Source organism: Oncorhynchus tshawytscha, linkage group LG06, assembly GCF_018296145.1.
Source record: "Oncorhynchus tshawytscha isolate Ot180627B linkage group LG06, Otsh_v2.0, whole genome shotgun sequence".
NCBI lineage: Eukaryota > Metazoa > Chordata > Actinopteri > Salmoniformes > Salmonidae > Oncorhynchus > Oncorhynchus tshawytscha.
Window position 1 is genome coordinate 64,356,575 of NC_056434.1, and position 72,089 is coordinate 64,428,663.

At 43.0% G+C, this 72,089-nt stretch overlaps 2 protein-coding genes, 2 long non-coding RNA genes and 1 other non-coding gene across 8 annotated transcripts; 3 read left to right on the forward strand and 2 right to left on the reverse strand.

Moving 5' to 3' along the window:
* The first annotated feature begins 20,553 nt into the window (after positions 1-20,553).
* On the forward strand, positions 20,554-26,211 carry LOC112252870. Its single transcript, XR_002953898.2, has 6 exons — positions 20,554-20,997; positions 21,467-21,535; positions 22,942-23,195; positions 23,282-23,371; positions 25,517-25,644; positions 25,750-26,211. It is a non-coding gene; the product is annotated as an uncharacterized LOC112252870 (long non-coding RNA).
* Positions 26,212-29,615: 3,404 nt separating this feature from the next.
* On the forward strand, positions 29,616-35,196 carry LOC112252872. Of its 3 annotated transcripts, XR_006083638.1 has the most exons (6): positions 30,041-31,656; positions 32,351-32,418; positions 32,867-32,937; positions 33,891-34,180; positions 34,330-34,436; positions 34,977-35,196. It is a non-coding gene; the product is annotated as an uncharacterized LOC112252872 (long non-coding RNA). The 3 variants fall into 3 exon arrangements; XR_002953899.2 differs by lacking the exon at positions 30,041-31,656 and adding an exon at positions 29,616-30,027 and having other exon boundaries at positions 34,330-35,196; XR_006083637.1 differs by having other exon boundaries at positions 34,330-35,196.
* On the reverse strand, positions 29,851-29,944 carry trnai-uau. Its single transcript has 2 exons — positions 29,907-29,944; positions 29,851-29,886 (listed from the first exon to the last, which is right to left on the reverse strand). It is a non-coding gene; the product is annotated as a tRNA-Ile (tRNA).
* A 1,714-nt stretch (positions 35,197-36,910) lies between the features above and the next one.
* LOC112252871 (transmembrane protein 229B-like) lies at positions 36,911-45,023 on the reverse strand. The gene is made up of 2 exons (XM_024424548.2): positions 44,829-45,023; positions 36,911-38,385 (listed from the first exon to the last, which is right to left on the reverse strand). The coding sequence occupies exons 1-2, from the start codon at positions 44,878-44,880 to the stop codon at positions 37,901-37,903; spliced, it is 537 nt and encodes a 178-aa protein (XP_024280316.1). The 5' UTR covers positions 44,881-45,023; the 3' UTR covers positions 36,911-37,900.
* A 4,084-nt stretch (positions 45,024-49,107) lies between these two features.
* Positions 49,108-53,088, forward strand: LOC112253411 (hydroxycarboxylic acid receptor 2). Of its 2 annotated transcripts, XM_024425388.2 has the most exons (3): positions 49,108-49,251; positions 51,238-51,331; positions 51,439-53,088. In XM_024425388.2, exon 3 carries the CDS (start codon positions 51,543-51,545, stop codon positions 52,548-52,550), a length of 1,008 nt encoding a protein of 335 aa, XP_024281156.1. In that variant the 5' UTR covers positions 49,108-49,251; positions 51,238-51,331; positions 51,439-51,542; the 3' UTR covers positions 52,551-53,088. The 2 variants fall into 2 exon arrangements, with proteins under 2 accessions (XP_024281156.1, XP_024281155.1); XM_024425387.1 differs by lacking the exon at positions 51,238-51,331 and having other exon boundaries at positions 49,110-49,251.
* The last annotated feature ends 19,001 nt before the right edge of the window (positions 53,089-72,089 follow it).

Here is a 72,089-nt window from a genome sequence, read left to right on the forward strand (position 1 = left end):
GGTCTTAGTATTCTGTGTTTTCTTTATTATTTTGGTCAGGCCAGGGTGTGACATGGGTTTATTTATGTGGTGTGTTTTGTCTTGGGGTTTTCGTAGGTATTGGGATTGTGGCTTAGTGGGGTGTTCTAGCATAGTCTATGGCTGTCTGGAGTGGTTCTCAATCAGAGGCAGGTGTTTATCGTTGTCTCTGATTGGGAACCATATTTAGGCAGCCATATTCTTTGAGTGTTTCGTGGGTGATTGTTCCTGTCTCTGTGTTAGTTTTCACCAGATAGGCTCAGTCACTTTGGTTTTTCTTTTTTCATTGTTTTGGAAGAGAAGAGAACGTGAGCCGGGTGCGCCATTCTCCTTGCGGAGATGGTGCTAAATCCATCAACACGGTCGGTCCCTGGGATTGGGCTGGCCAACACGATTCGGTTTGCTTGGAAGGAAAAGGAGTTGGAGCCTTTAGGATGGGAAACTTTTGGAAGGATAATATTGATGGGGATTCTAAAGCTGACGGTGAAGGACGTGTTTTGTTTCCAAGGCAACTCGTTGGAGGGAGCATACGACGTGGCACTATATACAGAGGAGAAACACGATGATATCCTGAGAAGGGCAAGAGCAATGGGAGGTGAGAGGCCGGTGAGCCACTATGAAATAACAAGCCTGGCGAAGAACAACTTTAGGGTTGTAACTGTCAACATTTACAACCCATACGTTAAGGATGAAGAGGTGAGGGCATTTCTGGGGAGATACATGAATAACGTCTCCTCAGCAAGGCACCTCAAAGACTCCCTTGGGTTTTGGAATGGGAGGAGAGGCTTCCAGGCCCTCCTCAGGGAGGATCCAAAAGGACATGGTGGCTACCTCCATCCTCCTGCTATGTTCTCCCTAGGGGCTGACAGGGGGACATTGTTTTATGCACGTCAGCCCCCATTTTGCAGGCGCTGTATGGCCTACGGCCACATATTCACCTCGTGCAGCACAAGAAAATGCAGATTTTGTGGATCTGAGGAACACGAGGCGAGGGATTGTGACAAGCCTAAGGCGTGCCACGGGTGTGGCTCGTTAGCACACCTGTGGCGGGGGTGCCCGGCTCGTCAGAGGTCATATGCGTCTGCGGCTGGGGGGGGAGCAGGAGCGGGGGATGGGGGAAGAAGAGGAGGGGAAGGAAGCACGCCTCATGACCAGAGTACAGGTCCAGAGGGGAAGGCCGCAAGGAAGGAGGAGGAGCAAGAAGCGGCGGATGGAAGAGAGAAGGAAACAGAAGGCACGGGAGTAGGAGAACCAGGAAAAGCGGCGGAAGAAGGCAACCGAGTGGAGGAGCATGAGAGAGAAGAAAGCGAGGGAGGAGTGGTGGAGAAGGAGACGGTGGAAGAGCAAGTGGAGTGGGGGAAAGTGCCCTGGTGGAAGAGATGAGGGGATATGGTGGAGGAGCTGGCGGGGGGGGAGGGTGGTATCTCTCCACTGCCGCCATCACCAAAGAAGAGAATGAAGAGGAGGGTGCGATTGGCTGACAGTGAGAGGGAGGGGATGGTCAAGAGAGTGATGGGGTGGGAGAAACCTCTGGGTTGCTGCTGGTTTCCCCAGGCCCTCAACTTCTGTTGGGTGGGGACACACCTAACAAGACTCAGGACTGGGTACAGGAGGAGGTGGGGAGTTTTTTGTTTGGGGACTCAGCCTCCCCGATTTTTTTCCAAACCAGCTGCAGCACTGGGGAGGGGGAGGAGTGTGGGGGTAGACCCAGGGTGCAGGGCACCCCGGAGCCAAACACTATTCCTGCATCCTGGGTTGGTGAGATGGAGGAAGAGGGGGATGTCGGGAGTACGGATGGTGTTCTCACCGGTAGATATGGAGCAGGGGAGCATCGGGTGAGTCTCCTGTTTTTTTTTTTTTTTCTGTCTGGGTTTAGAATTTGAGTGTATTACATGTTTTTATTTTATTCTTTCATGGGGTCTAATTTTACTTTTGTTAGTTTAAATGTAAGGGGTTTAAGGGATTCTGTTAAGAGGAGGGTGGTTTTTAGTTATTTGGAGGGTGTGGGGTTTGATTTTGTTTTTTACAGGAGGTTCACCTGAGGGATGGAGGGGATGTTAGTAGGTTTAAGAGGGAGTGGGACAAGGGGAGTCGGTTTGGGGTATTGGGGGGTGCACTCATCGGGGTAGAGATTTTGTGTGGGCACAGGGAGGTAAAAGTGGAGGATTCTTTTGTGGTAATGCAGGGGAGGGTTATAGGGGTGGATGTCACGATAAGGGATTGTAAATTTAGATTAGTGGTGGTGTATGGGCCACAGGTGGTGGCAGACAGGAGGGAGATGGTGGACTGTCTGACGCCCCTGTGTGTCACAAATAGGAAATTAGTGATAGGGGGGGATTTTAATACAGATTTAGGAATAGGGGGGGATAGCAGTGCAGGCGCCATTACTTGGCTAATGGCTTTCCATGGTCTGGTTGATGGTGGTCTGCACACTACTCCGAAAATGGCCGGTCCTACATGACGCAACTCCAGGGGGGTTGAGCGGAGGCTCGACTATATTTTTGTACCCAGGTCTTTGAGTAAGTTGTCTGGGTGGCTGTTGCCTGTTTTCTTTTCGGATCACGACGGGGTGCTCCTGCAGGTGGGGTCGCCAGTCTGCCTCTTTGGTAGGGGGTACTGGAAGTTAGATCGGGATGTGCTGGAGGAGCAGGCTTTTGTTGACGGTTTTATGGTTTCTTTTGGAGGCTTGAAGGCCTCCGGTCCATGTGCGAGGGGGTGTTAGAGTGGTGGGAATTAGTTAAGGTGAGGATTAGGGCTTTTATTATAGGGTATTGCAAGAGGGAAAAAAGGGAGGAGAGGAGGGAGGTGGATCGTATCCAAAGGTTAATTGAACTCGAGTACGAGGCAGGCAACCTCTGCGGGTCTTTTGACTGGGAGAGATCCGCAACCCTAAAGGCGCAGCTCAGAGAGTTGCAGGAGCGGAAGGCTCAAGCTTTCCTGGAGCGTGCACATAGTGGCTTTCTAGAACACAATGAGACTTGTTCTGCTATGTTCTTTAAGTCGGTTAGGGCCAGACAGAGTAGGAAGGTAATGCATGGCGTTAGGGAAGAAAATGGTAGTATAGTTAGAGAACCAGAGGATATGGTCAGGGTGACAACTGATCATTTCCAAGGTTTATTTAAGGAAAGGGAAATAGATGTAGAGCAGGGAAATGTGTTTTTAGAACACTTGTCCAGGCGGTTGCCGGAGGACATTAGAGAAGTGATGGAGGCCCAGATTTCACTAGAAGAGGTTGAGAGCGCTCTTAGGAGGATGGGAAAAGGGAAGGTGCCTGGGATGGATGGGCTGCCGGCTGAGTTTTATCTCAAGTTTTGGGGTATACTTGGACCAGTGGTCCTCGAAGTCTTGAAGGCCATCCTTGAGACAGATGGCTGTTGGTGTGCTGTCACTTTTATATAAGAAGGGGGAAGTAACAGACCTTGGCAACTGGCGGCCGTTGACCATGCTGTGTGTAATTACAAGCTACTTGCAAAGGTTTTAGCAGACCGGTTGCGCACAGCCCTTCCCTACGTCGTCCATGAGGATCAGACGTGCGGGGTAGAGGGCCGCTCTATTAGATGGAACCTACAGTTAATCAGGGACTCCATCGCTTGGGTTGAAGATAGAGGACTGCCTTTAATGGTAGCAGCGCTAGATCAGGCGAAAGCATTTGATCGCGTGAATAGATCCTTTTTATTCAGTGTTAGGTCGATTAGGATTTGGGGAGAAGTTCATAGGATGGATTCGTACATTATATGTCGGAGCGGGGTGCCGAGTTAGTGTAAATAGTCACTTGGGTGACATTTTTGACCTCTCGTCTGGGGTCAGGCAGGGGTGCCCACTCTCGGCTCTCCTCTTCGTTCTGTACATGGAGCCTCTGGGGGCTGCCATTAGGGCAGACACAGGGGTGGAAGGCTTGTTGATCCCTGGAAGTGGGAAGTGGTGGGCTGCGTGTTAAGATGACGCAGTACGCCGACGACACTTCCTTGCTGCTGTGCAAGGACTCATGCCTGACAAGGTCCCTTGCCATCTTTGGGGATTTCACCCGAGCGTCGGGAGCAGTTCTGAACCATACAAAGTCTTCCGTCAAGTTTTTCGGAAGATGGCGCGGTAGAACGGATGTGCCCGGGGGGTTATCTCTCTGTGAGGGGGCCCTGAGGATTCTCGGGGTCCATTTTGAGACCTCCGGCTCAGCGACGCTAAACTGGAACATGCGTATCGCAGTGGTAAAGAGGAAGCTAGCAATGTGGAAGGCTAGGTATTTGTCTTTTATGGGCAAAGTCCTGGTCCTAAAGGTGGATGTGTTGCCGTCTCTTTTGTATTTGGCGTACATTTACCCATTGCCGGCTTGTCTGAGGAGGCCTCTAGTGAGGCTTGTGTTTCAGTTCATGTGGAGTGGCAGGTGCGAGTGGGTCGCCAGGGCACGCATGATCTGTCCCATCGGGGAGGGAGGTAGGGGGGTACCACATTTCCCCCTCAAGCTGGGACGCAATTTTGTTTCTTTCTTGTTAACGGAGCTTGCTCATCCAGTGATTACACCCGTCCGGTTACCTCCTGCGGGTGTTCTTCTCGTATCAGGCGAGAAGCGTAATGGTGTGGTCTAACACGGGTCCTCGGGCGGAACAGCTGCTGTGGCACTTTGGTCATGCGGCCAAGTGGCTGCGTGCGCACCCTGAGGTTGAAGTTGCCCAAGTAGGTTTAGATCACAGGCACCTGTACGAGGAGGTCAGAAAGGCAGGGAGTCCGGCGCCTGTAGTGGGCATCTCGGAAGTGGTCTGGGAGGGAGTGCAGGCGCGGGGTTTGGACAACAGGCTCAAGGACCTGAATTGGTTGAGCCTCCATAAGTGCTTGCCGGAACGTTCCATCATGTACCGGTATAGTTTGGTGCAATCCCCCACCTGTCCAAGATCCTCTTGTGGCAGGGAGGAGACTGTGCGCCATGTCTTTTGGGACTGTGCCTTTGCCGGAGTAGTATGGGCTAGGGCACGGGTGTTGTTAGGTTTGGTAAGGGGGGATTTTGTATTGACGTGGGCCAGGTTAGAGAGTGGTGTAGGGAGAGCGAGAGGGACGGATAGGGACAGGTTTCTGCTCTGGCTTCTCATGAGTCTCTTTAAACGGGGGCTGTGGGAAGCCAGGCAGAACATGGTGAAGACAGGGAGAGATTGGGTGGTGGAAGGGATAGTGAGGAGGGTGGAAGGAGATTTGAGGGGGAGGATGAAGAGGGAGGAGAGGAAGTGGGGGCAGCATGCTGCTCGGGAGAGGTGGAAGGGGGGTTTAGGGCTGGGTGTCATTTAGATTTGTAAGGGGATAGATTAGGGACGGGGAGATAGGGAAAGGTAGTTTGTAGGGTGACAGGGAGGGAAGATGTTCCCCTGAGGTTTTGTTTGGGGTTTTTGTTTAGTTAAATTAGTTAAATTAAAATACCATTACTTGAGTATGTATGAAAATTATGAGTTGTAAAGAATGAATGGTATTGAAGATAATACTTTTTTTTTAAAGATAGGCTGTATAGGTTTTCACATTCCGTTTGTTGTTTTTGTATTGTTCGCTTTTCATCATTATTAAAACATGTATGAAAATTACCACGCTGCATTTTGGTCAGACTCTCCTTCACCCGACCACAACAGGACCAAGCGGCGTGGTGACAGGCAGCGGCAGCAGGAGCAACAAAGTTTAGAGTATACGACTTGGGAGGAAATAGAAAGGTGGGCGGTCGACCCAGAGAGAGTGCCGGAGCCCGCCTGGGATTCGCTGGAGCAGTGCGAAGAGGGTTATAGAATGGAGTTGAAGAGACAAGCACGGCGGCGCGGAAGGAAGCCCGAGAGTCAGCCCCAAAAATGTATTGGGGAGGGGCTCAGGGAGAGTGTGGCAGAGTCAGGGTTCAGACCTGAGCCAACTCCCCCTGTTTATCGTGAGGAGCAGCGATCACAGGACTTCTGGACTTGGGAGGAGATATTGGACGGAAAAGGACCCTGGGCACAGCCTGGAGAATATCGCCGCCCCAAAGAAGAACTGGAGGCGGCGAAAGCGGAGAGGCGCTGGTATGAGGAGGCAGCACGGCGACGCGGATGGAAGCCCGAGAGTCAGCCCGCAAAATTTCTTGGGGGGCTCACAGGGAGTATGGCTACGCCAGGTAGGAGACCTGCGCAAACTTCCTGTGTTTACCGGGGAGCTAAAGAGACCGGGCAGGCACCGTGTTGTGCTGTGGAGCGCACGGTGTCTCCAGTGCAGTTGCATAGCCCGGTGCGGTACATACCAGCTCCTCGTATTGGCCGGGCTAGAGTGGGCATCGAGCCAGGTAAGGTTGGGCAGGCTCGGTGCTCAAGAGCTCCAGTGCGCCTGCACGGTCCGGTCTATCCAGTGCCACCTCCACACACCAGTCCTCCGGTGGCAGCTCCCCGCACCAGGATTCCTGTGCGTGTCCTCGGCCCAGTACCACCAGTGCCAGCACCACGCATCAGGCCTACAGTGCGCCTCGCCTGTCTAGCGCTGTCAGAGCCTTCCTCCTCTTCGCGCTGCTGGAGTCTCCCGCTTGTTTAGCGCTGTCAGAGCCTTCCTCCTCTCCAGCGCTGCCGGAGTCTCCCGCCTGTCTAGCGCTATCAGAGCCTTCCTCCTCTCCAGCGCTGCCGGAGTCTCCCGCCTATTTAGCGCTGCCAGAGCCTTCCTCCTCTCCAGCGCTTCCGGAGTCTCCTGCCTGTTCAGCGCAGCCAGAGCTTCCAGTCTGCATGGAGCAGCCAGAGCTGCCAGTCTGCATGGAGCAGCCAGAGCTGCCAGTCTGCATGGAGCAGCCAGAGCTGCCAGTCTGCATGGAGCAGCCAGAGCTGCCAGTCTGCATGGAGCAGCCAGAGCTGCCAGTCTGCATGGAGCAGCCAGAGCTGCCAGTCTGCATGGAGCAGCCAGAGCCGCCAGTCTGCATGGAGCAGCCAGAGCTGCCAGTCTGCATGGAGCAGCCAGAGCCGCCAGTCTGCATGGAGCAGCCAGAGCCGCCAGTCAGCCAGGATCCGCCAGTCAGCCATGATCTTCCAGATGCGCCAGTCAGCCAGGATCCGCCAGTCAGCCAGGATCCGCCAGTCAGCCATGATCTTCCAGATCCGCCAGTCAGCCAGGATCCGCCAGTCAGCCAGGATCTTCCAGATCCGCCAGTCAGTCAGGATCCGCCAGTCAGCCAGGATCTTCCAGATCCGCCAGTCAGCCAGGATCCGCCAGTCAGCCAGGATCCGCCAGTCAGCCAGGATCTTCCAGATCCGCCAGTCAGCCAGGATCTTCCAGATCCGCCAGTCAGCCTGGATCCGCCAGTCAGCCAGGAACTGCCGGAACCGCCAGTCAGCCAGGATCTGCCAGAACCACCAGCTAGCCAGGATCTGCCAGAGCCAACTACCTGCCTGAGCTTCCTCTCAGTACTGGGCTTCCTCTCGGTACTAGGCTTCCTCTTGGTACTGGGCTTCCTCTCAGTGCTGAGCTTCCCCTCAGTGCTGAGCTTCCCCTCAGTGCTGAGCTTCCCCTTAGTCCCGAGCTACCCCTCAGTCCCGAGCTTCCCCTCAGTCCCGAGCTACCTCAGTCCCGAGCTGCCCCTCAGTCCGGTGGGGTCCTTGGTGAGGGTTATTAGGCCAAGGTCGGCGGCGAGGGTCGCCAATCTAAGGACGCGATGCAAGGGGACTAAGACTTTGTTGGAGTGGGGTCCACGTCCCGCGCCGGAGCCGCCACTGTAGACAGACGCCCACCCGGACCCTCCCCTATGGGTTTAGGTGTGCGGCCAGGAGTCCGCACCTTGGGGGGGGTTCTGTCACGCCCTGGTCTTAGTATTCTGTGTTTTCTTTATTATTTTGGTCAGGCCAGGGTGTGACATGGGTTTATTTATGTGGTGTGTTTTGTCTTGGGGTTTTCGTAGGTATTGGGATTGTGGCTTAGTGGGGTGTTCTAGCATAGTCTATGGCTGTCTGGAGTGGTTCTCAATCAGAGGCAGGTGTTTATCGTTGTCTCTGATTGGGAACCATATTTAGGCAGCCATATTCTTTGAGTGTTTCGTGGGTGATTGTTCCTGTCTCTGTGTTTGTTGTCACCAGATAGGATGTATAGGTTTTCACATTACGTTTGTTGTTTTTGTATTGTTCGCTTTTCATCATTATTTAAACATGTATGAAAATTACCACACTGCATTTTGGTCCGACTCTCCTTCACCCGAAGAAAACCGTAACAACGTGACATTTCTTCCACCAGCAGCAGTCACTTTGCTAGCAATCTGAAGTTACCTAGTCACATAAATGTACATTCAGTCTGTTAATTATTTCAGACCGATTGGACTTATCTTACTATATCATCATGGCTTAACATAGTTTCTTTTGTTTTTGACCTCAACATTTTTTATGGATAGTTTGATAGCTATCATGCTAACTTTAGTGCTGTTAGCTTCCTAAGCCAAGGCGCTAGCTAGCTAACCTCCTATGTGGATGCCTCCATCTAGTAGTTCCCAAGAACAGCAGATCGATAAGTCAACTCTGCTTTCAAATTTTGTAATAATTTTAAAAGTTGTTTTACATGCACTCATACTAGCTAGATGTTTAGTTAAAAAGCCTGTTTATGTCATTGGTTGTTTCTTTGTAGCTAGCTAGCTAAGCGATCACTAGCTATCTAGGTGGTTAATTTAATTTATTTTATTTCACATTTATTTAACCAAGTAGGCTAGTTGAGAACTGCAACTGCAACCTGGCCAAGATAAAGCAACAGTTCGACACATACAACAACACAGAGTTACACATGGAAAAACAAACATACAATCAATAATACAGTAGAAAAATCTATATACAGCATGTGCAAATGAGGTAGGATAAGAGAAGTAAGGCAATAAATAGGCCGTGGTGGCAAAGTAATTACAATATAGCAATTAAACACTGGAATGGTAGGATGTGCAGAAGATGCATGTGCAAGTTGAGATACTGGGGTGCAAATACAGTAAGGGGATGAGGTAGATTGGATGGGCTATTTACAGATGAGCTATGTACAGGTGCAGTGATCTGTGAGCTGCTCTGACAGCTGGTGCTTGAAGCTAGTGAGGGAGGTAAGAGTCTCCAGCTTTAGAGATTTTTGCAGTTCGTTCCAGTGGTGTACAGTAGGCTACAGTGCCATTGCAGCATTAGTGAATGACAACAATACAGCCTTGTCACTACTAGTTGGCATGTTGGTTGGTACAGTACAACATTACTAAATGTAGAGTAGGCTACAATACAGCAATAGTCATACTGTTCTGTTATTCGTTGGGTCTGGAAATTGTTGAATTAGCCAACATTATAGAGAGACAACACATTCATGCAGCTGTGGTAGTGTCTCATTGTCTTTATCCATACCATAGCTGATGTTATGGATTTGCCTTTTACTTGAGTGATCTGCCCTGTTTGGCAGGTCTCCCTTGATTTATTTATTTTTTATTGTGTGGTTTCATGGCAGATTTTCAAAAGAAAATAAACATTTACAGTACCAGTCAAACGTTTGGACATACCATCTCATTCAAGCGTTTTTTTCTTTATTTAAAAAAAACTATTTTCTACATTGTAGAATAATAGTGAAAACATCAAAACTATGAAAAAACACATATGGAATCATATAGTAACCAAAAAAATGGCTTTTTGAGATTCTTCAAAGTAGCCACCCTTTGCCTTGATGACAGCTGTGCACACTCTTTGCATTCTCACAACCAGCTTCATGAGGAATGCTTTTCCAACAGTCTTGAAGGAGTTCCCACATACGCTGAGCACTTGTTGGCTGCTTTTCCTTCACTCTGCGGTTCAACTCATCCCTAACGTGCCACGCTCTGACCTTTATTTCCTTTGTTTTGTCTTTATTTAGTATGGTCAGGGCGTGAGTTGGGGTGGGCAGTCTGTTTGTTTTTCTATGTTTGGTTTCTGTTTCGGCCTCGTATGGTTCTCAATCAGAGGCAGGTGTCATTAGTTGTCTCTGATTGAGAATCATACTTAGGTAGCCTGGGTTTCACTGTTGGTTTGCGGGTGTTTGTTCCCGTGTCAGTGTTTGTTCGCCACACGGTACTATTTCGGTTTCGTTTCTTCACGTTTCTTTTGTATTTTTTTGTATTCAGTGTTCAGTGCTTTCTTTGATTAAAGTTATGGACACTTACCACACTGCATCTTGGTCCGATCCTTACTACTCTTCAGACGAAGAGGAGATCTGCCGTTACATAACCATCTCAATTGGGTTGAAGTTGGGTGATTGTGGAGGCCAGGTCAACTGATGCTACACTCCATCACTCTCCTTCTTGGTTATATAGCCCTTACACAGCCTGGAGGTGTGTTGGGTCATTGTCCTGTTGAAAAACAAATTATAGTCCCTCTGATCGCAAACCAGGTGGGATGGCGTATCGCTGCAGAATGCTGTGGTAGCCATGCTGGTTAAGTGTGCCTTGAATTCTATGCAAAGCACCCCCACACCATCACACCTCCTCCTTCATGCTTCAGGTGGGAACCACACATGTGGAGATCATCCATTTACCCACTCTGCGTCTCACAATGACATGGCGGTTGGAACCAAAAATCTCAAATTTGGACTCATCAGACCACAGGACAGATTTCCACCAGTCAAATGTCCATTGCTCATGTTTCTAGGCCCAAGCAAGTCTCTTCTTATTATTGGTGTCCTTTAGTAGTGGTTTCTTTGCAGCAATTCAACCATGAAGACCTGATTCACGCAGTCTCCTCTGAACAGTTGATGTTGAGATGTGTCTGTTGCTTGAACTCTGTGAAGCATTTATTTGGGCTTTAATCTGAGGTGCAGTTAACTCTAATGAACTTATCCTCTGTAGCAGAGGTAACTCTGGGTCTTTCCTGTGGCGGTCCTCATGAGAGCCAGTTTCATCAAAGCGCTTGATGGTTTTTGCTAGTGCGCTTGAAGAAACTTTTAAAGTTCTTGAAATGTTCCGTATTGACTGACCTTCATGTCTTGAAGTAATGTGGACTGTCATTTCTCTTTGCTTATTTGAGCTGTTCTTGACATAATATGGACTTGGTCTTTTACCAAATAGGGCTATCTTCTGTATACCACCCATACCTTGTCACAACACAACTGATTGGTTCAATTGTATTAAGAAGGAAAGAAATTCCACAATTGAACTTTCAACAAGGCACACCTGTTAATAGAAATGCATTCCAGGTGACTACCTCATGAAGCTGGTTGAGAGAATGCCAAGAGTGTGCAAAGCTGTCATCAAGTCAAAGGGTGGCTAGAATCTCAAATATAAAACATATTTTGATTTGAGTAACACTTTTTTGGTTGCAACTTGATTCCAAATGTATTATTTCTGTCAGGAATCAAGGTAAGATCCAGATGCAGACACGTCAAATTGACAATGGTTTAATATTCCAACAGGGGCAGGCAATAGGTAGGTAGGGGTCAGTAAACCAGAGGTGGGGCAAAGGTACCGGACGGCAGGCAGGCTCAGGCTCAGGGTAGGCAGAGGTCAACAATCCAGAGGTGGGGCAAAAGTACAGGTTGGCAGGCAGGCTCGGGGGCAGGCAGAGTGGTCAGGAAGGCGGGCTCAGAGTCAAGACAGGCAAGGGTCAAAACCATGAGGGCGAGAAAAGTGAGACTGGGAAAAGCAGGCGCTGAGAACAAAAACACTGGTAGGCTTGGAGAAACAAAATGAACTGGCAACAGACAAGAGAACACAGGTATAAATACACAGGGGATAATGATGAAGATGGGCAACACCTGGAAGGAGGTGGAGACAATCACAAAGACAGGTGAAACAAGGGTGTGAGAACTTCCCCTTGGTGCTCTGACAGAAGCCTCATCGCCAACCTGACAGGGCTCTGTGGGAAAGAAATCACAATAATTATACCTTGACACATAATGAGTACAGCCCCACGGGCCGCTATACATAACAGCAGGGCTATATGAGCTGTCACTGCTCCCAGACGGCTAGCACTCAGTGCTAACCAAAGACACGTGAATTATAGATCATGACACATAGTTCTGTCATTAATCACGAAGGGACAGAGATCTAACGATTTTTGGCGTATAGTTGCAGGAGGCCTTCTAAAAACTTTGAAACACCTGGATTATGTCCCACGGAGTTGCGGAACATCTTCTCTCGACAATTAGGGGAACTGACAGATTGTATGGTGAAGGGTTTTGTTTCATTTGACTGTAAAAGATGTGATAATGGTTCTGTTTTCTAGAGTGGATGCATTTCCCACATCCATTTTATACAGCTAGTTCACTGCTCTTAGAAAAAAATACAATGCATGGTGAAAATAGCTGTTTTGAATCCAGTGTGGGCTCAGATCAAATCGGGAAATTAATATTTTAATAATCTGTTCTATGAATATAGGAGTGATCGTGACAACTAAACAGCCACAACTTAAGGTTTTCCAGCAACTTTATCTACAACTAAATCCTTATAGGATTTCCTCTTTGTGCAAAGCTTCACTACATTGCAACTCACATTGACCGTGTCATACAGCATACAGACTTCCCCATGACCAGGGCTCTAAGTTAAAATGTTCCTACAAAAAAGTTAGGAGCACCACATAAATGTTAGGAGCACCACATAAAAGTTAGGAGCACCACATAAATGTTAGGAGCACCACATAAAAGTTAGGAGCACCACATAAAAGTTAGGAGCACCACATAAATGTTAGGAGCACCAGGAAATATGTTTCACTTGATTAAGATGCAGCCTTTATTGGGTCTACTTGTTGTGCCCTAGAAACTAATATTTAACCCTGTAAAGACATTTGTTTACCATAAAAGCTCAAATGTTGATACAAACATCTGTCATTGAAATTACAAAGTCATTTGTGGAATATTAGGTTTCCAATAGACAGGTTGGTTGTTTAGCAACAAAATGTTGCTATGGGGCAAAACAGACAGGGTGGACTTAGATTGTTGACAAAATGTCAATTATAGTTTGTTTCCGGTGTTTATTGAAAACGTAAATACATTTGCACAATGAGCATATTTTGTCTCTCAAATAGAATTGTTATAGTTGTTGGTAAGCTAGCTAGCAACATTTTGCCATATTAGCATAGACGTGACATTAGTCAAAACACCTCAAAACAAGACATGGCAGCAAAAACAGGATAAAACTATACTGAACAAAAACATAAACGCAACATGCAAGGTGTTGGTCCCATGTTTCATGAGCTGAAATAAAATATTGAAACGTTGTCAATAAAGCAGTGAATTGGGAGCTTTAAACAGTGTGCGGGCCTTCTTTTCTAGACTAGTATTCTTTATTAGCCCAGCACCTATGTTTTTAAGGATGTGCGTATGACCACAAACTTTTCCATACGCACAAATGCTTATTTCTCTCAAATGTTGTGCAGAAATTTGTTTACATCCCTTTTAGTGAGCATTTCTCCTTTGCCAAGATAATCCACCACCTGACAGGTGTGGCACATCAAGAAGCTGATTAAACAGCATGAACATTACACAGGTGCACCTTGTGCTGGGGACAATGAACCGCAGACCACGTGTAACCATGCCAGCCCAGCACCTCCACATCCGGCTTCTTCACCTGTGGGATTGTCGGAAACCAGCCACCCGGACAGCTGATGAAATTGAGGAGTGTTTCTGTCTGTAATAAAGCCCTTTGTGGGGAAAAACTAATTCTGATTGGCTCCCCAGTGGGTGGGCCTATGTCCTCCCAGGCCCACCCATGGCTGCGCCCCTGCCCAGTCATGTGAAATCCATAGATTAGAATTTATTTCAATTCACTGATTTCCTTATATGAACTGTAACTCTGTAAAATTGTTGAAATTTTTGCATGCTGAGTTTCTATTTTTGTTCAGTATGGTTGAAATGATCCATCTACAATTCCAACATGGCAGCTTCTTGACATTGTTGCTAGCTATCTGCCCATCTAGAATCACAACAACACATGGACTTCTGCCCCATTGAAGAGTGCGCATAGTTTTCGTGACGTTGTCAGCTAACCCGTCCATTGAGATGCATTACATTGAACATTGTACACTGTCTCTTTAAGAACGATGATGTGCAAATCTGTCATTCATTCATTGCTATGATCCTTGATCTCCTGAAGCTATCCCTTTTCCATTATTTCTGTGCCTCAAAATGTTACTAACATTTATTAGGATACTAATTTTATTTAAAAAAAAATATTTTACCTTTATTTAACTAGGCAAGTCAGTTAAGAACAAATTCTTATTTTCATTAGTTAACCCTAGTGGGTTAACTGCCTGTTCAGGGGCAGAACGACAGATTTGTTACTAGTCCAACACTCTAACCACTAGGCTACCCTGCTGCCCCAAAGTTACCAGGTTGGTAGAGACATGCTACAGAACTTTGGCGACTAGTAACTATTTTTGGGCTGGATGTGTCAATGTGTAGTTGATAGATGTATAATCTATGAGCAGAATTACTGTTTTACCTCAATTCGCCCCGAAATCCCTAGTTTGACAGTGACTGTTTCTCTGGAAGTTGTGCTGTGCCATTTTACCTACATTTTCCCCCACATGGCCAGCCCCCCTAGCAATTTGAGTTTGAGCCAATGAGCTTCAGCCCCTCGCCATTTGAGTGACAGCTAGCAAGATTCACACCAGCAGAGCGAGAGAGAGAGAAAGCAATGATGTGGGGCACATATCTGCACATATGTGACGTAGTGTGCAATTTTCAGGGACCACTTTTGGCTCATGAGCCCTCCTTTCAGAACTACTGTCTAAAAAGTATATAAAAGTACTGGAGAAGCTCTTTAACTAGTTAATGAGGTAACATGACTGATCCTATAGATGTACAGCACGTCAGAAATCTGTTTGCTAGCTCAGTGGTTCTCAACCTTTTTGACCTGTGACCCCCAAAAAGCAGTTGTTCAAAGCTTGTATTTAGGCGTGCACAGGGCGAACACCCGTGCACAATTGCTACACAAATGTGGCCTTTTTCTCACTCATCTACACACAATACACTATAATGACAAAGTGAAAATATGTTTTTACAGATTTTTTCAGATGTATTGAAAATTAAATGCATAAATATCTAATTTACATAAGTATTAACACCCCTTTGTTATGACACTCCAAATTGAGCTCAGGTGCATCCAATTTCCTTTTGATCACCCTTGAGATGTCACTACAACTTGATTGGAGTCCACCTGTGACCAATTCAATTGTTTGGACATGATTTAAAAAGAAACATGCCTGTCTATTTATGGTCCCACAGTTGACAGAACGTGTCAGAGCAGAAACTATACCATGAAGTACAAGGAACTGTCCATAGATCTCCAAGATAGAATTGGGATGAGGCATATATCTGGGGAAGGGTATAAAACAGTTTCTAGAGTATTGATAGTTTCCAAGAGCGCAGTGGTCTCAAAATATGGAACTACCCAGACCAGAGCTGGCTGTCTGACCAAACTGAGCAACTGGGCAAGAAGGACCTTGGTCAGGGAGGTAACCAAGAGCCCAATGACCACTCTGACAGAATTACACAGTTCCTTGGCTGAGATGTGAGAACCTGCCAGAAGGACAACAGTCTCTACAACATTTCACCAATCTGGGCTTTATAGGAGAGTGGCAAGACAGAAGCCATTTCTGAGAAGAAGAAAAAAGCACATGACAGCATGCCTGGAGTTTGCAAAAAGGCATGTGGAAGACTCTGATATCATAAGGCAAAAGATTCTATGGTCTGATGAGACAAATATTTTACTATTTGGCCTGAATGCAAAGCGTTATGGCTGGAGAAAATCAGGCACAGCTCACCATCCGTCTAACACCATCCCTACTGTGAAGAATTGTGGTGGCAGCATCATGCTATGGGGAGTGACTGGGAGACTGGTAAGAATAGAGGGAACAATGAATGGAGACATGGAGCCAAATACAGGAAAATCCTTGATGAGAACCTGCTTCAGAGTGCAAAGGACCTTAGACTGAGGCAAAGACTTACGTTCCAACAGGACAATGAACCCAAGCATACATCCAAAGCAGTGCTTTAATGACTTTAGAACAAGAATGTGAAAGTCCTTGAGTGGCCCAGCCAAAGCCCAAACTTGAGTCCCATTGAACATCTGTGGAAAAACTTGAAGATTGTTGTTCACCGCCACTACACTAAGTATTGAATACTCATGTAAATTTGATATTTCGGTTTTTCATTTTCAATAGGTTTGCAAGAATTTCTAGAAACGCTGTCATTATGGGGTATTGTGTGTAGATGAGTGAGAGAAAAACATCTATTTCATCCATTCTGAATTTAAGCTATAACACAAAATGTGGAGTAAGTCAAGGGGTATGAATAGTTTCTGAAGGTACTGTATGTAGATAACTTTGTTAGAAAGAATACTGTATTTCTGAATGTAAACAAATGTCTCAATTTACCCCACTCTCCCCTACAGCGAAGCCTAATTATTCTGGCAGATTATTTTACTAGGCGCACTGGTGCTCCCAAATTCCAAGTCGCACAGCAAAATAATTATTAGCATATGTGATAAAAATGGTCGCACTTTAGAGCCCTGCCCATGAATATGTTACTTCACGATAGTATTCTAGGTGTTGTTGGGGTGAAAGATGAGTCAGAGCGGAGAAAGTTATTTATTTTCCAATGAATGACAGTTCGGTCACCCCAGGGCAGATGAAGGAGGAGATAAAGGAACAGGCCCCACTACCACGCTCAAAAACCCTTCACCTGCTGTTCATTCCCAAGTCTCACCACTATCTCACCCTTTCACAGGTCTTTTTTCACCAAAAAAGATAGAGCTTCTGTTTGACCCCCTAGATGTACCACACCTCTCCAAAGCATCATGCCTGATCAAGTGGTAAATGTCTGTTTTCCAACTGTGCTTTCTGTTTGTTGTAAATGTGTCTTTGTATAAAACGTTATATGCTGCTATTTTAGCCAGGTCGCTCTTAAAACATAGATTTTTAATCTCAATGAGATTAACTTCGTAAAATAAAATTCTATACCGATATGATGACGAACCAAACCCGTACGTACATATGCTGCTAGGCCTACACCTTGCCTCATTTAGTCCTCAGACTGAGGAAGGAGATTTTGAGAAGAATTTAGCTTTGATATATGGAGACCTTGTGAAATCAATGTGACAGAACACCATCCAACAAGTACTGTTCCAAACTGGAGAGGGAAAACTATGCGTGCCATTTCACTGGAACACATACCTGTGTCACAAAAGATGTGCACACAAGCAACTACATGAACAACACAAACACACATTCAGTGTTTCACTACAGTCCTGTTCATCATTTAGCCAACACCAATCCACACAAAATATGTCAGAGAAGAAACTCAGGATTCATTTACCCAAGGGCACATTTGAGTTGAACGTGGATTGATGAGAGAAAAAGATAAAACACTCCTGGAAATGTCTGGATAGACAAACAAGTGTGTTGTGGTTATGATGGTGTGTTTGGCATGTCTCCATCAAAACCTGTCTATGCTGAACCGACAAGCTTTCATACAATACACTGTCTCCACAAATGGAGATATGGTGATGTGTGTGTGCCTTAGGAGAAGGCCTATATGGGCAGAGAGCAGAAGAGAGAGCCTACGACTCCCAGAGTAGAGTACAAGAACATGTGTCTTAATGGGGTTACCCTGCATTCATAATCAAGTGGGAAGGTAGTATTTACTACATATGACTGGGAAAAATCCACTTCAACACCCTCCAACTGGTAATTAGCCTACTAGTAGGAAATCATCCCTGAGCTCCAACTTCTCCCACATGCTGACCTCTAACGTCACCTACTAAGGAAATTACCTCGATAACCAGGTATTAAATTGGGCTGGGTCCCGCTGGGTCCGGGACCTGGCACCTATGACCCAAATGAGAGCCAGACGGAGCTGAGACCCATTTCCTTTGGTAATACAAAATTTGAATTTTCTCATGAAAATTTGTTGTTCATTTTCCTCACCCAACAACACAAGTAGGCAACAGCAAAATGAGTCAACCCCATAGTAGAATCGTTTAACTATTCAATTGGTCAGCTTTTCGCATTCTACTGTATGCAAGAAAATGACATTCATTTCGAGTGCCGCACGGGAAGAGAAACATGCAAGCATTGTAGCCTACAACATTCTTAATGCAGTCGCGGGAAAACACATTTGAAAGCAGTTTTGACGGCCACTGTTAATAAAAGAGGAGGATCACAGAGCGTTCTAGTGTACACTTATTTCTCAAATCCCTCAAATTTGGGAACCGTTTTAGAACCAGAGTTTTTAGCAGTGGCATGGTTACTAAATGTAACATGGGTCAGGTGTAACATGGAGGCCTACAGTATATTCGCAGTACATGATCCTTGGCTGAGTGCCAGTGGAACTTTTTTTGGGGGGGGGACATTCAAGCCTTCAATATGTTGCTAACTAGCAACAAGATAATGCTTAGAGTTTGATCTAGCTAAATGCAGATGGGCAACCCTCAGCCTATTTATTTATAGCCAATATTCCTCATCGGTTGGGTTACAGCAGGTGATAATGTTTATTGTTGAATAGCACACCTCCCTGATAACACGGATCAAAATGTTATTGGGCTCAATTCTGGAGGGGGAAATTATATTTTAGACCATCTCACAGTCATATGTCCCACAAAAAATTTGTAGATCCATCTGTATGCTGTGATATGTGCTTTTGTCAGCATATGTTGTTTAGGCTAACATTTTAAACTCCTTGAGCCCCACCGTATCGCCGGCGCGTTTTGAACTTCTAACCCCTTTTAAACATTTGCGCTACAGACTTTGGGGTTGTACCATTGAATGTGTCTATTTATTTTGCATCCATAGATACCAGCCATTAGTCTGTGTGATAAACGGGGGCTGAGCTAGAGTGGTTGTGGTGAAACAAGGGCAGTCAATTATATAGTTCTTAGTCATTCAATTTGGGATGAGTGTGTGTCTTCTCACAAAAACGTCTGTAGAGTCCCAAATGGTTTGTGCTATATTATGACCGAGCTATGAAAAGCTGAGACTCTCACAAACACGTACATGTGATCTGTCTTGCTCTATGATGCTCAGAGTAGTTAGAAGGTAAGAGATTCTTCTACATAGAAGGTAATTGGAAATCCCAGGACATAGTGCCTATAATACTGTAATAAACGCACATAGTTGCTGTCACAAACTCCAAACTCCACACAGTTGTCACTGACTAGTTGGATATTCATTTCCTACCTAGCAAACCATTTCTATTCTCCTAAATTAATTATTATCAGGTTTTTGCTTGGTGGACCTTATTTTTGTTGTTGTTGACATTTGTCAATAAAACTCATGAATGCAAGAGTTTATGTCAAATTGTTTTGTGTTGTACTTGTTGGCCTGGTTTTCCTGAAAGTAAAATACTTCAATGGGATGCTAAATATAAGCAGTGAAAAAAATGCAGATTTTTGCTGGGGTCCTCGGGCCTGATGTTAAATTGAAAAACTCCTCCATACAGCTACAGAGCTTGTGAGAGTCTTGAGGGTAGTGGTGGGGAGAAGACTTTTCATTTTTGCAGTACAAGAGGGACAAGTTCATCACCTGCTGTGACCTTGTTTCCACTGATCTCATGCTAATTGCATTTAGCGTTCAAGTGTTCCTGGGAGGGCACTAAATGGACAAAAGGTTAAATCCCTCAACACCGAATGTTTTTTAAATCAGCTGTGTTCTTTCTGTGTAAGAGTCAATTATATGAAACTTGGAGTCATTTAATTTGAGATGATGTCAAATCCTGAGTGTGTGTATTGGGGTCGGGAAGAGGAGGAGGGGGAGAGGGGAGGGGAGTTGAGCGGAGTGGAGGGGGAGGCCAGCTGCCAAAGCTCTCTCTGCTCAGTTTTCTCTACTGTAAAATCTCTCTCCTCTATCATGTTACTTTTCTTCATAATGGATCCATCCACTCACACACGGTTGTCTAAATTAATTAGGTGCTACCTAAATAACAGCTTATAGCCTATTCCTAAAGAGTTTTCTTATCAGCTTTTCACATTCCTCTAACATCCATTTGTTTTACACGTTCTTCCCCGCAACATTTACATTTGACCATGTTTTCTAGAGTGTAATGTATACAGTAGGATGTATTCAACATTGAATCAGTATAGGAAAACATTCTGATCAAGTTAAGGGAGCATTCTCAAACATGCGCACACAGACAAATCAGTATAAATCAACATTCTGACATTTAAAATAAACTGTATTCATGTCAACAGAAAGGTTGCGATTGATGCATCAACCAAATGTGTCTAAATCATTCAACGAAAGAGAGGCGTGACCAGTCACGACCAGCCACCAAGCCTCATTGATGTATTTAACTAGCGATGTTTACACCCAACTCATAGCATGGACAACAGCGCCCCCGAGTGGAACTTGATACACTACATTGCAGGCTGGCCAGAGAAGTATACTAAATACACCATTCTAATGTAATACTGGTAAATTACCTCAACTACAGTCACTCACACCTTGTTCAAGTTCAAATACAGTTAATTATAAAATACCATCCCCTTTAGTGAAGTTAAACAGCAAGTCTTATTACAGCCCAATAGATTTGTGTAGAAATTCCTTCATGCTGCCTCCTATAATATAGATAATGAGAGGGAACAACTTCAGCTCAGTTGATGAAATACTGTGCGGGTCAGAAACACACTTCTTACATTTACAACTAAAAACGAATAATATATTTGCACTTTATATTAGGCCTTAGCAAAGTCCTCCCACCAAATAGTGTCACAAAAACAGAATAACTAGAAAATTTCTAGGCCTACACATTGAGGTGTGCTACAAGATAACTGGTAACTCTGTAAACAGGAGTAGGTGCATCACCGGTCACTGAGCTGGCAAGCTAAAGTTAGCTAGTTAGTCACATAAATGTACGTTCAGCCTGATAATTATTTATTTTACGAAGTCAGCATGGCTTAACATAGTTTATTTCGTTTTTGACCTCGACATTGTTGCTGGATAGATACTTTCATACCTAACATGCTGGCGCTGCTAGCTAGCTAATGCTAACGGCGCTAGCTAACCTCATATCTGGATGCCTCACTCTAGTTCCCGAGAGAGCAGCATACTGGTAAGTCAACTTTGCTTTCAAGCTTTGTAATCATCTGAAAAGTTGTTTTACATGCAATCATACAAGCCAGATAGATATTTTTGTTAAAAAGCCTGATGTCATTCATTGGTTGTTTCCTTGGAGCTAGCTAAGCTATCACTAGCTAGCTAGGTGGATAATAATGTAATGTAGTTGGCTACAGCAACGTTACAGTATAATATAGCCTTGTTACAACTAGTTGGTTGATATGGGGTGTAGTGTGCTAGCGTCGTTGTTAGCCTATTTTACCAGGTCAAAAATAAAAACATAATAGTTGTGTGCACTCTCGCTGGATAGAATTTGTGTGGTTTGGTGGCAGATTTTCTAAAGAAAATAGACATATACAGTATATGATCAGCAATTCTCAATCAGTTCAGATACACATTGAACCCATGTTGAAGTTCATTCATACATGCGGACACTAATTATTGTTAATATTTCAATTCTCTAGGCCCTCCATTCCCATACCTGAAGCCCCCTGTGCCCAGCAAGAAAGACCAGGAAAAAGTGCCAGCTTAAGGTACAACTTCCATTTTGAGGAAATATAAGACAACTCAATGTCACATTTAGATGTAGAGTTACTGACATGAATAGAAGCATATACAAGCAATCTATCAAATGTATTTTATTAAACCCCATTTTACATCAGCAGTAGTCACAACGTGCTTATACAGATACCCAGCCTAAACCCCAAAGACCAAGCAATGCAGACGTAGAAGCACAGTGGCTAGGAAAAACTCCCCAGAAAGGCAGGAACCTAGGAAGAAACCAGGCTCTGAAGGGTTGCCAGTCCTCTTCTGGCTGTGCTGGTGGAGATTACAAAAGAGTCCAGCTATTTAGCCAGATTATTCTTCAAGACGTTTAAACGTTCATAGATGACCAGCAGTGTCAAATAATAGAGGGTTATAGAGGGTGCAATAGTTCAGCGCCTCAGGAGTAAATGCCAGTTGGCTCTTCATAGCTGAGCATTTAGATGTTGAGACAGTAGGCCCGGTAGAGAGAGACAGGATCAAACAGCAGGTCTGGGACAAGGTAGTACCTCCGGTGAGCCTTGAGCAGGTCAGGGTTCCATAGCTGCAGACAGAAACAGCAGAGACAGGATGAGCAGCACGACTAGGTGGACTGGAGACAGGGACAGCCAGGAGTTGTCCGGCCAGGTAGTCCTGAGGCCATGGTCCTAGAGCTCATGTCTTGCATCCTTTATTTAAATTGAGTGTAGACTAAGCCCTAGAGGTTTGTAACTTCACATGATTTAGCCTACTTGTCAATCCAGATCCTTTTTATTGTACACGGTTGATAGTAATTTTTCCCAAGCTAATCACTGATTGGCCTACTACAAGGATGTAGTCAGGTTGATACTTCTAAGTCATAATAACACAGAACACATACACACACATCAGATTGCATGGGCAAGTACAATGAGCAGTAGGGAAAATGAAGTCTGCTGCGTGGGTTGCCAGACACACACACACAAACTTAATTTGTTGTATTGTATTTATTATGGATCCCCATTAGCTGCTGCCAAGACAGCAGTTACTCTTCTTCGGGTCCAACAAAATTAAGGCAGTTATACAATTTGAAAAACATTACAATACATTCACAACACATTAAGTGTGTGCCCTCAGGCCACTACTCTACTACCAGATATCTACAACACAAAATCCTTGCGTACGTGTGTGTACAGTGCATATGTTATCGTGTGTATGCATGGGTCTCTTCACAGTCCCCGCTGTTCCATAAGGTGTTTTTTTGTTCCACCAATTTTTTAAATCTAATTTTGCTGCTTGCATGAGTTACTTGATGTGGAATAGAGTTCCATGTAGTTATGGCTCTGTGTACTACTGTGCACCTCCCATAGTCTGTTCTGTTTAGGTTAGTGTGTAGTCAAGGCTTTGTCATTAAAATTATATTGTGCCCATTTTTCAGACCTGCTCGGTGGGTGACAGGTAACCGTCTTTCCACCAAGTTGGGCCAGGCCTGGAGTGGGTGACAGGTAACCGTCTTTCCACCAAGCTGGGCCAGGCCTGGAGTGGGTGACAGGTAACCGTTTTTCCACCAAGCTGGGCCAGGCCTGGAGTGGGTGACAGGTAACCGTCTTTCCACCAAGATGGGCCAGGCCTGGAGTGGCACGCTGGAACTTCCAGAGGCTTGTAGACCTGAAGCAGTGTGATGTGATCCAGGTAATTATCAAATACACGTATATACATTCACTCACTCTGTTTTGTTGTATAATTTTAACTTAAAAAATGGTTCCTCTCTCTTTGAGATCTGACACCCCTATTAGCTCAACCACAGTCTTCACAGCTGCAGTCGTCTGCCCCTGCATCTGCTACACCGGCCACGACAGGTGAAACAGGTAATTATCACATGCATGTATACACACATGCACACTGTCCCTCACTTGGGGCTCTATTCAATCAGATCCGCTTTAGCCGACATCCACATAGCGGTTGTGTAAGAGCTGGCAATTCACAAGCGGCTCCTGGCATTATACCTAAAGCGGACATTGCCATTGGCTTCACTGAGTCGCATTAACAGAAATCTCATGCAGCCCTGTTTACAGGTTAGAACATTGCAATTTGAGATGTAATCTACATCTCGACTAGGCTGACAGAAATCCTCATTATTTAGTTTAATGATTTAGAATTTGAGCATCGTTATTTCTTTATAACCTACACTTTCTGGTTCTGTACTTGTAAAGAGAGTAGGACGGGTGTAGTTTTGTGACAATGATCAAGAGCTGCTGCTTACTGATTTGATAGATCCAACGCAGTTACACCTCAGACACCGCCAAAACATCAGCTATGTGGGTGTCGGCTATCGCCGGTTAACACTTGATCTGATGTGCTTCTACACCTGCATTGCTTGCTGTTTGATGTTTTAGGCTGGGTTTCTGTACAGCACTTTGAGATATCAGATGATGTATGAAGGGCTATATAAATACATTTGATTTTGATTTGATCTGATTGAATCTAGGCCTTACAACTAAATAGATTGAATGAGTGCATTATTACAGTGGCTTGCGAACGTATTCATCCCCCTTGGTATTTTTCCTCTTTTGTTGCCTTACAAACGGGAGTTAAAATAGATTTGGGGGGGGGTTGGTCATTTGATTTACACAACATGCAAAATATTTTTTATTGTGTAACAAACAATACAGAAAACTTGAGCGTGCATAACTATTCACCCCCGCAAAGTGAACACTTTGTAGAGCCACCTTTTGTAGCAATGACAACTGCAATTCTCTTGAGGTATGTCTCTATAAGCTTGCCACATCTAACCACTAGGATTGTTGCCTATTCTTCAAGGCAAAACTGCTCCATCAAGTTGGATGGGTTCCGCTGGTGTACATCAATCTTTAAGTCATACCACAGATTCTCAATTGGATTGAGGTCTGGGCTTTGAATAGGACATTCCAAGACATTTAAATGTTTCCCCTTAAACCACTTGAGTGTTGCTTTAGCAGTATGCTTAGGGTCATAGTCCTGCTGGAAGGTGAACCTCCGTCCCAGTCTCAAATCTCTGGAAGACTGAAACGGGTTTCCCCAAGAATTTCCCTGTATTTAGCGCCATCCATCATTCTTTCAATTCTGACCAGTTTCTCGGTCCCTGCCGATTAAAAAAAAAATATATATATATTTTTTTTAAACATCCCCACAGCAACACCAGGATGGTGTTCTCGGGGTAATGAGAGGTGTTGACATAGCATTTTCCTTGATGGCCAAAAATCTCAATTTTAGTCTCATCTGACCAGAGTATCTTCTTCCATATGTTTGGGGAGTCTCCCATATGCCTTTTGGTGAACACCAAACGTGTTTGCATATTTCTTTTCTTTAAGCAATGGCATTTTTCTGGCCACTCTTCCATAAAACCCAGCTCTGTGAAGTGTACGGCTTAAAGTGGTCCTATGGACAGATACTCCAACCTCCATTCTTGAGCTTTGCAGCTTACTTATTTTCCAACATAATTTGCAAATTAATTAATTAAAAATCCTACAATGTGATTTCCTGGATTTGTTTTCCTCATTTTGTCTGTCATAGTTGAAGTGTACCTATGATGAAAATTACAGGCCTCTCATCTTTTTAAGTGGGAGAACATGCACAATTGGTGGCTGACTAAATAATTTTTTGCCCCACTGTATATACTGAGATCATGTGACACTTAGATTGCACACAGATGGACTTTATTTAACTAATTATATGACTTCTGAAGGTAATTGGTTGCACCAGATCTTATTTAGGGGCTTCATAGCAAAGGGGGTGAATACATATGCATGTGCCACTTTACCATTTAAAAAAATATATATTTTTAAACAAGTTATTTTTTTCATTTCACGTTACCAATTTGGACTATTTTGTGTATGTCCATTACATGAAATCCAAATAAAGTCCATTAAAATTACAGGTTGTAATGCAACAAAATAGAAAAAACGCCAAGGGGGATGAATACTTTTGCAAGGCACTGTATTTTCAGTGAAGAAAATTGTGCCTGTCTCTTTTAGATCTGCCACCCCCAGCAGTTCAGCTGCAGTCACAGCAGTCCTCTGCTTAATTTACCGGCTGCACCAGGTCCTACTACACTGGCCGTTAAAGGAAGAAACTATTTTTTACGATACCCAGATGAATACAGGTTATTCAGAATTATATTGCATATGCTCACCCACACCAACAGGTGTACACACAGACATGTTGTTGAGCTGTATACTTACTGTCACTTTGTGCATCTCTCTTTCAGATCTGCCATGTACTCCACCACTGCCTGACAGCCTCACCCAGAAGTGCATACACACTGGGCCTTTCAAGACTGACAAAGCAGAGATGGGTGGCTGACAAGGAAAAATAAAACAACATGCACTACATTATACACAATGTAAATAAGATGTAATTACTTGTTCATTTAATGTTTGGTCCATTTTATTTTAGGATTGGAGAGATCTACTCCTTCATATCCATTGTCAATATCTACATAATTACTCTAAATATCTATCAAATCAATATGTGATTGATAATTTTGTAAAAGGCTATGGCTTAATGTTTACAGTTTGGGGAAATTCTGTGCTTTTTTCTGAGTTGAAAAACATGTCTCACACACACATTAGACCCAATGTAAATACATTGTAATAACTTGTTTATTTTATGTATGCTACATTTTATTTGAGGAAAATATCTGCAATAAACTACATTCAGTTAAATTAAATCAAATGTATTTATATAGCCCTTTGTACATCAGCTGATATCTCAAAGTGCTGTACAGAAACCCAGCCTAAAACCCCAAACGGCAAGCAATGCGGGTGTAGAAGTGGCTAGGAAAAACTCCCTAGAAAGGCCAAAACCTAGGAAGAAACCTAGAGAGGACCAGGCTATGAGGGGTGGCCAGTCCTCTTCTGGCTGTGCCGGGTAGAGATTATAACAGAACGTGGCCAAGATGTTAAAATGTTCATAAATGACCAGCATGGTCAAATAATAATAATCATAGTTGTCGAGGGTGCAGCAAGTCAGTACCTCAGGAGTAAATGTCAGTTGGCTTTTCATAGCCGATCATTAAGAGTCTCTCTACCACTCCTGCTGTCTCTAGAGAGTTGAAAACAGCAGGTCTGGGACAGGTAGCACGTCCGGTGAACAGGTCAGGATTCCATAGCCGCAGGCAGAACAGTTGAAACTGGAGCAGCAGCACGGCCAGGTGGACTGGGGACAGCAAGGAGTCATAATGCCAGGTAGTCCTGAGACATTGGTCCTAGGGCTCAGGTCCTCCGAATGAGAGAAAGAAAGAGAGAATTAGAGAGAGCATACTTAAATTCACACAGGAAACCGGATAAGATAGGAGAAGTACTCCAGATATAACAAACTGACCCTAGCCCCCCGACTACTGCAGCATAAATACTGGAGGCTTAGACAGGAGGGGTCAGGAGACACTGTGGCCCCATCCGATGATACCCCCGGACAGGGCCAAACAGGAAGGATATAACCCCACCCACTTTGCCAAAGCACAGCCCCCACACCACTAGAGGGATATCTTCAACCACCAACTTACCATCCTGAGACAAGGCCGAGTACAGCCCACAAAGATCTCCACCACTGCACAACCCAAGGGGTGGCGCCAACCCAGACAGGAAGATCACGTCAGTGACTCAACCCACTCAAGTGACACACCCCTCCTAGGGACGGCATGAAAGAGCACCAGTAAGCCAGTGACTCAGCCCCTGTAATAGGGTTAGAGGCAGAGAATCCCAGGGGAAAGAGGGGAACCGGCCAGGCAGACAGCAAGGGCGGTTCGTTGCTCCAAAGCCTTTCCATTCACATTCACCTTCACACTCCTGGGCCAGACTATACTCAATCATATGACCCACTGAAGAGATGAGTCTTCAGTAAAGACTTAAAGGTTGAGACCCGAGTCTGCGTCTCTCACATGGGTAGGCAGACCTTTCCATAAAAATGGAGCTCTATTGGAGAAAGCCCTGCCTCCAGCTTTTTGCTTAGAAATTCTAGAGACAATTAGGAGGCATGCGTCTTGTGACCGTAGCGTACGTGTAGGTATGTATGGCAGGACCAAATCAGAAAGCAAGCCCATGTAATGCTTTGTAGGTTAGCAGTAAAACCTTGAAATCAACCCTTGCCTTAACAGAAAGCCAGTATATGATCAATTTTTTTGGTTCTAGTCAGGATTCTAGCAGCCGTATTTAGCACTAACTGAAGTTTATTTAGTGCTTTATCCGGGTAGCCGGAAAGTAGAATATTGCAGTATTCTAACTTAGAAGTAACAAAAGAATGGAATAATTTTTCTGCATAATTTTTGGACAGAAAGTTTCTGATTTTTGCAATGTTACGTAGATGGAAAAAAGCTGTCCTTGAAATAGTCTTGATATGTTAGTCAAAAGAGAGATCAGGGTCCAGAGTAACGCCTAGGTCCTTCACAGTTTTATTTGAGACGACTGTACAACCATCAAGATTAATTGTCAGATTCAACAGAAGATCTCTTTGTTTCTTGGGACCTAGAACAAGCATCTCTGTTTTCTCCGAGTTTAAAAGTAGAAGGTTTGCAGCCATCCACTGCAATTTTGGGGCTTCACCTTGTTTCATTGAAATGTACAGCTGTGTGTCATTAACATAGCAGTGAAAGTTGACATTATGTTTTCGAATGACATCCCCAAGAGGTAAAATATATAGTGAAAACAATAGTGGTCCTAAAACGGAAGACAAACCATTCACAGAGACAAACTGAAATCTTTCCGACAAATAAGATCTAAACCAGGCCAGAACTTGTCCGTGTAGACCAATTTGGGTTTCCAATCTCTCCAAAAGAATGTGGTGATCGATGGTATCAAAAGCAGCACTAACGTCTAGGAGCACGAGGACATATGCAGAGCCTCGGTCTGACGCCATTAAAAGGTCATTTACCACCTTCACAAGTGCAGTCTCAGTGCTATGATGGGGTCTAAAACCAGACTGAAGCATTTTGAATACATTGTTTGTCTTCAGGAAGGCAGTGAGTTGCTGCGCAACAGCTTTTATAACATTTTTGAGAGGAATGGAATATTCGATATAGGCCGATAGTTTTTAAAATATTTTCTGGGTCAAGGTTTGGCTTTTTCAAGAGAGGCTTTATTACTGCCACTTTTAGTGAGTTTGGTACACATCCGGTGGATAGAGAGAAGTTTATTATGTTCAACATAGGAGGGCCAAGCACAGGAAGCAGCTCTTTCAGTAGTTTAGTTGGAATAGGGTCCAGTATGCAGCTTGAAGGTTTAGAGGCCATGATTATTTTCATCATTGTGTCAAGAGATATAGTACTAAAACACTTGAGTGTCTCTCTTGATCCTAGGTCCTGGCAGAGTTGTGCAGACTCAGGACAACTGAGCTTTGAAGGAATATGCAGATTTAAAGAGGAGACCGTAATTTGCTTTCTAATAATCATGATCTTTTCCTCAAAGAAGTTCATGAATTTATTACTGCTGAAGTGAAAGTCATCCTCTCTTGGGGAATGCTGCTTTTTAGTTAGCTTTGAGACAGTATCAAAAATAAATTTAGAATTGTTCTTAAAGCAATTTGGTTTATTGGATACTTCTCTGAATACAATGTGTGACCAGAAGGAAGTTGGCAGACCTGCAACCCTTGGACAGTGTAGGTTTGTCATCTGGAGCTGAACAATAGAGAGCCAGGGAGGAGAGGAAGAGTGCAGTTTAAAGGTTTATCATAAATACTGACAATTCTATAATGAATACATATTAGAATAATAATAGAGAGATCAATAGTATGATTTTTTTGTGTTTTATATACTCAATCAAGTAGTGTCCCAAGGTGGGATCGAACCGTGTCTCAAAAGCAGCAGAAAAAGTCAAATAAGGTCACCAAAATGTCCGTTATAGCTATACACGACTGGCCCCCGCGATGGGAGTGTGGATGATAGCTATTTTGTTGTGTCTTCATAAAACAGCAGGAATATATGTTAATGATAACATGTAGCTAAGAAATAGCATGTAGCTAAGACATGACAAATCGTGATTAAATCGAATCAAATCAAATTGTATGGGTCACATACACATGGTTTGCAGATGTTACTGCGAGTGTAGCGAAATGCATGTGCTTCTAGTTCCCACAGTGCAGCAATATCTAACAAGTAATATCTAGGCTACTCTACCTACATTTTTATATTTGTACTAGGTTTAGGCAAAACAATATGTTAGAGAAGAAAGTCCCTACCTCATATCGTCTTTGTCTACACTGCTTAATTGTCAGTCACTGACAGTTTAGGTAGGTACTGAGCGGCTGGTTCACGTATTCAATGTTATCTCAAGTTCAACGGCTAATACCTATCACTCTTCTGCAGCAGTAAAAATACTGCTCCAGGTGAGGCTCGAACTCACAACCTCGGCATAGCTCTACAATGTACTGTCATATAAGTACCGCGCGCTAACCGATTGCGCCACTGGAGCTCCACTTCTACGGCTCAGCAATAGAGATTATGAACAGTCTAAACCGGATGCTATCTTCTCTTTTTTTAATGGTTTATTTATCGGTAATTATATTGTCTGTTATGTGTTACAACACAACCAGAACCATACAGCAACACCTATAGAAACCGATCAAGACCCGACTAAGCTTTAATAAATTACTGATTTGCCGAATCAGTCGTTTGCGTTGTTTGAACATCGCTAACTAGCTTGCTAACGTTAGTTCGCCTGAACTGCTCATTGGATGGATAGAGAGCTATTCGTTGTCGAGTCTATTGTGACTAACTTGTATTTTCCTATATTGGCCGTGTGTATTTGACAGCTAATCTGGAAAGTGATATAATATTGTGTGGTTGTAGTACGAATATTCATTTCATAACAAGTTGCTAATTTCTGTGAAATCGTGGCTGCTACAGGGTCCTGACTAGTTACCACAGCCACAAAGTTATGGCTAAACCCCACATAGTTCTACAGTTTATGTTCCTAACCGTAACCCTAATTTAACAACACTGCTAACCTTAATTATAGCCCTAATCTTAAATTAAGGAACAATGTCAGCATTGCTGGTTTGGCAAAAAAGGTAGGTGTATAAAACAGTATCTTGCAGGATTCAACCGTTGGAATTGTAAGAGTTGTTGCCCTGTCCCTGTGGACTTTCGATCACCATAAAGACAATGCACAATACAGTAATTGATTGACTACATTGACACATCAACTGTTTTGTGATGTGATGATGTGGATCAGTTGGTAGTAGAGAATTATGCTTTTAACTCTAGGCTTGTGGGTTCAATTCCCACGGGGGACCAGTATGAAATGCATGCCCTCACTACTGTAAATTGCTTTGGATAAGGGTGTCTACTAAATTGTAAAACGACTGATAGAAATAAGTTGCATTTGCAAAGTATTTCAAGAAACTGGAAAATAAATATCAAGCAAGTATTTATATATTCCACAAGTATTAACTGTTTTGCACAGATAATTAACAGACTGAAGTTACACATGCTGGTAAACACTCAAATACATTTAGTTAACCTTTTTTCACAAAAGTAGTGCATTAGTCCCGTGTTCGTCCTGCAGCACCCCCACCCCCAAACTACTTCCCGAAGCTATGTTGACTAAACGTGTTCTTTCTCTTCAGGCTACCCTCTATAACATGATGCAGTTTTGCTTGTGTATAATAATCTATTTTCGAAAAAGAGTCCATTGTTTTATTGTAGTATGGTTATGTTAACATTGTAAACTGAATGAAAAACACTGCTAGTCTAGACATGTATTGTAGGGATAGTTTATTGGAGGATCACAATTCAACATGTCAACAACCATACTTGACAACATGAATTCAGATCATTATCATCTATCCACTAATTTAAGCAATCATCTGTCTTGTATCTGGATGGATGGATAGATGGAGGGAGAGAGGGATGGAAATGTAGCATATGTAGCAGCCTTCTTTAACATATGCTTGGGAGATAAATCTGTCACATGACCTTCATCTCCAAGGAAGCAGATTAGCAAGAACTAATCTGATTTCACAAATGCATGTCTAGACTGAGCTCCCAGCAGACTGTGGCTCCTGCCAAGCTCCAGGATATCGAAGGAGAGGGGATGTAGTGTGGAGAGATGGAGCTCATTAACTTCTTCAGGATTGGTGGGACGGTTGAGCTAACATAGGCTAATGCGATTAGCATGAGGTTGTAAGTAACAAGAACATTTCCCAGAACATAGACGCATCTGATATTGTCAGAAAGATTACATTCTTGTTATTCTAACTGCACTGTCCAATTTACAGTAGCTATTACAGTGAAAGAATACCATGCTATTGTTTGAGGAGAGTGCACAGTTTTGAACATGAAAAGTTATTAATAAACATATTAGGCACATTTGGGCAGTCTTGATACATCATTGTGAATAGAAATGCAATGGTTCATTGGATCAGTCTAAAACTTTGCACATACAGTGCTGCCATCTAGTGGCCAATGTCTAAATTGCATCCGGGCTGGAATAATACATTATGGCCTTTCTCTTGCGTTTGAAAGATGATGGTACAAAAAAATACAAAAACAGGTTGTTTTTTTCTTTGTATTATCTTTTACCAGATCTAATGTGTCATATTCTCCTACATTCCTTTCACATTTCCACAAATTTCAAAGTGTTTCCGTTCAAATGGTACCAAGAAAATGCATATCCTTACTTCAGGGCCTGAGCTACAGGCTGTTAGATTCGGGTATGTCATTTTAGGCCAAAATTGGAAAAAAGGGGCCGATCCTTAACAAATTGATGGGAAAGGAAAATGTGAGAAACTGCTCTTTAGTCCACCTGGGGCTTGATTAGAGAGTGTGAAGATGATGATGATGATGATGTCATATTGCCCTGCTCTTCCCATGACAGACCCTTCTCTATTGGCCACGAGAGACTGAGGGGATGAGAAGAGAAACTGATTCGTGGATATGCAACTGGTATGTGTCTTCCCCACGCATGAATGACCCGATCTGCATTGTGTCCCACCCAACACCCGCCAACCCCTCTTTTACGCTACTGCTACTCTCTGTTCATTATATATGCATAGTCACTTTAACCATATCTACATGTACGTACTACTTCAATCAGACTGACTAACCAGTGTCTATGTAGCCTCGCTACTTTTATAGCCTCGCTACTGTATATAGCCTGTCTCTTTACTGTTATTTTATTTCTTTACCTACATATTGTTCACCTTACCTTTTTACCACTATTGGTTAGAGCCTGTAAGTAAGCATTTCACTGTAAGGTGATCTGTTGTATTCAGCGCACGTGACAAATCAACTTTGATGTGATCACCATTTTTCAGCTACTTAGATGTTAATGCTACTTTGCTCACATTTTTCTCTCTCTCTCTCTACCTCTCACCCTTTCCTCCTCCCTCAGGAGAGGTCTTCTATGACTCTAGCCAAGATTCCCCCTGTCTACAGGAGTCTGATCATTTGTGGACACAGCCAGTGAGTCAGTTTTCTTTAGAATACAGGAATTAGCTAGTGTATGAGAAAGTAAAAGAGAAGTAATCAGGTATATTGTTTATTTCTTAGTTAACAGTGGGGGTGGGCTGAGGGGGTTGCCCTATTCATCTTACAGAGCCCTGACCTCTGATGTCATCACCCTGGTTGTGTGTCATCAATCTGGACCCAGACAGTAAGAGCTGATAGCAGACTTATTTGCGCTATGTAAAGACTTTATACAATGAGTGTACAAAACATTAGGAACATCTTCCTACTATCGACTTAGAATAGCCTCAATTCGTCGGGGTATGGACTACAAGGTGTCAAAAGTGTTCCACGGGGATGCTGGCTGTTGACCCCAATGCTTCCCATAGTTGTGTCAAGTTGGCTGGATGTCCTCTGGGTGATGAACCATTCTTGATATACACGGGAAACGGTTGAGTGTGAAAAACCCAGCAGCATTGCAGTTCTTGACACACTCAAACCGGTGCGCCTGGCACCTACTACCATAACCCGTTCAAAGGCACTTCAATCTATTGTCTTGCCCATTCACCCTTTGAATGGCACACACACAATCCATGTCTCAACTGTTTCAATGCTTAAAAATCCTTCTTTAACCCGTCTCCTCCCCTTCATCTACACTGATTGAAGTGGATTTAACAGGTGACATCAATAAGGGATCATAGCTTTCACCTGGTCAGTCTATGTCATGGAAAGAGCAGGTGTTTCTAATGCTTTGTGTACTCAGTGTATTTACAAAGCAGAGAGGATTGCACTTGCATTTTCAAGAACACAATCTAGCCACTGGAGGTCAGTAGAAGCACATTCATAGCTTAGTGAGCACTTGAATGTGATGGGAAGCCTAAGATATCCTCCGAATGATGTATCTGTGTTTTTTCTAGTCTGAAGGTATTACTTTTTACTGTCATGTCCTCTTCCTGTCTTGTTTTGTGCAGCTCTACTCGGTGGAAGGGGACATATGTCTGAAGGTGGTAGAGAATGGAAAACATAAATTTAACTTGGCAAGTCAGTTAAGAACAAATTCTTATTTACAATGACGGCCTACTCCGGCCAAATCCAGACAGCGCTGGGCCAATTGTGCACCACCCTATGGGACTCCCAATCACAACTGGATGTGATACAGCCGGGATTCAAACCAGGGACTGTAGTGACACCCCTTGCACTGCGATGCAGTGCCTTAGACCCCTGCACCACTCAGGAGCTTGTGCGTATCCACAAGGCACCGGTGAGAGAAACAACAGTTATTCCAAGCTTCTCTCGCCAAGTCCACTGTTTAACATATGTGATAGTGTCATAAAAACTATGCAGATTTTTTAGGTTTGTGTTTGTGTCACACACACCCCATGTCCTCCTGTGTCCATTTCTGGTCCTCAGACATTTCTGCTCCCAGCTCGGATCCCCCACTCCCCCCAGAGACTGGATAACACTGTGGGGCTGGTGTTGGAGAGAAGGAGGCTTCATTCAAAGACTTAAGGTTTAAGGTACCACCATCCACCATGCCTTCTTCTTACACACATCTCACACCTCACATCCCCTTGACCCCCCTACGAGAGAGAGAGAGAGAGAAAGAAAGAGAGAGAGAGAAAGAAAGAAATCATGCCTCTGTGGTTTCAGGTAATGTGTGGATGACACTACAGACATTTTGAGAGGGTTTTACTGTGAAAACCTGAGGACCCAGTTGGTGCCAGTGATTCAAAAGTGAGACGCATGTCATTGAGTTTAGTCCGGCATTAAACAGAACACTTTTTTTGTGAACATTAGTGCTCGGCAGGGAATACTCAGCGGATGCTGTGGTCCTCAGTTTTTTTTGCGTCGGAGCAGCACAGAACAGGCAAGTTAAACCCAGGTGACTCCCCCTCTCACAAAGAGACAATGGGAAAGGTGGGCTTCAGTAGGTGTTGCACACTACTTTTATGTTTTGTGTGGTTTTACATCGGGTTTGTGGATATTTTGCTGTGCAAGTGTGTCCCACGACACGAGAACCCTGTTGGCCAATGTGCTATCATTTTCTGTCTGTCTAGACTTCAGACAGCCTCAGAACACCTTGCATGTGATGACCCCCTTCCACTTCAGAGACTGAGTGGAAAAACAGCGTCCCTCCCTGGCCAGCTGACACCCCATCTGCATGTTCAGGGCCCAGTTTGAGACAGAGGTGACCCTGGAATATCTGGAATGATGACTTTTTCAGTTTTTTATTTGTTAAAAGAGTTTGAAATATCCAATAAATGTCGTTCCACTTCATGATTGTGTCCCACTTGTTGTTGATTCTTCACAAAAAAATACAGTTTTATATCTTTATGTTTGAAGCCTGAAATGTGGCAAAAGGTCGCAAAGTTCAAGGGGGCCGAATACTTTCGCAAGGCACTGTATTTGTTGACCTTTTACGTTCATTGAAACCTTTCAAAGCGACCAACAACCAGTCCAGACTGAGCTCCCCACTGTTTCAAACTCATGACTTGTTAATATTGAAAATTACAGTTAGTTGCTCACTGGTGTAGTAGGAGGAAAGTGAGCTATAGGTCTGGTTTATCAGTCTAGTGAGTGTCAAGGATTTCCTCCTCTTCTTCCGAAGAGGAGAGGCGAAAAGGATCAGAGGACCAATTTGCGGCGTGGTAAGTGTCCATGGTTCTTTAAATACATAAATGTGCACATGAACAACTGACTACAAAAAAACAAGAAACGTGTGAAAACCTAAACAGTCCTATCTGGTGCAAACACAGAGACAGGAACAATCACCCACAAACACACAGTGACACCCAGGCTACCTAAGTATGATTCTCAATCAGAGACAACTAATGACACCTGCCTCTGATTGAGAAGCATACTAGGCCGAAACATAGAAATACCCAAATCATAGAAAAACAAACATAGACTGCCCACCCAACTCACGCCCTGACCATACTAAATAATGACAAAACAAAGGAAATAAAGGTCAGAACGTGACAGTGAGTGTAAAGAGGATGATGGTGGTGCTAATGTTACTTCCACTACTCTGTGACAGACCATGCTGTGTGGCCCCGGGCAGACAGAGGTTTGTAAACAAGAAACTGATGTCTGGTTATGGCAGTAGGTACAGTATCACTAATCTATTCGAGAATTTGCATTTCTGTCACGTCATCAATGCCTTCACTATTTATTTAAACGTGTGGTATCTCTCTCTTTTCATTTCACTCGCTCTGCTTCCTTCTGTCTATTTGCACTTTCGTCCTCACCTTCTCATCCTCTCCCAGGAGGGATCCCTCCCCATGTGACTCTGGATGGCCAAGAGTTCCCTCAGTCCACAGGAGACAGCCTACTCATTCCGGGACACAGCCAGTGAGTGGGATGATGAGTGTGGTAAGAAAAGGAAACGGAAGATAGAGTGGATATGTGCATGTTTGTGAATTGCCCCAATAAATAATGGCTCTAGAGAAAGAATGTTGTATTCAAGTAACCCAAGAAGAAAGAGGTCACCATTCATACAGTAGATGCTATTATTTTGTGGTTTGCTAGAGGAATCTGTTTGAATTTCTGTTTTTGTATGATTCCGGTGCTTCCGGTACCAGTGGAGGGGAGAATTTGCCTGTTTGTCACTCAAAACCCAGGAAGGAGACGTGCATGACCTCTGACGAGCACGCTCTCTGCTGCGACGCACAAGGGAAAAGGAGGGTCAGCGAAAGAGATTGTATGTTCTTTTGCTGCAGACCGTGATTGTAACCCTGAGTCATAAATGACGTTAAAGATTAACACTCTGTAATGAGCTCAAAGATAAGATTTGGGGAGGTATTGACTAAAACAGGAAGTCAAAACAAAACTGTAATAGAACATCTTGACAAATAAACATAGCAACAACAATATATTTTCATGCTTTCGGAATGAAACCATTGCATGAACACCTGAATCAGTGTTGAAATGTATTCAAACTGAATTGTACATTTGTACAATTTGTACAAGTGTTCATAAATAAATACAAATATGGTATATGTGATCTTTTATTTGTTAACACACACAATGGTTTCGTTAGCACTTCACAGCAGTCAGGATGGTTGAATGAGGAAGTTCACACGTACTTCCTGTTAAACTTCCCTTCATGTAAACCACACACTGAAGCATAACTTTTTATCTTCCATTGATGCAATGCTGCATTAGATTCATTTTAACAACATCCATTTAACCAAGTTAAACCCAAAGTTCAGAAAAACTCATTTTATTTCTCTGTAGTCCAAACCTGATGAATGTAAGAGAGCAGAACAAAATAGAAATCAGCAATTCACTGAACGTTAGTCGAGATATTTGACGGGCCTACTAATTAAAACCTTTTTTTAATATGAAGCCTTTGATCCTTTAGGATGTTTGAACAGTACTTAGGTTGTTCAACTGAATGTGGTGTGTGGGTTTGTGACAGTGACCCTACAGTAGATTCTCTTCCCAGCACAGTGTACTGCCCACAGAGCAGATGACTGATACATTCTGTCATGTTCCAGCTTGCCTCATTTGATGCTTGATAGTGCACTTGTTATTCGCTGCCATGGCAACCGACTAGTGCTCTCTCGGTAAAAATGCTTTCCGGTATTACCATGTTGACAGTTTATTACCATGCTCACTGAAAACGATGGACTTAAGGGTTTGTGAGGACACTGTCAATTACATGGTGTGTTTCCATTTATAAATTGGGTGGTTCAGGTCCTGAATGCTGATTGGCTGACAGCTGTGGTATTTCAGACTGTGTACCACGGCTATGACAAAACATTTATTTTGAATGCTCTAATTACATTGTTAACCAGCAATAATAGCAATAAGTCACCTCGGGGGTTTATGATAAGGACTGTTTCCAGGCACTCCACGTTGCGGCATGCCTAAGAACGGCCATATACCACACCCCTCGGGACTTATTGCTTAAGTATGCTGTGTATATAATAGGATGTAGGTGAGACTGTATGACTTGGTAATCCTCTACAGAGAGTCATCAGTTAGCCAGTCGTACTCTCAGAGTTTTTCTGATGACATGCTGCTCTGCTATTAGTGAGGCCAGGGCCCAGGGCAGGGCGTACTCAAGAGTCACCAGCCCTGCCAAGTTATAGCTAAACCCAGAGTAGTCCCATGGACAGGCTCCTAAAAACCTCAGCACCACGCCCCAGCTAAACTCCCACAGGTAGATGAACAGGGTGTAGACCAGCATGCGTAGCAGCAGGGGGCAGCGCTGGGCCAACAGCCTGCCACGTAGGCCCTCTATGAGGAAGATGGCCAAGGCATACATGGGGAGGGCCCAAAGGCTGGTGTGTCCTGCCAGCCTCCTGTCCTTGGTCTCCCACCAGTCCCATACAGCGGTGAAGCCCACCTCACACAGGCAGCCGTGCAGGGCGTAGACATAGAGGCGGGCCAGAGGGGACAGGGGACGATGGGTCACCCGCTCTGGTGGCTCTGGTGGGGCCTCCTCGTCATCACCAGCCTCTGTCACAGGAAGAGAATATCAAGACTTGTCGCCTGCTATTGAAGTATTTCTCACCTGTCCAGACTGTACAGTCGATTACGAGTGATGAGTGCACAGCGTTACATGCTGACCAGACTGGACACGTCACATGCGCAAGCATCGCAAAATACATTTTGAAATCCATGTTATTCAATTATTGCACCCACACTGCTCACGGGCGCCAACGAGTGTCTGCGTTGCCAAGGGCTAAAATAGAATTCCTTTCTATTTCTGACGAAGATCGCGCTGAAAGTCCTACCTCTCCCACCTCCTCAATGGTTTATAGAAGCAGGTACCCACGTGCCATCTCCTCATTGGTTATACCCACGTGGATGATTGAAAGACGAACTGTTTTGCCGATCACCATATAAGTTCAAAGATGAAAAAGCCTGGAAGGAGGAGAGATGACTAGAAACGATTCGGTTGGCCGTTTTATGTGTGGATTAATTGTCGGAGTAGAGGACCTTGTGCATTTCAGGTAAAATAACAACTCAATGTTTATATCCCAGGACAAATTAGCTAGCAACAGCAAGCTAGCTAAACAGAAAGCTAGCAAGTGCAAGCTAACTAGCTAAATTGCCATACCTGTTTAATACTTTTCGACTTGTCCCCAAATTAATGTCATTGGTTCAGAGTTTGTTTTGCTATTTTAACCTGCGTCTCGTGATCGCGTTTGGTGTAGAGGGACAAAATAAATGTATGCACGATATGCAGGATGTCACACGCGCGCAGCAAGTTTGGGTTCCGTGATACAGTTACAGTATTATGCAACACAGAGCAGTTTAACAGTCTCACAAAATACTTGCTCCACATATCTGCATGCTCTGGTTAAATGCACATAGTCATAGACCCATGCCAGTGCATATCAGGAGACAACTGTACTATTCTCTGTCTCATTTATGTTTCTTCATCATCTGTTGTCTTCATGATGTCTTAGCATGTCCAAATGGAATGGTTTGAGATGGTTCACTCTGTATGTTTCCATGTTCAGTTACAGCTCTGTGATACCTACAGTATGATAACTATTTAGTTATGCAATATTAGAAATGTCATTTTGACAGCAGGTTCACCAGGCAAATACACAAAACCCCAGTTGTCAGATCGAGAAAGACAGTCATTCCCACTAGTTACAGCATCAACTTGTGTGTAACCCATACACCCAGTGTGACCTTTACACCCAATAAAGTTTGCCCTTTACTAAATGGTTTTAAGGATACACTCTACAAATATTCTACCACTAAAATGATATAGTTATACATAATAGATATATGCTTACTACTGTAGCTACACCCATGAGTGATCCTGCAAACCCAGCCATGTGGTGGGCTACTGAGATAAGGGAAGCTATTTTAATGAACTTTCTCACTTGGTACTGTCAGCTAAAGAAGAAGAAAACCACCGCTGAAGATGCTATGATGAGTGTAAATGTTGAAGAGAATGTTTCTTCCCTGGTTTGCATTCTCCCTTTTGCAGGTTTTACTATATCATTGAGTCCATCTTCGACACATTTCCTCATCACAACTTTCCTGCTTTCATGCTCCTCCCCTATGTAAACATGTTTTTTTACTTCCCTTATGCACTATGCTTTTCCGGGAGCTAACTTCACCACAGGTCAATATAGTCTACAAGTCTGTCTATCCTGCCCTCTATCCACCATGCATAGTGACAATAGTGGCAGGTGGATCGTTGGTCCACATCTGCAATAGGCTTAACTGTAAAATCATTCAAAGCTGCACCAAGGCTGTAAACTGCAGTGATAATGTCATTTGAACAACGGCGCAAAAGCCCTGTGATTTGAATATTGCCTTCCATTTGGATCAGTTGTGGCTCTGCTCTCGAATGGTTTATAAGGTCTAGAAAGGCACAGTAGCAGGCCAGTCTGCTGTATTTTGTGGATCATCATTCTCCCAAGTCGTCCTATAATAATGTGGCCACATACAGTACCAGTCAAAAGGTTGGACACACCTACTCATTCTTTATTTGAACTATTTTCTACATTGTATAATAATAGCGACGACTATGAATAGCGAAAACTATGAAATAACACGTGGAAACATGTAGTAAAAAAAAAGCGTAAAACAAATTAAAATATATTTTATATCTCAGATTCTTCAAAGTAGCCACCCTTTGCCTCGATGACAGCTTTGCACACTTTTTGGCATTCTCTCAACCAGCTTCATGTGGTTGTCACCTGGAATGCATTTCAATAAACAGGTGTGCCTTGTTAAAAGTTAATTAGTGGAATTTCTTTCCTTCTTAAGTGTGTTTGAGCCAATCAGTTGTGTTGTGACAAGGTAGGGGTGGTATATATTTGGTATATGTTTGTTTTCGGTTCTTGTTTAAGAAGACAATAACTCTTCTAAATGTGTTTCATTTGCATATTGCAGGTCACAGCTCTGTGGTGAAGAAACAATTGCGAGGTGGTGGTTGCTGTCGTGAGGTCTACAGACAAAAATACCCTCTTTCCTTCTCCATCATTCAGAGTTTAAAACTCTGCAGCCCCACAAATGCTTGTGGGTGAGGTAAATAAATACTCATCATAACATGACAATAAGCATTTTTTTATCACAATTCTAAACATATTGTGTAAAACATAATTCATACAGTATGAAGGATGAACATAGAAGAACATTAGATGTGCACCTAACCAAGTATAAGGACATGTAATATCATTATGTAGTTATCTGGAAATGGAGCTGAATGTTTTTATGTCCCACATTTTTTAGGACATACTGTGAAAAACTGTCTTGGCTGCTAGCTCTGTCACTTTCAGACATGTGCAGAGCAGACTGAAAGTGGAAGGGTAGCTCTTGACTTGAACCACAGGGGTTCTCTATAAAGAGAGAGTCATCCAAAAGGCACAGACACACCCCTTGACTTTCAATTGGCACCCTTGACCTGTGTATTCTCTCCTGATTGGTCTCCGTGGTGCTTAGTCAATGGGATCTCCGTTGCTGGCCCCATCATTAAGTTTTTACACAGTCTGGCAGTCTGACTAAAGTGCCAGAGGTATGAGGAGAGACATCCTCCATTGTATTTATGGGAACAAATGTTTTCTATTGCTTTGTATCCTATTCTTGGACAGTTAGAAGACAATGCATTAATGCAAAAAAATGTATATTACTAATTACTGGCAATGAGTAACCTCAACCTCAACCTCAACCTCAACCTCAACTAGTGGGTTTATGGATGTTTGGGCCAATAAAGTGCCAACTCAATTCTACCACTGACTAGTCACTCATGCCCCTAAGAACGGGGACACAGGGCAATAGTTTTTAATCTAAACCAGACCTTTTTAACTGGAGTACACTAACCCCTAATTGAGGCTCCTTTCTTGTCACACGGTAGCAGTTTACCAGATAAGAAGTCAAGAAGATCAAAAAGTGGATTGTTGTAAGAGTGTATTACATCCTGTGATGGCCCCATTGTCGAATCCATTATGGATTCTGAGTGGTAAAATCATAGCTGAAAAATACCTCTACGTACGTGTATACTGTATGTGGGAATGTCTTATGTCCGTCCTACATTTCATGTTGGTACATGGAATATTGCTCATCTGTATATATCATAAATTGTTATTGCAAATAGAGGTATTATGTTCAAAAACTCAGCACGTACTGATGAAACTTTCCCTTAATAATTTTTCCTTAAAGTCTACAAACGCTCTACATTTATTCACTCTGTGATAGGGTTGGATCCTATATGCTACTTTTATTATTGTCCTCTAAATGGTTCAGTGCCTATAATTAGGCTGTGTGTGTGTGTGTGTGTGTGTGTGTGTGTGTGTGTGTGTGTGTGTGTGTGTGTGTGTGTGTGTAGAATGGGGCATAAAGGAAATTACCTCTACTAAATTACAGTGATAATGAAAACAGCAAACATTTTTGGCCTGTGTATTAATATGCCTATATTAATCAGAATCCTGTTATGTTTAAATAAAAAAGAGAATACCTCAAAATGAGAAGTTTCTGCCATGGAAAAGATGACTGGGTGGACAAAGTGAAAAGGAGGGGAAATAACTCCCACCATGCAGCAGGACACCTTCAGCTGTGGGGTCTGTATAATGCAGGGTTGAGAGTTATATTTTCAATAATGGATGGTTAGCTGTTATGTGACAATTAGGTCAGAACTTCCCCAACATCCCTCCCAAATTGATATAGAACCTTCAAAAACACATGGAGCAACTGCGAAAAAAATGGCTTGAGGTTATACTAAAAATATCTGGTATTTAATGACATTTAATTCTAAGTAAATGTAAATATTTTTTTATGCTTTGTATATATAATTTTGCACACCCAATTTTTCAGTTTTTGATTTGTTAAAAATGTTTGAAATATCCAATAAATGTCGTTCCACTTCATGATTGTGTCCCACCTGTTGTTGATTCTTCACAAAAAAATACAGTTTTATATCTTTATGTTTGAAGCCTGAAATGTGGCAAAATGTCGCAAAGTTCAAGGGGGCCGAATACTTTCGCAAGGCACTGTATGTTCAGGTCATGCCTATGATTTCAGAGTTCAACAACTGCTTCATGTGTGCCACTGATAAAGAACCTGGATGTGGCCCAAAGACTGACTGGGTTAGTAACATGTAAGACAATTTATGATATAACACAATGGATGGCTAATACGTCATACTGCATTGATATTTGATATTATTTATAACGTGTTAAGCTTTGTTTTGTTTTAGATTGAATGTTTTCCCCGCCAACGGTGGTTCCATGTGCTGTGCCTAGGAATGAAGACAAACGAGCTCAACAGAGTGAAGAACACAAACTGGAAGTGCTGTCTTTGTTGTTGAAAATGTATGCTATTCCCCATCCACACTGAAGAGGCTCTGACATGTACATCAACCAGGGATAAAGAGAAAGTTAACACGGTGAAATGTTTCGTACTTAATTGAAGTAAAGTCTCTGTTGACATGTTGGAAAATATTAAAGGTCTACAATTTCTGTTTAATTTGTCAATATACATTTTTTATTCATTGGTTTCCTGGCCACCATTACTATGGTTACATGTTCAGTATATGTATTGACCAGTAAACCCACTGCAGCCTACCTCACTATCTCACTCTCCATCCCTGCTTTGGACAATTCATAGCATGACTCTCGTACTTTGACCTTTTCCTTTAATAACGAAATGAGATATTATCTGTCTCTCTCCTATTGTGTACCGCTGTTAAATACTGTGGCAAAATACAAAACAGGGAAAATAAGTACTTAGAACTACCAATTATTATAGATAAATATTAAAGAAAATGGTATACACAACACTGGACTGAACCCCGAAACTAATTGTCAAACTAATAATAATGTACAACAATATAGAAGATACATGACTAGAGGTTATGCAATATGGGTGTATATCCACTGTATGCTTCTTAGGTGTGTAATTGACATGACCAAGTAGCTATTGCAAAAAAACCATGAAAAATGTACGTTACACCGCATGATTTTACAGTATACAACCAAGACGTGTGCAATATAGAAGGGTAGTCGGTGTACATTCTGCACCTTGTTTGAAGTCAGTAGGTCACATGACCAAGGAGCTATTGAAATTTGAAAGTTTCAAAATGAATGTAAAATCATGTGAGATTAAAATGGACAAACTAAAGGATGTGCAATGTGTAGGCCCACTGAGTGGACATTCTGCACCTTGTTTGAAGTCAGTAGGTCACATGACCAAGGAGCTATTGAAATTCAAATGTAAACGAAGTTTGTACTTCCTAATTAAATTAGGAATTCAAAATGCTGCTCACATTTCCACATGTTTATTAGCTTTGGAAAGCAAATTAATGTACAAATAGTGCAAATATGACCTGTGCAATGTTGTGCGCAATTTTTCCAACATCATGACAATTATTTGGAGTCTGTGGCTCAAATAGTTTGAATGTTATTGAGGTTTGAAAGAGCGAATATCCGTTGAATATCCAACTTGAAACTGTTTTTTCCTTGGTTGCATTTTTTTTTTTTTTACAGTACAAGGGGAGTGTCATGTGAAAATATTTTTGACGTTGGGGAGGGGGGTGCAAGTCAATAACCTTTGTCTTCTATTGACTCACGGGGGAAACACAGACGATTTCACTACATGCTTTCCTATTAAAAAGTCTCTATGGTATTCCATGCAAAGTTTAAGAAATGTGCTTATACTATGTCAGCATTGTTATGGTCTATAGAGTCTATTGTTCTCAATTTAACAGACAAACAATTGACTTTATCTGTGATTGTTATGGATCAGGCTGTTACTGTAAAAGACTCTTAGCTTAGGAAAGAACTGAACAAGTTTTATTTCAGCATAGAAACATTTATGGCTGTAGGTCCACTGTAACAAATTGATTAGCTGATAGTAATGATTGTTATCTGAAATTATTTGTGATAAAAATGCAATCCTATAAAACCAACTCCCCAAAAAGTGACTCAATGACTCACCCAAAGTTTTACCGCCTAGTGCCCTCCTTACGTGTAGTGTTCCTGATTCCATCCCTGAGCCGTGTATGTCTCTGTGGTTACGTTGCCTTTTATACTGCTTCCCGGTCTGCCTCTTTGTGTCTATGTGTGTGTGTGTGTGTGTGTTTAGACCCTAGGCTAAACATTAAGCCAGTCCATGCTATCAGAGGTACAGAGCGACATCTCTTCTCCAGTCTAAGGTCAGGGTGGAGTGCGGAGGCGGTGGGGAGGAGAGCCAACCAGGTTTACCACTCACCTGGGCCATCAGTGACAAACTGTGTGTGTGTGTGTGTGTGTGTGTCACTGTCACCAAAGTAAACTTTACTAAGGCTTTGGGGGTCATTTCTCTACTGTCTCAGAGCAGGCTGCGTGAGGCTTATCAGTTGAGGACAGGCGAAGGGAGTGAGGGACATGACCTTATGGGACACTGATAAGGATGGGCTAGCCCTGACATTACATCTAGGTCCTCTGGAATTACAGAGAGGATCACCATTGTCTGCCTCCCAGGCTGGTTTAATGTGTGATGTGTACATTTACATGGGATGGGAGAATTGTGGGTATGTGTTAATGTGGGATGTCTAACATGCAAGTAGGGCCGTCACTCTTAGCAAAAAAAGCTGCTATCTTCTAGAACCTAAAAGTGTTTGTTGGCTGTAGAACACTTTTCCACAGAGGGTTCTACCTGGAACCCAAAAGGGTTCTCCTATGGGGATGGCTGAAGAACCCTTTTGGAACCCTTTTTTTCTAAGAGTGTAGTACACTGTACTCTGTTTACACAGTGACCAAGATATTGGTATAAAGCTGATCTGTCCAATATCTAACAATTGACATTTGTGAATTTTTAAAAGCTAATGGAAGTACGCTTTCAAGACAGTTTGCATAATATCTTTCAGTTCTGTGCCAGAAATGTCAGGTTATCTAGCACAGGTCCTTTTCACAAACCACATCGCTTCCCCTCGAAAGGCTCTCAAAACATTACGATTCAACTACTTTTACAGTCATTCACAGACAGAGGGGAATGACTTAGTGGTAATTGACTCCCACACTGTGAGTGTGGTCTACCTCCTAGGCCTCCCACAGTGTTTGCTGCCTGCTTCTGCGTGTTTTTGCGTGTGTGTGTGCATGCGTGTGTGTGTGTGCGTGTGTGTGTGTGCGTGCGCGTGTGTGTGCGTGCGTGCGTGCGTGTGTGTGTGTGCGCGTGTGTGTGCGTGCGTGCGTGTGTGTGTGTGTGCGTGTGTGTGTGTGTGCGTGTGTGTGTGTGCAAGCTGGACTCTGGTCTCTTATTTTCCTACTTTATTACACCGCACACAAAACAAACAGAGGCCGTAAAAGTGCGTAAATCTGCCTATCAACACAGATACACTAATGTATTGCAGAGTATTTGTGCGTGGAGAAGTGTTGTTTTGAAAGTGTGAAAGTCAGTGGGTGCGGTTGTGTGTCCCTATTTATTTTTTGCAATATGTGCTACTTCTGTTCTGTGCTCTGTGAAATAGAGCTAGTGAGACTGGCAACCTCAAAATGACTGACGACAGAGGACTTGAGACATCGCTGACAGATAGTGCTGTCATCTGAACATTTCTAAATAATTTCCTATGGACTTTTGATCAGAGTACTGGACTTTGTTCAGAGTAACACCGTCTGTTGTCACATACTAGGCAATTTTTTTTACCTTGAGATGTATATGGTTATATTATGAAGTTAATGCTATAAACATTATTCATAGATCAGACAATTTTTCTTATATTCTTTTTTTTTCTTCAAGAATCAATGGCTATATATCATTCATTTAAAAGTCTTAAAACGGATGTAGCAATCCCAGAATGCTCCTTTAAGACACCCAAACTCATTCTTGAAAAATTGAAGTAGTCCTCTATCGCTGCTACGAGCTTAATCACTGTTCTCAGCCAGGTGCAATCCATGGACTGGTTCATAGACTACAGTATAGCGGGATCCAGGGGGAATTAGGTTGAAAAGGAGCTTCTGGGTTGATATAGTATATGTTGCTCATATGTCATGACTCATGGGTATTAGTGGAACTGTATGCTTCAGGAAAATGTCTTCCTCCATTTGTATGCCTGGTTTTTGTTCTCATGAGGACAGCACATTTAACCTTCTCTTATTCCTCATAACACATCTATATCTTGACTCACTGGTATTTTGACCAACATCCCCTATTGCTGTGAAAAAGCAGCTGCCTGTTAAAATAACCACAATGATACCTCAGATTGAGCAAAGACCTCCAGTCATACAGAGGTACAGTGCCTTCAGAAAGTATTCATACCCCTTGATTTATTACACATTTTGTGTTACTGAATTCAAAAATTGATGAAATATTTTCACGCAATAATGACAAAGTGAAAACATGTTTTTAGAAATGTTTGCAAATGTATTGAAAAGTAAATACAGAAATCTCATTTACCAAAGTATTCACACCACCGCACTTGTAGAAAAAAAGAGTTCCAAAGTGTTATTCAGCTGTACCCATAGGAGAAACATTTTTGGTTTCATGTAGAACCCTTTTTGGTTCCAGGTAAACTATTTTGGCTTTCATGTAAAAACCCTCTGTGTAAAGGGTTGTACATGGAACTCAAAACGGTTCTACCTAGAACCAAAAATGTTCTACTTGGAACCAAAAATGGTTCTCCTATGGTGACATCTAAATAAAGGATTGTTCTAGATACACACATAGAAAAATAGGTGCTGAGGCAATACTTTGTAGAAGCACCTTCGGTGCCGATTACAGCGTTGAGTTGTCTTGGGTGTGTCAGTATCAGCTTTGCACATCTGGATTTGGGGATTTTCTCCCATTTGTCCTTGCAGGTTTTCTCAAGCACTGTTAAGTTAGATGGGGAGTGGTGGTGAACAGCAATCTTCAAGTGTTTCCACAGACTTTCAATGGGATTCAAGTCTGGGCTTTGGCTGGGCCACTCAAGGACTTTCATATTCTTGGACTGAAGCCATTCCAGCATTGATTTGGCTGTATGCCTGGGGTCATTGTCCTGTTGGAACGTAAATCTTCACCCTAGTCTGAGGTCATTTGCACGCTGATACAGGTTCTCATCAATGATTTGCCTTTATTTGTCTGTATTCATTGTTCCCACTATCCTTACCAGTCTCCCAGTCCCTGCCGCTGAAAAGCATCCCCATAGCATGATGCTGCAAACACCATGCTTTACGGTAGGGATGGTATTAGACAGGTGATGCCTGGTTTTCTTCAGACATAATGCTTTGCTTTCAGGCCAAAGAGTTCAATTGTTGTCTCAGACCACAGACTCATTTACCTTATGCTCTCAGTCTTTCACGTGCCTTTTTGCAAATTCCTAGGCATGAAGTCATGTGCCTTTTTCTCAGGAGTGGCTTCCGTCTGGCCACACTCCCATAAAGCCCAGATTGGTGAGGTGAGGTGCTGTTGAGACTGCTGTCCTTCTGGCAGGTTCTCCCATCTCAGCCAAGGAACTCTGTAGTTCTGTCAGAGTGGTAATTGGGTTCTTGGTCACTTCCTTGACCAAGGTCCTTCTTGCTCGGTTGTTCAATTTGATAGGATGGTAAGCTCTAGGCAGAGTCTGGGTAGTTCCATATCTTTTCAATTTCCCAATGATGGAGACCTCTGTGCTTTTTGAATCTTTCAACACTCTAGAAATGGTTTTATACCCTTCCCCAGATATACGCCTCATCACAATCCTATCTCTAAGATTTACGGACAATTCCTTGGACTTCATAGTATAGTTTCTGCTCTGACATGTGATGTCAACTGGAGGACTTATATAGACAGGTGTGTTTCTTTTTAAATCATGTCCAAACAATTTAGTTGGCCACAGGTGGACTCCAATCAAGTTGGAGTGACATCTCAAGGATGATCAAAGGAAAATGGATGCACCTGAGCTCAATTTGGAGTGTCATAGCAAATGGGTGTTAATAATTATGTAAATAAGGTATTTCTGTTTAATTTTAATAAATTAGCAAACATTTTGACAAAGCTGTTTTCCCTTTTCCATTATGGGGTATTGTGTGTTGATGGGTGAGAAAACAAATTGATTGAATCCATTTTGAATTCAGACTGTAAAACAACAAAATGTGGAATAAGTCAAGGGCTGTGAATACTTTCTGAAGGCACTGTATATGCAGACATGGCTGAACCAGATGACACTCAAAAGAGGTTGTGATTGCAAACTCCCTGAATTAGCTCAGAGATCACACTTGTGATGTCATGTTGGCTCTGGCCAGCCCTCAGAGGAAGTCAGTCTTAAAGTGTATGTCAAGACGCCTCTCGAAAAAAACAACAGAAAATCCTGAACAGTGGAAACACACAAGAGAGGAGATCTGTTGAGGACATTCAAAGTCACCTACAGGATTCTAAACTGCTCTTCAACCCCAAATGCAGTCATTGACCCCAAACGCTCAACTGGTGAGTAGTGAATATGCGAAAAGTTATCTTATATATATATATATATATATATAGTGGGGCAAAAAAGTATTTAGTCAGCCACCAACTGTGCAAGTTCTCCCACTTAAAAATATGAGAGAGGCCTGTAATTTTCAGCATAGGTACACTTCAACTATGACAGACAAAATGAAAAATAAAATCCAGAAAATCACATTGTAGGATTTTTTATGAATTTATTTGCAAATTATGGTGGAAAATAAGTATTTGGTCACCTACAAACAAGCAAGATTTCTGGCTCTCACAGACCTGTAACTTCTTCTTTAAGAGGCTCCTCTGTCCTCCACTTGTTACCTGTATTAATGGCACCTGTTTGAACTTGTTATCAGTATAAAAGACACCTGTCCACAACCTCAAACAGTCACACTCCAAACTCCACTATGGCCAAGACCAAAGAGCTGTCAAAGGACACCAGAAACAAAATTGTAGACCTGCACCAGGCTGGGAAGACTGAATCTGCAATAGGTAAGCAGCTTGGTTTGAAGAAATCAACTGTGGGAGCAATTATTAGGAAATGGAAGACATACAAGACCACGGATAAACTCCCTCAATCTGGGGCTCCAGATACAGACCCCCCATGGGGTCAAAATGATCACAAGAACGGTGAGCAAAAATCCCAGAACCACACGGGGGGAACTAGTGAATGACCTGCAGAGAGCTGGGACCAAAGTAACAAAGCCTACCATCTGTAACACACTATGCCGCCAGGGACTCAAATCCTGCAGTGCCAGACGTGTCCCCCTGCTTAAGCCAGTACATGTCCAGGCCCGTCTGAAGTTTGCTAGAGAGCATTTGGATGATCCAGAAGAAGATTGGGAGAATGTCATATGGTCAGATGAAACCAAAATATAACTTTTTGGTAAAAACTCAACTCGTCGTGTTTGGAGGACAAAGAATGCTGAGTTGCATCCAAAGAACACCATACCTAATGTGAAGCATGGGGGTGGAAACATCATGCTTTGGGGCTGTTTTTTTGCAAAGGGACCAGGACGACTGATCCGTGTAAAGGAAAGAATGAATGGGGCCATGTATCGTGAGATTTTGAGTGAAAACCTCCTTCCATCAGCAAGGGCATTGAAGATGAAACGTGGCTGGGTCTTTCAGCATGACAATTATACCAAACACACCGCCCGGGCAATGAAGGAGTGGCTTCGTAAGAAGCATTTAAGGTCCTGGAGTGGCCTAGCCAGTCTCCAGATCTCAACCCCATAGAAAATCTTTGGAGGGAGTTGAAAGTCCGTGTTGCCCAGCAACAGCCCCAAAACATCACTGCTCTAGAGGAGATCTGGATGGAGGAATGGGCCAAAATACCAGCAACAGTGTGTGAAAACCTTGTGAAGACTTACAGAAAATGTTTGACCACTGTCATTGCCAACAAAAGGTATATAACAAAGTATTGAGATAAACTTTTGTTATTGACCAAATACTTATTTTCCACCATAATTTGAAAATAAATTCATAAAAAATCTTACAATGTGATTTTCTGGATTTCTTTTTCTCATTTTGTCTGTCATAGTTGAAGTGTACCTATGATGAAATTACAGGCCTCTCTCATCTTTTTAAGTGGGAGAACTTGCACAATTGGTGGCTGACTAAATACTTTTTTGCCCCACTGTATATATATATATATATATATATATATATATGTGTGTGTTTATGTTGTTTTGAAAAAATGTCATATTTGTTTCATGTTTCTCATCAATTGTGTAAGACGAACATGGCAAGCATTTTCATTGAACATGCACTGAGGGAGGAGTCAATTTTGAGCATAGAAAATATATTGTTTTATTACAAGTATTATAAGTATTACTATGAGACTTGAAATTGACCTCAGGTGCATCCAGTTTCATTTTATTTTTGCAACTTGATTGTAGTCCACCTGTGGTAAATTGATTGGACATGATTTAGAAAGGCACACGCCCTGTCTATATAAGGTCTCACTGTTGACAGTGCATGTCAGAGCAAAAACCAAACAATGAGGTTGAAGGAACACACATCCTGAAAGCGGTTTTGCTGAGCTCTTTCCCAAGCCCTGTAATAGAAGGTAGGCATATGAACAGACTATTTTTAGAAAACTGCTCTTCGTCTGTCTTGAATATATTACCCTGGCAAATTTGATGTTATTTTCTCACATTTGCCTTGTTTGTGCAGATATCCTCTGAGATGCTCTGAAAAGAGGAAGAAGAAGAGGCAGATTGTGTGAAAAACACCAACATCTGAGGTTTCCTGGAAGCAAAAACATACTCAATCTAACGATGGTTGATGAAGCAACAGTATTGCACAGTAACTCTACCGGAAGACTGAACCAGCCCTTCCACTGCCTGGCCCCTCAGAATCTGGTGGCCGACATACTGCCTCCTGTCCTGATTATAGAGCTCCTAGTGGGCTTGCCAGGCAACGTAATGGCCCTGTGGATCTTCACCTGCCGTCTGAAGACATGGAGGGCCAACACCCTGTTCCTCTTTAACTTGGTCCTGGCTGACTTCCTACTGCTCATCTGCCTGCCCTTCCGCATTGACAACCTGTTCCGTAGGGAACACTGGGTGTTTGGCGAAGCCTGGTGCCGGATCAACCTCTTCATGCTCGCTGTCAACCGCTCGGCCAGCATCGCCTTCATGACTACCGTGGCCTTCGACCGCTACTTCAAGGTGGTCCACCCACACCACCGTGTCAACCACATGACATCTACCCAGGCAGGATGGGTGGCGGGGGGCATCTGGGCAGTGGTGATCTCCCTGCGGCTCCCCCTGCTGACCACCAACCTCCTCAGGCAGGATGGCAACATGTCCCTGTGTCGCAGCTTCAGCTCCTACACTGTGACTCCCCTGGCAATCGAGATACACAACATGGTGTTCGTCGGAGAGTTCTTCCTGCCCCTGCTGCTCTTGCTCTTCTGCTCAGCCAGGATTGCCTGCATCTTACGCCAACGGCAACTGGACAAGGAGCAGAAGGTTCGGCGGGCCATCCGGGTGGTTGGGCTGATCGTGGCTGTGTTTGTGCTGTGTTTCTTTCCTGGCATCGCCACAGGCCTGAGTGCGGTCTATATCATGAAGGTCAGACCAAGGGATTGTCTGTCTTACAACATGGCTGCGGAGCTCTTCAGCCTGTCCATTGGATTTACCTACCTTAACAGTGCTCTGGACCCAGTCATCTACTGTTTTTCCAGTTCCATGTTCCGAAACTCCCTCAAGAGCTCCATCAATAAGCTGGGCCTGGTGGAGATGAGGCTGAGTCGACGGGGAAGCATGACCAGCGATGGGTGAAGAGCGAGGCCTGCCCTTGTTCAGGGGCAGAACGGCAGATTTTTACCTTGTTAGCTCGAGGATCCGATCCGATTCTGTAGCTATGTGGGATACATACTTGAAAGGACTGAGTACGTGTGTATGTGTGTATATGTATGTGAAACAAAGACAGGAAAAAGAAAGCCTTCATTCTACTGAATGGTTATTTTTTTATAACCGAATGATGTAGAGTGACATGTTTTTGTCTTGATTTAGTCATGTCTATCAAATACACAATTTTTACCAGATGCAGTGTTAAGGGATGTTTCAAAATGTACAGAACGGGGACCAGGGGGAGAATGGGGGAGGGACATGCTTTCTATTTCAGTCGAGGAGGATTTAGTATTTTCTAAATCAAGTCCAGGGGAGGGTCATGCAATTTGTAATTGATTACATTTGAATATTTATCAGTGTTTCAGAATTAGTTACTTATTATGCTATACAATGCCTTTAGAAAGTATTCCCACCACTTGACTTTTTCCACATTTTGTGTTAAAGCAATTTACATTTTTTTATGTCACTGGGATTTTAAAAAATATATATTTTTATTGTTTACAAATGAATAAAAAATGCAAATCTGAAATGTGTTGAGTCAATAAGTATTCAAGCCCTTTGTTGTGGCGAGCCGAAATAAGTTCAGATGTATAATAATGTTGCTATGGATCGGTGTCCCATCAACTGGACAGTTGTTGCTCAATATGCATAATGTGACTAAAATATTGTTTTAAACAAAAAAAAACTTTGGTACATAGAAGTGTCTTATATGGGCATAATGCTTCAATTCTGGTTAATGTAATTGCATTGTCCAATTTACAGTAGCTAGTGCATCGCAAAAATAACATGCTATTGTTTGAGTGCACAACAAAACACTTGTATCACAGTGACAGGTTTGATACATTCACGTCTGAAGGTAAATCATTTAATTACATTCTGAAATCTTGCTCTGATTTGTCATCCTAAGGTACCCAGAGATAAAAATGTAGTGTGGTTTGATAAAAAAAAAAAAAAAAATTCATATCCTAAAAACATCCATTTAGTATGCAGGAATTTTGTATTTCCACAAGTTGAACTTGCAAAGAAAAATCTGTGCAAATCGAATGCTAAACGTAGTTTCAACCAGTCAAATTAGGTTTGTATTTATTCCTCAGACACTCTAAAAAGTAACCAGCCTTTGCTATCATTCTGTATTCAGTATATCCTAAGCTATCATTATGCATTCAGTATATCCACTGGAAAGCCCAGTTTAGCCAGGAAGATATGACGCGTCATTGCGCGCCAATGACATGGCGGTGTTCACTTGATTGACTGTATCTTTGTCCAAACGATCGTTTTGAAACCAAGCTAGCTAGATAGCCAATGACCTGTGCTTTATGTGAGTAGGTGGGAACCCGTTGTGTGAAACCCGTTTTGACCATAAATGGCTACTAATTCTGGAAAAGCTAAATCAAAGTCCAGGTATACAGATTTTGGATGATATTCTAACAGAAATCTAGACAACACCTAAAGGAGGGGAAGCTACTTTAGACTGGTAAGTGAAATACCAGTCTTTATATTTATATTTTATATTGTAAATCCGAGCTAACGCAGTTTGAATGGTTGTTTAGTATTCATTTGAGAGATTTTTGAAATATTTTCTTTGATTGCTATATATTTATGCATATAAACTCAGCAAAAAAAGAAATGTCCTCTCACTGTCAACTGCATTTATTTTCAGCAAACTTAACGTATAAATATTTGTATGAACATAATATTTAACAACTGAGACATACACTGAACAATTTCCAAAGACATGTCACTAACAGAAATGGAATAATGTGTCCCTGAGCAAAAGGGGGAGGGGGGTAAAAATCAAAAGCAACAGTCAGTATCTGGTGTGGCCACCAGCTGGATTAAGTACTGCAGTGCATCTCCTCCTCATGGACTGCACCAGATTTTTCAGTTCTTGCTGTGAGATGTTACCCCACTCTTCCACCAAGGCACCTGCAAGTTCCCGGACATTTCTGGTAGGAATTGCCCTAGCCCTCACCCTCCGATCCAACAGGTCCCAGACGTGCTCAATGGGATTGAGATCCGGGCTCTTCGCTGACCATAGCACAACACTGACATTCCTGTCTTGCAGGAAATCATGCACAGAACGAGCAGTATGGCTGGTGGCATTGTCATGCTGGAGGGTCATGTCAGGATGAACCTGCATGAAGGGTACCACATGAGGGAGGAGGATGTCTTCTCTGTAACGCACAGCATTGAGATTGCCTGCAATCCAAATGCCTGAAGGTACCACGTTCATCTGTACAAACAATAGTACGCAAGTATAAACACCATGGGGCCACGCAGCTATCAACAAGCTCAGTCCAATGATGCCGAGACACACCGCCCCAGACCATGACGGACCCTCCACCTCCAAATCGATCCCGCTCCAGAGTACAGGCCTCGGTGTAACACTCATTCCTTTGACGATAAACGCGAATCCGACCATCACACCTGGTGAGACAAAACCGCGACTCATCAGTGAAGACCACTTTTTGCCAGTCCTGTCTGGTCCACCAACAGTAGGTTTGTGCCCATAGGCGAAGTTGTTGCCTGTGATGTCTGGTGAGGACCTGCCTTACAACAGGCCTACAAGCCCTCCGTCCAGCCTCTCTCAGCCTATTGCGGACAGTCTGAGCACTGATGGAGGGATTGTGCGTTCCTGGTGTAACTTGGGCAGTTGTTGTTGCCAACCTGTACCTGTCCCGCAGGTGTGATGTTCGGATGTACCGATCCTGTGCAGGTGTAGTTACACGTGGTCTGCCACTGCGAGGACGATCAGCTGTCTGTCCTGTCTCCCTGTAGCGCTGTCTTAGGCGCCTCACAGTACGGACATTGCAATTTATTGCCCTGGCCACATCTGCAGTCCTCATTCTCTTTGCAGCATGCCTAAGGCACGTTCACGCAGCTGAGCAGGCACCCTGGGCATCTTTCTTTTGGTGTTCTTCAGAGTCAGTAGAAAGGCCTCTTTCGTGTCCTAAGTTTTCATAACTGTGACTTTAATTACCTACCGTATGTAAGCTGTTAGTGTCTTAACGACCGTTCCACAGGTGCATGTTCATTAATTGTTTATGGTTCATTGAACAAGCATGGAAAACAGTGTTTACACCCATTACAATGACGATCTGTGAAGGTATTTGCATCTTTTATAATTATCTTTTAAAGACAGGGTAGTGAAAAAGGGACATTTCTTCTGAGTTTATAATCCCTAATGAAATATCTATATGAATAGCAAACAAGGCACTCGAAAGCCACAACATGTCAAAGTCAGCATAAAATACACTTTGGGCTCCTGACTTGCGCAGTGGTCTAACACACTGCAGTAGCTGGTTTGAATCCAGGCTGCATCACACCGTGATTAGGAGTCCCGTAGGGTGGCGCACAATTGCCCCAGCATCGTCCAGATTTGGGCGGGGTAGGCGTCATTGTAAATAATAATTTGTTCTTAACTGATTTGCCTAGTTAAAGGTTCAATAAAAATAATTGAAAACACTTCTTGCTCACACACGCTTTTTCAGTTCTGCGCAAACATTTTCTATAGGATTGAGGTCAGGGCTTTGTGATGGCCATTCCAATACCTTGACTTTGTTGTCCTTATGCCATTTTGCCACAATTTTGTAAGTATGCTTGTCCATTTGGAAGACCCATTTGTGACCAAGCTTTAACTGATGTCTTGAGATGTTGCTTCAATATATCCACATAATTTTCCTTCCACGTGATGCCATATATTTTGTGAAGTGCACCAGTCCCTCCTGCAGCAAAGCACCCTCACAACATGATGCTGCCACCACCGTGTTTCACGGTTGGGATGGTGTTCTTCGGCTTGCAAGCCTCCCCTTTTTTCCTCCAAACATAACAATGGTCAGTTATGGCAAAACAGTTCATTTTTGTTTCATCAGACCAGAGGACATTTCTCCAAACAGTACGATCTCTGTCCCCATGTGCAGTTGCAAACCGTAGTCTGGCTTTTTTGGGGCGGTTTTGGAGCAATGGCTTCTTCCTTGCTGAGCGGCCTTTCAGGTTATGTGGATATAGGACTCGTTTTACAGTAGATATAGATACTTTTGTGTCCTACAGCATCTTCACAAGGTCCTTTGTTGTTGTTCTGGGATATATTTGCACTTTTCGAACCAAAGTACGTTCATCTCTAGGAGACAGAACGTGTCTCCTACCTGAGCGGTATGATAGCTGCGTGGCCCCATGGTGTTTATACTTGCGTACTATTGTTTGTACAGATGAATGTGGTACCTTCAGGCATTTGGAAATTGCTCCCAAGGATGAACCAGACTTGTGGCGCTCTACAATTGTTTTTCTGAGGTCTTGGCTGATTTCCTTTGTTTTTCCCATGATGTCAAGCAAAAGAGGCACTGAGCTTGAAGGTAGGCCTTAAAATACATCCACATGTACACCTCCAATTGACTCAAATGATGTCAATTAGCCTATCAGAAGCTTCTAAAGCCATGACATCATTTTCTGGAATTTCCCAAGCTGTTTAAAGGCACAGTCAACTTAGTGTCTGACCCACTGGAATTGTGATACAGTGAATTATAAGTGAAATAATCTGTCTGTAAATAATTGTTGGTGTCAAACAAATTACTTGTGTCATTCCTGTAATCCATGGTTTCTGGTTTGGGTATGTACGTGCAATCACTGTGGGGACGACGTCATCGATGCATTTATTGATGAAGCCAGTGGCTGATGTGGTGTACACAGTGACTCCTCAATGCCATCGGAAGAATCCTGGAACATTTTCCAGTCTGTGCTAGCGAAATAGTCCTAAAGCTTAGCATCTGCTTCATCTGACCAGTTTTCTATTGACCGAGTCGCTGGTGCTTCCTGCTTAAATTTTTGCTTGTAAGCAGGAATCAGGAGGATAGAATTATGGTCAGATTTGCCCAATGGAGTGCGAAGGAGAGATTTGTATGCATCTCTGCGTGTGGAGTAAAGGTGGCATAAACGCAACATGCAACAATTTAAAAGATTTTACTGAGTTACAGTTTGAATGAGGAAATCAATCAATTGAATTAAATTAATTAGGCCCTAATCTTTTCAAATCAAATCAAATGTTATTTGTCACATACAAAAGGCATGACAGTAGTTTGCTTATCATGTAAAATATAATCGGACATTTCAGATCAACTTCAGACCAGCCATTGCATTGACAGCCGTTGTTGCGTTAGCCACCTGGCCTCTGACATTGATCCTAGCTTTACCATCAACTGGCTAGCTTTATCAAGCAGCTTTAGATAGGACGGGACAATATATTTGCTAGTTAACAATCTGATTGATAGTTTATATGATTGCCATTAACATTAGCTAGATAGCTAGCTAAATTGAAACTGCGGGGTATCATTATAATCCCATACAACTTTCATATGGGATGTTGCCAGATGCTCTTGAGCAGGCTGCCTGAGCGCAGAGATCTATAGCTGTGCATGAGGCACAGATTCCAATTCAAGTTTTAGCAGGAACTTCTGCTTCTGTAAGGTTTTATGGCAGACTACATCTATTGGTTTACTGCCGCCACCTACTGTACGGGGTAGTGAAACAAAACATATTTAATCGCTTTAGCTGGAACTGATATGCCTACCTTTTTTTTATTTCACCTTTATTTAACCAGGTAGGCTAGTTGAGAACAAGTTCTCATTTGCAACTGCGACCTGGCCAAGATAAAGCAAAGCAGTTCGCCACATACAACAACACATAGTTACACATGGAATAAACAAACATACAATCAACAATACAGTAGAAAAATCTATAAACATCATGTGCAAATGAGGTAGGATAAGAGAGTTAAGGCAATAAATAGGCAATGGTGGCGAAGTAATTGCAATATAGCAATTTAAACACTGGAATGGTAGGGTGTGCAGAAGATGAGTGTGCAAGTAGAGACACTGGGGTGCAAAGGAGCAAGATTTGAAAAAATACATACAGTATGGGAATGAGGTAGGTTGGATGGGCTATTTACAGATGAGTTATGTACAGGTGCAGTGATCTGTGAGCTGCTCTGACAGCTGGTGCTTAAAGCTAGTGAGGGAGGTAAGAGTCTCCAGCTTCAGAGATTTTTGCAGTTTGTTCCAGTCATTAGCAGCAGAGAACTGGGAGGAGAGGTGGCCAAAGGAAGAATTGGCTTTGGGGGTAACCAGTGAGATATACTTGCTGGAGCGCGTGCTACGGGTGGGTGCTGCTATGGTGACCAGTGAGCTGAGATAAGGCGGGGCTTTACCTAGCAGAGACTTGTAGATGACCTGGAGCCAGTGGGTTTGGCGACGAGTATGAATCGAGGGCCAGCCAACGAGAGCATACAGGTCGCAGTGGTGTTTAGTATATGGGGCTTTGGTGACAAAATGGATGGCACTGTGATAGACTGCATCCAATTTGTTGAGTAAAGTGTTGGAGGCTATTTTATAAATGACATCGCCGAAGTCGAGGATCGGTAGGATGGTCAGTTTTAAGAGGGTATGTTTGGCAGCATGAGTGAAAGATGCTTTGTTGCGAAATAGGAAGCCGATTCTAGATTTAATTTTGGATTCGAGATGTTTAATGTGAGTCTGGAAGGAGAGTTTACAGTCTAACCAGACACCTAGGTATTTGTAGTTGTCCACATATTCTAAGTCAGAACCGTCCAGAGTAGTGATGCTGGACGGGCGGGCAGGTGCAGGCAGCGAACGGTTGAAGAGCATGCATTTAGTTTTACTTGCATTTAAGAGCAGTTGGAGGCCACGGAAGGAGAGTTGTATGGCATTGAAGCTCATCTGGAGGTTATTTAACATAGTGTCCAAGGAAGGGCCAGAGATATACAGAATGGTGTGAACTGCGTAGAGGTGGATCAAAGAATCACCAGCAGCAAGAGCGACATCATTGATGTATACAGAGAAGAGATTCGGCCCGTGAATTGAACCCTGTGGCACCTCCATAGAGACTGCCAGAGGTCCGGACAACAGGCCCTCCGATTTGACATACTGAACTCTGTCGGAGAAGTAGTTGATGAACCAAGCGTGGCAATCATTTGAGAAACCAAGGCTGTTGAGTCTGCCATTGAGAATGTTGTGATAGACAGAGTCAAAAGCCTTAGCAAGGTCGATGAAAACGGCTGCACAGTAATGTCTCTTATCGATGTCGTTCATGATATCATTTAGGACCTTGAGCGTGGCTGAGGTACACCCATGACCAGATTGCATAGCGGAGAAGGTATGGTGAGATTTGAAATGGTCGGTAATCTGTTTGTTAACTTGGCTTTCAAGACCTTAGAAAGGCAGGGTAGAATAGATATTGGTCTGTAGCAGTTAGGGTCTAGAGTGTCTCCCCCTTTGAAGAGGGGGATGACCGCGGCAGCTTTCCAATCTATGGGAATCTCAGACGATACGAAAGAGAGGTTGAACAGGCTAGTAATAGGGGTTGCAACAATTTCGGCAGATCATTTTAGAAAGACAGGGTCCAGATTGTCTAGCCCGGCTGATTTGTAGGGGTCCAGATTTTGCAGCTCTTTCAGCTATCTGGATTTGGGTGAAGGAGGAGTGGGGGAGGTTTGGGCGAGTTGCTGTGGGGAGCTCAGGCCTGTTGACCGGGGTAGGGGAAGCCAGGTGGAAAGCATGGCCAGCTGTAGAAAAATTATTTTTGAAATTCTCAATTATAGTGGATTTATCGGTGGTGACAGTGTTTCCTAGCCTCAGTGCAGTGGGCAGCTGGGAGGAGGTGCTCTTATTCTCCATGGACTTTACAGTGTCCCAGAACATTTTGGAGTTTGTACTACAGAATGCAAATTTCTGTTTGAAAAAGCTAGCCTTAGCTTTCCTAACTGCCTGTGTATATTGGTTCCTAACTTCCCTGAAAATTTGCATATCACGGGGGCTATTCGATGCTAATGCAGAACGCCACAGGATGTTTTTGTGCTGGTCAAGGGCAGACAGGTCTGGAGTGAACCAAGGGCTATATCTATTCCTGGTTCCATTTTGTTTTTGAATGGAGCATGCTTATTCAAGATGGTGAGGAAGGCACTTTTAAAGAATAACCAGGCATCCTCTACTGACGGGATGATGTCAATGTCATTCCAGGATACCCCAGCTAGGTCAATTAGAAAGGCCTGTTCGCTGAAGTGTTTTAGGGAGCGTTTGACAGTGATGAGGGGTGGTCGTTTGACCGCAGACCCATTACAGATGCAGGCAATGAGGCAGTGATCGCTGAGATCTTGGTTGAAAACAGCAGAGGTGTATTTGGAGGGCGTGTTAGTTAGAATGATATCAATGAGGGTGCCCGTGTTTACGGCTTTGGGGTTGTACCCGGTAGGTTCATTGATAATTTGTGTGAGATTGAGGGCATCAAGCTTTGATTGTAGGATGGCCAGGATGTTAAGCATGTCCCAGTTTAGGTCACCTAGCAGCACGAGCTCAGAAGATAGATGGGGGCTATCAATTCACATATGGTGTCCAGAGCACAGCTGGGGGCAGAGGCTGGTCTATAGCAATCAGCAACAGTGAGAGACTTGTTTCTGGAAAGGTGAATTTTTAGAAGTAGAAGTTTTGGTACAGACCTGGATAGTAAGACAGAACTCTGCAGGCTATCTCTGCAGTAGATTTCAAAACCACCCACTTTGGCAGTTCTACAGTATCTAGGTGGAAAATGTTATAGTTAGGGATGGAAATTTCAGGGTTTTTAGTGGTTTTCCTAAGCCAGGATTCAGACACAGCTAAGACATTCAGGTTGGCAGAATGTGCTAAAGCAGTGAATAAAGCAAACTTAGGGAGTAGGCTTCTAATGTTAACATGCATGAAACCAAGGCTTTTACGGTTACAGAAGTCACAAATGAGAGAAACAACTCTACCTCCTTATTTAGCTACTGAAATGTAAATATAATTACTGCATGCATTATGTTAATTGCTAAAAGGCTTTAAGGAACAGGTGTCATATTTTCAGGGTCAAATTGAGGTGCAATAATTGTACTATTTATTTATGTAAATAAATGCGATAAAATTGGTGGATTGTAGTAGGATATTGAAATAAATGACAGACCTGTGTTACTTGATACATTTAGTGATAATAGAACATCAAAACAGTATTTAGTGGAACAGAAGGAAATGTGCAGCACAATTAACATTGCAATTCGCTAACAGACAAAGGATTGCCATTAGAAGCCAACAGTGCAAGCAATCCAGATATCATTAATTAAACCATTATACTGCAGTTTTACTGCATTTTGTAAGGGTATTATTGTGCATGTTTATCTCACATGCTGGTAGCCTAGAATGAATGTTATGAAAGTGAATGTGCACTTTTCAATTGGGTGGACTGCAACTACGAAAAACACACTGCCATTGCCTGTAATGAAAATACATGCTATAGGACCACAGAGACTATCACAAATTTGAGCTTTTAATGAACTAGCAAATTCATTGACTTGGAGGTGAAATATTTCATATTTCTTTGTTTAAAAGAAATTGCCATTTCATCACCTGCCGAATGAAAACCTCAAAATGTCCCTACTCCTAAAAAAGTTAATCGGCCCGGATAAGCTGAAGTGGACTCGGCCCGAGTACCATTAGCCGGAGCCCATAGTATTATGATTCTGCCGGATTTGGGAAGAGCTCGGCCTGCATGAAGGCCACCCTGAGTCACAGTCCAGGCCAAATCCCCAGGGTCTCAAACGGAATAGGCCTGAACCCAGTGTGTTGATTGGGTTCAAAATGCCACAAGACCCTGACCCTGCTTTGGTGAGCTCTGCCAGCTGTTTGCCAAGTGTGCTCAACTCAATCATGCAAACCCTGCTGAAAAAGAACATTACTCCAATATTAATAGTTGTAATGGTTCATGTGTTTAATATGCAATGGGTGCACCGCCCACAAACACTATGCACATGTTTATATAGATGTGTTTCTATTAATTAAGTAGCATTTAGATAACTGGTCAGTAATTTAATCAGATTTCAACCAAAAAACAGATTAGCAGTAGCGCATTTGAGGAATGGGCGTGGCGATCGTTCAGAGTTCCAGGGCTCGCTTCAAGGCCACTCACAACATTCTTATAAGAAATGAAAGACAGAAAACTGGTAACAGTATAGTGTCTGAATCCTAAATAATTCAGTCTATTAAATCGCCAGAAAAAATCATATATTTTTTACAATATCCCCAAGGACTAAACTAAATCAAAAACAGTAAGGGTGCCACAAAAGGCGCAACAAATAAACGAATAACTATGTCTAAAACCCACACTTACTCCAGTGCTCACTCACTCCACTAGTCAATGAGCACACACACACAAATTCTACCACCTGCTACAAGTAGGCTACCACAGCAATTCTTGGCTTTTTCATTAATTACGTATCTCTTCCACACTTCAGCAAAACACTCGAGATCTGGACAAGCTCACCAGAGGCCCAGGAATCGATGGGCCCTGTCAAACTCCCAGTGAGTATGGTGTTGCGACTTGTGGCGCAATCTGCTTCTTTCCATCTGTTTCTATTAGTCTACTTCTCATCTGTGTTTGTTTCGTCACTGGTTCTTTTACACCATGCCCAAACATCAGAACTCAAAAGAGCAGACAACGACTCTTGTTTCACCACTCACGCCACCCTATCTGCATCGTACCAAACAATGACCATCACACACCCCAGGAATCTTCCCTTCCAGTTGCTCAACTTCTACATTTATCGCGACCCCAGTAATCACTCCTTTCAATGGCGCCCTTTTCTTGAGAGCAAGACAATTCACATTTCTTGCCCCAATTTGTTAAACGCGGAGTGCCTTCTCCCTCTGACCAGCAGAACCACAAACTATTATTACAAGACCACTTCTGGTTACCCTCCCCGATTCCACAGCACCCAACTCTGTTTTCACCCACCCTGAAACCACAAATGTATCAGCTAAAAGGCAAAGAGTCCACCTTTTCCAAAAACATCACTCCTACTGTCACAGACGCATCTTTATCCTGACCCTCGGTACAAGCCTCTGGCTCGAGAACTTCATCACACTTCATACCGATACTTTGCCCTCATACACTTCCATTTCTCCTCCTGTCTTCATCTCACTCAGCTTCCACTTTCTACCATTCCTCTTTAACAAACCATCTCCCTTTTTCCCGCGATTTTTAACCGACTCAAGCTCACCCTCTTCCTCCCTCTCTCTTAGACCTCCTCTGCCTCTCTTTTCCCCTCCATTCCTCCTCTGTACTCCAAATATATGTCCCCTTATGATAACATTGCACTTCTCCTGACATACATCTTGTTCTTGACTTCTCAAGGGATGCCATTTAACCGGCTGTCACAATCTCCGTACGGTCAGCACGGACCCATCAGGATGTAGCGCTCAACAAGGCATCCCACTTATAAAGCAGCTGCTTCGTCTTGATGTTCTTCTTTATCAAAAGCTACCGCAACCCTTTTCCAGTTCAAACAGGCACGCTCTTCCAACCACCACCCACCGTCTCGCTTCACTCGCTTGGTCAGAGGACGGCGCATCCGTCCATCTCTCGTTATAAGAGCAGCGAAGCATGTGCACCCGTTCAGGTAATCAGAGGCAACCTAACATGATTTGGGCTCATTTACACACCAAGCGGTGGGTTAATAACATGAGATTAACACGTTGTATACAAACCACAGTAACCCCCCTTTGGCAAACATGTGTCACGTTCGTCGTAAGGAGGAGACCAAGGCGCAGCGTGATGAGAATACATTCTTTTTTTAATAAACGAAGAACACTAAACAAACTATACAAAACAACAAAACGAACGTGACGCTATGCACAATGAGTGCTGACACAGGCAACTATACATAGACAATAACCCACAAAATACCCAATGAATATGGCTACCTAAATATGGTCCCCAATCAGAGACAACGAAAAACAGCTGCCTCTGATTGAGAACCGATCTAGGCAACCATAGACATATAAACCCCTAAACATACAAAACCCCTAGACATACAAAAACCCCTAGACAATACAAAAACTAAACAAACCACCCTTGTCACACCCTGACCTAACACAAATAATAAAGAAAACAAAGATATCTAAGGTCAGGGCGTGACAACGTGTGACATATGAAAGACAAGTTATTTTGATATCATTTCACTCCTACGTATTTCCTTATGATCTATAGCGGGATTTAAACATCGTAATTTTATTTAATTGACTTTGATCCTCTTCACCCCTGTCTATGCACAGGCTTTGGGAATGAATGAACAACTTGGGAACGTGACAAATTTTGTGGAATTTTGAGGTTGAATTTTTCCAAAGATCTAGATGCCAGATATACGAAGTATGTGGACACCCTTTCAAATTAGTGGATTTGGCTATTTCAGCCACACCTGTTGCTGACAGGTGTATAAAATCAAGGACACAGCCATGCAATCTCCATAGACAAACATTGCCAGTAGAATGGCCTTATTGAAGAGCTCAGTGACTATCAATGTGGCACCGTCATAGAATGCTACCTTTCCAACAATTCAGTTTGCCAAATGTCTGCCCTGCTACAGTTTCCCTGGTCAACTGTAAGTGCTGTTATTGTGAAGTGGAAACGTCTAGGAGCGACATTGGCTCAGCGTGAGTCTGTTTTTGGTTGCAACACTCACTGCCGAGTTCAAACTGCCTCTGGAAGCAAAGTCAGCACAAGAACTGTTCATCAGGAGCTTCATAAAATTGGTTTCCGTGGCCAAGCAGCCGTACAAAAGCCTAAGGTCACCATGCGAAATGCCAAGCGTCGGCTGGAGTGTTGTAAAGCTCGCCGCCATTGGACTCTGAAGCAGTGGAAATGCGTTCACTGGCGTGATGAATCACACTTCACCATCTGGCAATCCGACGGACGAATCTGGCTTTGGCCGATGCCAGGAGAACCCCACCTGCCCTAATGCATAGTGCCAACTGTAAAGTTTGGTGAAGGAGGAATAATGGTCTGGGGCTGTTTTTCATGGTTTGGGCCAGGCCTCTTATTTCCAATGAAGGGAAATCTTAATACTACAGCATACAATGACATTCTAGACATATCTGTGCTTCCAACTTTGTGCCAACAGTTTGAGGAAGGCCCTTTCCTGTTTCAGCATGACAATGCACCTGTGCACAAAGCGAGGTCCATACAGAAATGGTTTGTCAAGATCGGTGTGGAAGAACTTGACTGGCCTGCACAGATCCCTGACCTCAAGCCCATCGAACACCCTTGGGATGAATTGGAATGCCGATTGCATGCCAGGCCTAATCGCCTAACATCAGTGTCCAACCTCATTAATGGTCTTGTGGCTGAATGGAAGCAAGTTCCCTCAGCAATGTTCCCACATATAGGGGAAAGCCTTCCCAGTAGAGTGGGGAGGACCAACTCCAAAATAATGCCCATGATTTTGTAATGAGACGTTCGATGAGCAGGTGTCCACATCATTTTGGTCATGTAGTGTAGGTATCCAAGAAGATATTCATTCATATGTCATAGCAATATTTCAGCAGTCCAAAGTGCAAAAAAATACCTTAAACCTCATTAGAACCTGGCAGTGTGATTTAATTTGAAACTTTTCTTTAACAATATGCTTTATAAGGAGGCAATTATTTATCTAGACTTTTACAAACTGAGCAATACATAAATAGTTGACTCTTTATAGCACACGTTGGTGTAGAAAAGTTTCAAATTCAATTATTCTGACAGATTGTGATGAGGTTAATGGTACATTTTCCACTTTTGCTTTTGCCACTGGTATGCTGGACTCTCCTGCAGCTCCCACAAGGTGGTGGGGCCCAAGAGCTCTGGGGGTCCATGCGCCTGATATCGATGTCATTTAAAATAAACAAAAATTATAAATAATTTTGACAGTAACCTTTCAAAAAGTAATTCCTAAACTTTTTTCATTTCCATACGTACTAGGAAGCTAAGTGTTTGCTTCTTGGGATGCAGGAATGTGAGTGAAAAAGTGCCTTGGGCCTTTTTAACTGATTGAAAGCACCAGGGGATATCGGTGAACAAATGTCGTGATCAAGGCTGCGACGGAGCCAGTGCAATGTGTGGCTCTAACACTCAGGTGTTAAAAAGTGCACATCAGCCAGAGAGCCTAATGCTTCTTAGGGTGTTCTTTATGAGTTTAGGAAATTATCTCTCCGCAGAAGCGACAGTTACAAAGATGGTAAACTGCTTGATTTGCGTAAGAACATCAGGGATCATACAGCAGTTACACAACATCTTTAATTTAGCCTCACATTCTCCTTAATTGCTGGCCTCAACATATTAAAGAGGATATTAACTGTATAGGAAGCTCTGGGGACAGGTTGTCTGGATACTGGACAGCAGACGCTAACAGATTATCATCTTTCGCTGACAACAGTTCTTGAGGGCTTGAACAACAAAAAAAAGAGTTAGCATATTTCGTTCATAGGCTGCTGGTGAACTGGTATTTGAGTTGTGTGGCTGCAATATCAAGTCTCTTATCTCTGGTATATCTTGGCATGCATCATTCAAGACTACGTATAAATTGTGTGCAGCGCAATAGACAGATAACACACAATGCCTCAGAAGAAGACTGTCTGGGTTGGTAATGCTTAGTACAGAAAACAGTCAGGCCCGCAACCTAGACCTACAGGCCGTGGTGTAAACATTTGGACATAAAAAAGGAGGACTTCAGGAGACCAGGGGCGTCTCTCAAGTTGGATTTAATTTGATTTAATACAATTTGCCATGAGTATTTGCAGCCCATTTGTATAGGCCATTAGCCAGACAAAACCTGCTGAGTAATGGCTAAATTTATCCTCAAGCGAATTACTTTCTTCCTCATTGTTAGGCTATTTGATTTATCATTTTTATAAAAAGTTTATAAAAAGCAGCTAAATATGGTATATAGCTATAGCTAGTACACTGCATTTTTTTTTTTTTAATTTATTTTACCTTTATTTTACTAGGCAAGTCAGTTAAGAACAAATTCTTATTTTCAATGACGGCCTAGGAACAGTGGGTTAACTGCCTGTTCAGGGGCAGAACGACAGATTTGTACCTTGTCAATTCCTAGTAAGCTAGTTTTTTTTTAGGGTTGACTTATTTAGCACTAATAGACTGGTTTTACCAGCCAGGTCACCCACGATACAATTCTGATTTCATAACATTTTTACATTTGGAATATTTCAATAGTTTTGTGGTTTAATTTCTATTCCATAACAATGTAAAAAATAACATGCTCTGTGAAAAATGTTCCTTCTCTACTATCTCACAGTGAGATACCATTTATCAAATCAGATAGTTTCCACATGTTTGTGGAAACCTACATGTATGATTGACAGGGAGTCAAATAACACTAAATACATTCCTCGTACCACATAGTAAGTATTACTTAACATGGTATGCCATGTTAACATCTGTTGTTGCTGTATTTGTAGTTGATTGTCAACTATAGAAATCATATAGAAAATCATATGATGGCATACGAATAACTAGGGAGCGTCTTTCAGCTAGCCTTTGTAGTGACCAGAAAATGGGCACTGGCGCTAAACATGAGACCCCATGTCTATATGTGTTTAGTGCGCCATTTTAGGGGCAACATACAAAGCTGCTTTTTTTTTTGAGTCCGTTTGGTTTCTTTTAAAACCAGATCTCAGCCACCTGAAATCAGAGAAAGTTCATTCCATTGTCTCAGAGTGATGCCATATTTGCTGTTTGTAAAAAGCTCAATGGACCTGACCCACTGTGTAATATCTTTCTAACGTCAAGTTAGAGTTAAAAAACTATATTTTCTAATGCATAAAATTGGTAAATCAGATATTTTGTACTGTATAATGTTATGACCTTGTAACTTTGATCCTCTTTAATAAAAGGCTTGTATGTTATTCACGGAAGTCTTTCTTAGTAAAGGAAGTGAAGTCAAAGCTCATCTCGACACGCAGCAAATAAGGCCATTTTTTTATGCCTCCCATGCTGGGCAGACAGATCAACGCACACATGTACACAGACACACCAACACGCTCACGCACACACACACATGCACGCCAACTACCCATCTTCTCACCCACTCACATATAGCTTTGCCTTGGCCTCTCTCTCCTTCAGGCAGAGCTACAGCAGACTACAGACAGGTCGAGATCGCTCTCACACTGTGTCTAATCAGTGAGTAATGCTTGGCCAGGTACAGCCTCATCAAACATAGGCCTGCTCTGCTCTCCACTCCCCTGACCATAACTCGTTTGTCTCCCCCTTTTCACCCCAGCTTCAGCCTCGTTCATCAGGGCCCAGCGCTAAATTTAGCCTGACTCACTGCCTGTCTGCCTGGGGACTTGGATGTCAGAGTGCCTGCATGGACTTGGAAAAGTATGCCAGGACTGTGATTTGTGCCACATCTAAAGAGTGTTTTGTCCACCAAACTTTTTCTTATGGTAGTATGATATATAAAGGTTGCAGTACTATAACTTTGAGAGTACAACAAAACAACCAGAGGCTGTCTCACTCGGTAAAGGTTTGAGTATGGATTTGTAACTGACCTGGTATTGAACTCAAGTCAAATATGAGCTCAAAGACCATTCTATCCCACTGAGCTTAAGCCTCCATGTTAGCTCTGGGAGTTAACAAGAGTCTGCAAGTCAGCAAAGTTACTCATCATCAACTGAGCACAGTTCACTACATACACCACCTCCGCTACAGAGAGGAAGACAGGACTGACCAGGGATACTAGCCATCTACCTGGGGCAAGGTAACAGCTCTCTTCCCAGAATGATCCATGACCATGAGGCACTGGTGGTAGACCAGCACAGTTTGGGAAAATGTAGTCTCGCAAGACAGAAGTGATATTCTTGGAATCCATATTCTTGGAGTTTTCTGAATCCGTTCTTCACGGATTAGGAAAAGACTCTGGAGCTGGAGCTCAAGGCTGCACTCTTAGGAAAAAAAGGCTCTATTTAGAACCTAAATGGGTTCTTCGGCTGAACCATTTGAAGAGCCCTTTTGGGTTCCATGTAGAACTATTTATACAGAGGTTGCTACATGGAACCCAAACGGGTTCTACCTGGAACCAAAAAGGGTCATCCTATGGGGACAGCTCTATTTTTTTAAATGAATTTCTTTAAGAGTGTAAGGAAACATACTGTAGGCCCTGGTGTTAATGATCCAAAACACAATTTTGATTTTATTACCTGCACTATGGCACATTTCAAGGTTATGTCCCCCCGAACAGCTGTTTGTCAGTCACACAACATTTGCCCTGTACTTTAGAACTATGGTTGATTTTTCGATAGAGAACTCAGGAACTTAACAGTAACCAGAAATGATAATCAAATACTGTATATCTCAGGAAATCCTCAAAAGCTACATCTACACCACTTCACTCATCTCAACACACATTGACTCTGTACCAGTATCCGCTGTATATAGCCCTGCTATTGTTATTTACTGCTGCTCTTTAATTATTTGATGTTCTTATCTCTTACTTTTGGGGGGGGTATTTTCTTAAAACTGCACTGTTGGTTAAGGGCTTGTAAGTAAGCATTTCACTGTAAGGTCTACACCTGTTGTATTCGGCGCATGTGACAAATAACATTTGATTTGATTTGATTCACTAACAATCAACATCAAGACTCAATCGGTACGCAAGGGGGCATTTTTCTATTAGAAAACACAACAAAAAAGCCATACTGTGTAATCTCACACTGGAAGCTATCTCTGTAGAATGCTAATTAACATTTTTAGAGCTGAGTGGCTTTAACAAGGTAGTTTCTGTTGCCTCTGACCTGGAGGGGAGTCTAGAACAGGAGAGCTGCCGCTAACGAGACTCCCTGCCTCCTTCTCAACTTTGTAGGAAGAAAAAGTCCATGGTCCCTCCTTCTTATCCAATATGTTTTGAAAATGAGGTGAAGAGAGAGGATGTGAGAAGATTAATTGAGAAAGAGCCCCTGGCCTGAGCCCTAACACTTTGCCTAGAAACAACACCTACTTCAATAACCACTCCAATATGGCTCCCACCCCTCCAATCAGGGTGCAGCTGACAACAGCCCCCCCCCAAGGTGAGGCTAGAGAAAGCACACTCTTGTTACTCTTGTGTAGTGTGTGGGCTCTATGAGTGGTTTTTGGTTTGGCAGATCAATTCTATGCTATAATCAAATCGCTGGTGTGGAGTAAATTGACTTAGTAGTAGAGAGTTTTTCCTGGTCAGGTCATGTGGTCAGGGACACTCCTGAACCTAAGGATAAGGTAGCCTATAAAAATAAAGTTCAGAGGTAAGAGGCACATCGCTACACCTCTATGCTCTATCTAGTAAGGCAGAGGAGTGTTGCGCCATCGTGGAAGGGCATGCCTTATTCAAACTGCTCTAACTATGCTCAACAAAGTTTCCGTTGTCAGATAAAATTAGTAGCATACAGGTTCTTATTGAGGGTTTACGTTCAGACAGTTTGGACGTCCTTGGTAAAGGCCATTATTTGACGGGGTAATGAGGTTCGGGTATTATGTCTATAGTTATAGTTTTGATTATAATTGGTGACATTCAATCAAACAGAGTCCCTGAGGTGTGCTTAGTGTTTCGTCCACAGGGACTTGTCTGGGATTCCCAGACACAGCTCAGACAGAGACAGTTTAATGAGGGCAGAACTCTGGGTACCTTACACACCCTTAACATTGCCACTGTGGCATTTAACATAGAGTTTGATTGGGATGGGTGTGTATGTGTGTCAACATCCATGGGATTTCTTGAGTGTCCTGCTCAAAAGTCTTGCAACGTGTGTGTGTGTGTGTTTGTGGACAGTGGAGTGGGTGTGTGTAACAATATGAGTGCCAGGCTGTCTGATAAACATAGAGCATCCTGGTAATTGCTCAGGCTTTGGACAGGTATGGTTTGAGGAGTGATAATTGGGCAGATGAGAGTGAATAGTGTGTGTATGTGCAAATGTGTGTGTGTGTTTGTGTGAAAACACCTCTCCTATACCATGGCCATGAGGTGTGTCTGTGTGTGTGTGCATGTGTTCTTGCGCATGTGTGCGACATGCAGTCAGGGTAGGCAGGCTAGCAAGTGTTGATGTTGACCAGGAGCACATTACATGAAGTCCTTCCAAGCTCGGAGAAAATACAACTATATGGTGTTTTTTTTGTCATTCATCCAATGTTTTTTCTGAATTATTCTGGCGGTTTTTATGCTCAAAAATATAAAATGTGCTAAATCTGCCTCAAAACCACAGGAAAGGTGCCAGGGTATTCATGCCTTTAATTTCATCCATTCAAAGTCATTAAAATCCCTGACACACAGCCTTTTCTGACTCCAGTCCTTTTCAATGGACAAGGTCAACAAATGCATAGCTGCTTTGCCCAGCTTTAAGTAGCTTCATTCGACCCGATTTCATATTTTGCGCATGCGTACTGCCTAAATATGTTTTGTAGGTACTGTGCACATTTAAGAATTTCTGCCTAATTTGGTGGGCACCCCCCCCCCCCGGAACTGAACAAAGCTAGCAAAAACAACCTGTTACCTGACAAATAGACAGTATTGCACAAAGTTGGAATAACGTAACGCACCGTTTGGAAAGTCAGTGGAAGAGCGGAACGTCAACAGGGCCGGGTTAATGCAGA

Excerpts from the sequence above, each read along its gene's own strand:
- LOC112253411 (XM_024425388.2), top strand. The coding sequence starts at position 51,543 with ATGGTTGATGAAGCAACAGTATTGCACAGTAACTCTACCGGAAGACTG.
- LOC112252871 (XM_024424548.2), bottom strand. The coding sequence starts at position 44,880 with ATGGAATCAGGAACACTACACGTAAGGAGGGCACTAGGCGGTAAAACT. Across the intron at positions 38,386-44,828 it reads ACTAGGCGGTAAAACTTTGG|AGGCTGGTGATGACGAGGAG; the intron begins GTGAGTCATTGA and ends TTCCTGTGACAG.